General features: G+C 46.8%; 6 protein-coding genes, 1 long non-coding RNA gene and 1 pseudogene across 7 annotated transcripts; 2 read left to right on the top strand and 6 right to left on the bottom strand.

Annotated features, from left to right (window-relative positions):
* The first annotated feature begins 5,264 nt into the window (after positions 1-5,264).
* LOC147987518 (uncharacterized) lies at positions 5,265-9,561 on the top strand. Its single transcript, XM_087540363.1, has 11 exons — positions 5,265-5,392; positions 5,518-6,567; positions 6,699-6,926; positions 7,024-7,236; positions 7,335-7,425; positions 7,549-7,897; positions 8,034-8,229; positions 8,360-8,458; positions 8,611-8,867; positions 8,968-9,043; positions 9,182-9,561. The coding sequence occupies exons 2-4, from the start codon at positions 5,755-5,757 to the stop codon at positions 7,105-7,107; spliced, it is 1,125 nt and encodes a 374-aa protein (XP_087396489.1). The 5' UTR covers positions 5,265-5,392; positions 5,518-5,754; the 3' UTR covers positions 7,108-7,236; positions 7,335-7,425; positions 7,549-7,897; positions 8,034-8,229; positions 8,360-8,458; positions 8,611-8,867; positions 8,968-9,043; positions 9,182-9,561.
* Positions 9,562-11,036: 1,475 nt separating this feature from the next.
* LOC147987519 (uncharacterized) lies at positions 11,037-13,072 on the bottom strand. The gene is made up of 7 exons (XM_087542415.1): positions 12,982-13,072; positions 12,586-12,891; positions 12,201-12,507; positions 11,871-12,063; positions 11,660-11,758; positions 11,312-11,565; positions 11,037-11,169 (listed from the first exon to the last, which is right to left on the bottom strand). The coding sequence occupies exons 4-7, from the start codon at positions 11,973-11,975 to the stop codon at positions 11,037-11,039; spliced, it is 591 nt and encodes a 196-aa protein (XP_087398541.1). The 5' UTR covers positions 11,976-12,063; positions 12,201-12,507; positions 12,586-12,891; positions 12,982-13,072.
* Positions 13,073-21,986: 8,914 nt separating this feature from the next.
* Positions 21,987-23,435, bottom strand: LOC147987520 (uncharacterized). Its single transcript, XM_087542416.1, has 6 exons — positions 23,236-23,435; positions 23,011-23,135; positions 22,872-22,931; positions 22,483-22,761; positions 22,314-22,388; positions 21,987-22,227 (listed from the first exon to the last, which is right to left on the bottom strand). Exons 1-6 carry the CDS (start codon positions 23,433-23,435, stop codon positions 22,013-22,015), a joined length of 954 nt encoding a protein of 317 aa, XP_087398542.1. The 3' UTR covers positions 21,987-22,012.
* A 129-nt stretch (positions 23,436-23,564) lies between these two features.
* LOC147987521 (uncharacterized) lies at positions 23,565-24,208 on the bottom strand. Its single transcript, XR_015615297.1, has 3 exons — positions 24,123-24,208; positions 23,749-23,994; positions 23,565-23,644 (listed from the first exon to the last, which is right to left on the bottom strand). It is a non-coding gene; the product is annotated as an uncharacterized LOC147987521 (long non-coding RNA).
* Positions 24,209-28,743: 4,535 nt separating this feature from the next.
* LOC147987522 (uncharacterized) lies at positions 28,744-29,495 on the bottom strand. The gene is made up of 3 exons (XM_087540364.1): positions 29,277-29,495; positions 29,090-29,200; positions 28,744-28,998 (listed from the first exon to the last, which is right to left on the bottom strand). The coding sequence occupies exons 1-3, from the start codon at positions 29,493-29,495 to the stop codon at positions 28,744-28,746; spliced, it is 585 nt and encodes a 194-aa protein (XP_087396490.1).
* A 384-nt stretch (positions 29,496-29,879) lies between these two features.
* LOC147987523 (uncharacterized) lies at positions 29,880-30,878 on the bottom strand. The gene is made up of 2 exons (XM_087542417.1): positions 30,634-30,878; positions 29,880-30,542 (listed from the first exon to the last, which is right to left on the bottom strand). The coding sequence occupies exons 1-2, from the start codon at positions 30,853-30,855 to the stop codon at positions 29,880-29,882; spliced, it is 885 nt and encodes a 294-aa protein (XP_087398543.1). The 5' UTR covers positions 30,856-30,878.
* A 9-nt stretch (positions 30,879-30,887) lies between these two features.
* LOC125524374 (protein FAR1-RELATED SEQUENCE 5-like) lies at positions 30,888-33,667 on the bottom strand. Its single transcript, XM_087542418.1, has 8 exons — positions 33,590-33,667; positions 33,349-33,457; positions 33,204-33,247; positions 32,425-32,689; positions 31,819-32,305; positions 31,623-31,721; positions 31,274-31,484; positions 30,888-30,921 (listed from the first exon to the last, which is right to left on the bottom strand). The coding sequence occupies exons 1-8, from the start codon at positions 33,631-33,633 to the stop codon at positions 30,888-30,890; spliced, it is 1,293 nt and encodes a 430-aa protein (XP_087398544.1). The 5' UTR covers positions 33,634-33,667.
* Positions 33,668-49,183: 15,516 nt separating this feature from the next.
* On the top strand, positions 49,184-52,155 carry LOC147987524 (putative alpha-glucosidase Os06g0675700; annotated as a pseudogene).
* Positions 52,156-69,980: the final 17,825 nt, after the last annotated feature.

The following is a 69,980-nucleotide window of genomic DNA, read 5'->3' on the forward strand; positions in this document are numbered from 1 at the left end:
ACAGTGCAAGAGGAATCAAGAACGGCATGGAGATGCCCGTGCCATGGTGATGCCTCTTCCAAGGCCGGAGCAGTAGGTTGAACTGCAGGGTGCCAACACGACCACACCTCACCAACCTGTCTCTCGAATCCGTAGTCCAGCATAAAACAAGATGAGCGTTGCTAGACAGACGAGGCCTACACGGCCGATGCATGAACGATTCATACATGGCAGCACTAGCAGCTACCGATTCTCAATAAAAAAAAGCACCAGCAGCTACCGTGCGTGGAGGAGCCCTGTTGGGGAGGGAGAATCGTGCAGGCGTCGTGCACTAACCGTCGTGTGTAAAGCAATTTTGAAACAAGATAGTCCTCAGGGTAGTATGCTCTGATCGACGTGTCGAGCGGTGTGAGCTCGACTTCCGTCTGGATGGCCGCCGTCGCAACTGCCAGATCCACCGCCCGGACGAACCCCGACAAAACTGACCACCACCGCGCGAGCCAGCTCCTCCTCAAGCTCACACAAATCAGCCCCAGCCTCTAGAAAGCAAGAATCCACCGGGTCGTCCACCGAGCGGTGCGACAGCGCCGGCGCGAAGGGCACGGAGAAGCCGGGGCCCATGCAGCTCCTCGTCGAGGTCGAGCCAACAATCTGGCTCCAGGGGATCTTGAGGCGGACCGTACCCACCGACGGTCGCCCTAGGGGTGGCGGTGGCAGCACGGTCACATGGCTAGACAGCGCTCGCAGCTATGGAGGCAGAGGAGGTGCGGGTGCCCGGGCCTCCATAGTTGGTGCGGGCGGCGCCTGCCTGGGACAGAGAGCCGGCGGCAGGTGAGGCTACTCCATCAGAGAAGTGCTGCGAAGGCGCGGGCGCGTGCAGCCCCTGGAGATGTGGCCTTCGCCCCGACAGCGCACACAGAAAGGCGGCTTCTTGCACATGGCCGAGATGTGCCACCCATCTTCGCAGTTGTAACAGCAGCCAATGAGCTCCATCGAGATTCTGCCCCATGGAGGCCTGGAAGTAGGGAGGATGTTCGGCCACCTGCCTGGAGGTGGCGCGTCGGGCTGGGCAGTGAGCGTGGCCGGGGGTCTGATGCCCGCCGGCTGGCCTTGGTCTGCCAGGCGGCTGGATCTGCCGGGCGCGGGGGGGGGGAGCGGGGGCCTCCGTCGCGGATGATAGGGCCATGCGCGGTGCCGATGATGTCGGGGACGACGATGAGGGAGCGTAGCACCGGCCTCGGAGGGGGCGGGGGGAGGGACGACGAGGGCGTGTCGGAGGATGCCGCCGACAGGGAGACCTAAGAGGCCATGGTGGACGCCGGACCTGGAGCGGGAAGCTTGTGGGTTTGGGGTGGGCGACGGGGCCGGAGTGGTGCCGGCGCGGGAGCATGGAAGGGGAGGCGCTCAGGGGGGAGGCGAGGGGAGGCGCTCATCTATTGTTAACTGACTCCAAAACATGTACGTGGAGTAATCACAATTTTCTGTATATCGTCACATCTGTTGTTATAGTTTTTGACACTATTTTGAAACATAATTTTTAATAGATATGTGTTTGTATATAAAGTTCTTTTGACCAACACGTGTTTGTATATAAAATGTAAATGCTATTATAATTTTAATACGGAAATGCTAACGCCCACACGTGTGGGCATTTGCATCTCGCCCACATGTGTGGATTCACGTCCGTTTGTGATTGTATGAATCTTGGCATGTTTGTGATGCCACGTAGGACTGGGCTGATGTGTAGGCATTTATCCGATCGCCCACACGTCTGTTTTCACCACACGAAAGGACCGGTGTGTGGGCGTTTAGCAGTTCGCACACATGTCAGTTTTCACTCACGCACATGGGCTGGTGTGTGGGCATTTATCAGTTCGCCCACACGCCCGTCTCCTCTCCCACACCCAAAGCTGCCAGTTGCCTTGTGTTTTTGCAGGGTACATGTAAACTGACCTAGTGTGCTTGTAAGCAGATGGCAACTATCTCTTTACCCGGACATGTTATTTTTCCATGTCTCTTTGTAGCACTACACGACAACTGACTAGTGTTACTAGATGGCAACCCCTAAAGTTTTCAAATCATGGCAACTATAATAAACCAGACCATACATGGCAACTGCCTAGTGTTAGTAGGTGGCAGCCCCTAAAGTTTTCAAATCATGGCAACTATAGTAAAACAGACCATACATGGCAACAGCTGCAGTTGTCCAAAAATGGCATCTGGCACTTGATCTGAGATGGCAACTGCAGTTGAGCAACCATGGCAACTGTAGTTGTCCGACATGACAACTATAGTTCAGTGACATGGCAACTACAGTTAAACGAACATGGAAAAGGGTCCAGACCATGGCAACTGCGGGGCGCGTGGTGACTGTCATGCGGGGCGTGCGGGACCATGAGGTAGGAGACCTGACGTACAAACCTGTGGGCGTTATCTTTTTTGCCGACACGTACACGTGTGAGAGGGACCGCAAGGAAAAAAAGAGACGTGTGGGCATTACTTGTTTTGCCCATACGTAGGCATGTGTGCTGATCCTTTTAGACATCACACAAAACATGTGGACAGACCCCTTAACGCCCACACGTGTGGGCGTTATCGGCGTCCTTTTAATAAATTAATCATAGGAATAAAAGGGTATTAGTTTTACTTGACCCATCTAACTATTTATAGGAATGCTCTTAAAAGTTTGTGCTTCGCTCGACTTTATTGTAGCCCTTGCATGTCTCAATTGCCCTTTGTTGATTTTTATTAGGTAGTTCCCTTTCAAAAATTCATTCATACTCTCCCGTAAACTTTTTTAAAAGTAGCACATATAACCATCCCATGTGTACCGGCCGTACCACGTGGCCCAACACTACATGTGGCTAATTCATTTATTTCTCAATAAATAATTCTTTTCCTTTCTTTTATCTACCTTGAATCGGAAGTTAGCCATAGGGCCTGCCCAAATCGGTAGTTATGCAATAGTTGGTTCCGATAAGATAGGAACAACAAATATTTTCATATGAAATTTTTCTTCACGTGAATTCTGATTGAAGATTTTTTTTTTTACCGGAGGACTCCTATAAGCTTCATTCCCTTTTCCAACTATATCTTGATTTCCTTTTTCTATTGGTTTCGATTGGCTGTTGATAGGACTTTCATGTTAGTCTTTTCTTTAACAGTTTTGCTAAAGCACATCTAGATGTGTCATAAGTATTGCACATCTAAATCATATGTCATTGATCTTACATTGTGATTCGTGTGAATATTTTCTTTCTCTTTTTTCTTTTTCTCTTTATACTTGATTCACTCACTTAGATGTGCAATAACTAAAGCACATCTAGATGTGCCCTAGACACACCCTTTCTTTAACGTACACGTTGTTCTTTCCTGTAAAGTACACGTTCTTTGTTTTTGTGCTAGTTACATATCGGATTCAAAAAATGTACATGATATTGTTCTACGTAACTTTTAGAACTTTTAATCTCGAACATCATATATTTTTAATCTCAGCCATTCAAATATCATAACTTTAGACAGGTCAATCTTCACCGTTACTTTTCTATCGTCTTAGGTATATATTTAATCTCAGCCATTCAAATATCATAACTTTAGACAGGTCAATCTTCATCGTTACTTTTCTATCGTCTTAAGTATATAAATAGATAGATAGATGGATAGATAGATAGATAAATAAAAGATAGATAGATAGTCATATGGTAAATTGCGAAAATCCGTTTCTGAGCTCGAGCTCAGATGAGCCTGATATCCACACCATTCCTCTGCGCCAACATATGTGCGTCTTCATGTACTTTCTGACCGTATATGCATTTCCCGTCTCGTGTGTCAGTGCAACATTGATTGCGACGGCTCGAGCGGACGCCGTTGCGGGGCAGATGGACGGGTAATGGCGACACACCCTACCTGAGCCATCATGAGCCGTATGAAGGAAGGATCCGCACGGACGGCATCGGCACAAGTGTGACATTAACTGTCCACCGGCCCAACCGTCACCACCTCATCCACCTCATTCACTCTTCTCCCCCCTCCCATCCCCCTCTTGACACATTGAGCTCGACCTTGCCCAACCATCTTCAGTTGACCCGTCATGTCCTCATCGTCGTCCTCCTCTCTCCCCATGCCAGCGGACTGGCTGCTCCCTCTGATGGAATGCCTCTGTGTGGCGACGAGGTCGTCACCGCCGTCGCTAGGACCGTCAACAATGCCGGTCATCGTTTCTACTAGTGCATCCGCTACGATGTAAGTTGTTTTCTTGATTGCGAAAGCTCCGACCCCGCATCTAATTCCCACAGCTTGTGCTCACCGGTCCTCTGACTAATGCATTCCAGTATGCGTTTCATATTTTGTCAGGCTCGTCAGTGTCGTTTCTTCGAGTTCAAGCGCGCCTATTGCAGGAGGATGACTCAGGACCAGATTGTTGCTGCGCAGCATCAAGCCGGATGGCACCCGGCTGGGCATGGATTCGCAGTTCATCATGGCAACCCGCCTGTCCAGATGGTTCTAGCTGCCATACATCCCCAGGCACAGCAGCACGTCCAGCCGCATCTTCCGCCGCAGATCCAAGCAGCGATGCACCAGCCCCCGCAAGCCGTCAACAATCTGTTTGCTGAAGCCATCATGCCAGCTGCGGCAGCCGGGGCAGCATCTGGTGCACAAGGACTAGCCGCAGTTGCCATGCTGATGGCTGTTGTCAACATCTTACTCTCCGTTGTCGTCCTGATGGTCGTGCTTGCTATGTACTTTGCTTAAATTAAAGTGTTGTGAGCATGAATCGCAGCTACTGCTGCGTAGTAGTTAGGTTAGGCTGGATTAATTGTAAACAAGGGTGGCTCCCTCTACCACTAAGCCTGTTTCGCCCCTCACCAATCCCGTTTAAGAGAACTGTGGCTATTATGTTTATTAGTATTATCTATGGAACACAGCCGATGGTAATGAAGTCTTCTTAAAATGACGTTGTCTGTCTGAATACCAGTTTCAGCAATGTTTGCGCCACCGCATTCTATAGTTTCACTAGGCCGTAATGAAGAAATTTACGCTACACGAGCTCTCTTGTGTTGGGGCAGTGGTTTTCAATGCCGCATATATTTGTCCACCTCGTTCAGATTTTATTTTCTTAACGTTAATATGGGCAACCGTAATTTTTGGACCAGACGAGCCGGCACATGCGTCATGTTGCCCATGGCCCCAACCACACACTGACCCTAATTATGAAGGGGCAAACTTGTCATTTCATCTAAGCGGCGGCGGGTGGGTGGGCGGCTGCATTTCATCCATTCTCCACAGATCCAGTCATATCGTGAACCATACCGACCAAGCCGGCCGCTGGCGAGAAGCATATCATCTGCGAGGGATCCGTCCCGCCGCCCTCCTCTTTGCCAGGCTTTACACTATTCGTACTCACAGCAGCATGGTACGCTCCCTCCCATATTATGTTTTATCTGTTCATGTTGTATTATCGTTAGTGTGTCATGCATCTCGTCCAGATCTGACACAGTTGTTGTATGTGTATCCTTTTTTCACGCGCCCTCCCTGTAGGATGACCATAGATCAGAGTCTGGTAGCTGCGGCGAGCAGCGGGATGGTTGTGGCAACGACACCCCGCGCGCAGCCGCCGTCGGAGATGATTCCGGCTTGGACGGGTCATCCTCCATCGCTCTGCCCGGAGATCCACCCGTGCCAACATGATGCATCTCCTTGAAGCATGCAGTCAGTGTAATTCAGACTTTTGATGACTACAAGAAGTGGTTAGTAGAGCAGATTGGGTTTGGAGGTATGCTGAAGCTGCCAGCACTACAGAAGCTCAGTCTGAAGGTGAGCGCGTGGATTATGAGCACAGTTAGCGTCAGCCGCAGGGAGATTAAATTGGGGGACAACAAGGTTCTTAAGTTTTACCCAGAGGATTTCTACATGGTTTTTGGGATTCCATGCGGCCACCGTAGTGTGAAGGGGAGGGATGCAAACAAAAATCCTGAGGTTGTTCATTTTATAAAGACAACACTTCAGATGAACAAAACTGGAGTACACAGCTTGAGGGCAGCTGAAGATTTTCTGATGCGTGACATCAATGAGAATTCAAGCAAAATAGAGAAATATTGTTTCCAGATCGCATTTGTCATCTTCGTTATGGGTCATGTGCTAGTTCCAACCATGAAGCACAACTACACGACCGTTGACTTTTGGGGAGCCATAGCGAACACTGAATCAATCTATCAATTTAATTGGTGTGAGTATGTCCTTCAGCACCTTCTCGATGCAGTCAAGAAGCTTAAGAGAGACATGATGGCCAACAATTTATCGACCAACCTAACTGGTTGTCATCTTTTTTCAGGAAAGTTCATTTTTTTAGTTTTTTGCAAATGTTGTAGGTATGTTTCATTTTGCAAGCATTCTTGTATTGACATGGTGTCTGCCAACATCGTCGTGGTTTTGCAGGTCTTTTTGCTTGACAACCTTGATCTTGGCATTTTAAACAAGTCACATAGTGTGCTCCCTAGGATATCAGAATTTGACCCCGAGTCCTTCCGTCGAATGCTCACCATGGCTGCTGACCCGGTTAAAGGAACGACCTCCTACGCGCATGCCAATGTAAAGATGAGTTTTTACTTATTTTCTGCTTGATTAAGCAGGAACTCTTCTTGCACCAATGATGCGTGTTTATCTAAACTCACCCAGCCAATTATTGGCTCATTTTTACTATTATTTTTTTGCGGATGCAGCTGAGAGATGCTTCGACAGTATGCTACACACGCCACAAGATTCCGCCATCAGCTCCGCCGTCTGCAACCACCAACAGGCTTACTAGGCGTCCCGGCACGCCGACGGCAGGACACCTCCCGAACACAACTCCTTTAATGCATGGGCAAACAGAGGTTTTAACACCTACCGGTGCTGCTCCTGGGCCACTTCATTTTGCAAAGTATCTACGGGACAAGTATCCTCATCTAGTATGTGCTTCCTTTTATAGTCTTTTATGCATAAATTTTCCACATTAGTTATCACTGATGGTAAATCCCTATGTCCTCACCATACAATCTATCGCAGGTAGCTGACGAGATCACGATGATTTTAAAACAGCACAACGCGAGAGGCATTATGCATTTGACCCAAGCCACCAACAAAATCTAGCAGGCCCTATTGAAAGCAAAGAATGGGCTTCAAATGGACTTCTACACGTTCTCAGACAAAGTAATAAAATCAGTCACAAGTCGTTGTGTGTGCTGCCGCGCTCGTGGTTCACTGAGTGCCCAGAGTCAGGTCAGCAAAAGAAAAATTAATCAGTTTAGACAATGTCATTTGTATCCTTCTTATGCACAACTCATTCTTTTGTTTCTGTGTATACCGCCATGCATCAGCACTCCCTGCCACCTCCAAGTCTGTACGGTTTAGGATGCCTGTAGCAGAAAAAAATACAGGGACAAAGGCTTGAGCTATCTGATTGCGAAGGTCAGATGACATCCTGCAATACATTATTCTCGAAACTTTTTTATATACTCCCACTCACAAGGAGGCCCTCGTCCAGAGCATCTCTAATCTCTTGATTATCTTGTATTTTTCGACTTTTTCCAGCTACATCGCCTCTGCCACCAGCTGGTACGCTGTGTAAGCGCGCCATGGATGCGCAGGATTCTATCTCAAACAGCAAGAAATCCTCTTCGCGAGCATATTCCAATGCGCTCAATTACTTCAAGTCCACTGTAATGTCCATCGCTCAAATGTATGCAGACCTTCCAGTCAACACTCCATTTACTGTCTTTGGACAGTGCTGCACAAATCTACACAAGCGGAAATACATATTCCAGCAAGGATTTGCAACCGATCCATGGGTGAATGGTGTTGTGCCACATCTACGACACATGCCAACAACGGACCTTATTGTTTCCCACTTCACACAGCTGCCAATGCAAGACCTGCAGAGGTGTTTCCCGTTCAACTTATTCATTTTTATCCCGCCATTTGAATTTTCAGGTTTTACATCAAGTCCAGCCATGCTCATTATTTAGCACCCTTACTTTTTAACCCGGTATCTTTTGAATTCGCTGAATGAACTGTAGGTACTACATTATACATGACAGTCCACGGCTGATCCGCGTTACCGGGATGGCGTTGCGCGAATAGCTAGTTGGGATGCAGCACCTTCACCACGAGTTTGTTTCTATAATCCTGAGGAGGTATTCCCAGTCCGACCAGGAAGTGAATTCAAAGTGTCCATACATGAACTAGAGGCACAATATGGAACCTGAATTTGCGGTAATTCTGGCTTGCCTAGATGCCCTGATTATTTCATTTTGGTCCTTTCTTTCTGCATTCATGCTCTCTCAGCTAATCCTTCAAGTTTATCGTTCAAGCTCTGACCTCTTATGCATTCACCTTTTTTCAGACCATTGTACTTCCGGACCATGAATACTTGACAAACATCTCGATCCAGAAGCAGCTGGTTGGCAACGAGATCCCATATGACATAACCTCTTGCCAGATGGTACATCCCAACTCGTCAACTTCATGACATCCATGCTCAGCTCATCTTCTTCCAGTACATATGCTTTCGACGTTTATTGTTCACCAACTTTCTGTCTACATATCATCCTATAAATTACCTTCTAGCTAAACATTCGGTTGTGCTGTACTCAGTTCTTCTTGCCAGTACCATCAGAGGATGGATGGATAATACTGATGTGGGACATGATGTCAAGGAAGCTCCACGTGCTTGACCCTCTCACCAGAGGCGGAGGTCCGAGCGACGCAACAAAAGACAAGCACGAACTCATAGCTTGGAAGCTTCATCATGCTCTTTTCCAATGCCTGAACGAGTACTACGCTGGCTGGCCCACGCAAGACGGCCATTGGGCGACCAAATACCCCGTTGTAGCTGAGGAAAATTTCGATAGGTATGTAGCCTTCTCCCCCCTAAATCTACAGGAACTTTCAGCATTTTTCCCCTACCTCACTTTATATTTACTTTTTTCCTTTTTGTCTATCACAAAACAGACAAGAAACCGGCGCGTGCGTGCTCCACATCGCCCGACACTACGACGGCCAGAAGCCGAAGATCCCTCTAACAAAGGTAGGTCCATTCTCATAAACACGTCTAATCTTACCGATGTTCTTCCGAAGTCATGGTGAGTCATTACAAATGTCTCACTTATTTTTCCCTTGTTGTGGTGACAACCGTAAACCGAACAACATCTACCAACATGTACAGTACAATGTCGGCAAAACGAAAAGGCGGGCACTACATGAGTGTGTCAAACTTCAGGGCAATTCTTCAAAGTTGGTGCATGAGGCTCTGTGGACGGTACTAGCACCGACCGACTCCTGGCTTGGGTCAAACTAGTCCGGCTAGAGGGACAGCGGGTTGGGGGCACTGCTTCATTCGAATGAATATGTATCTCCTGCTGATTCCGGTGTATCACAATGCATCATTTATCGCTCAGACGTTCTTCTAGCTTTCATTTTTTATGAGCTATCGAGTATTGTAAACGCCACAGTAGACATGTGAACCATGGTATTCGGTAGTTTTTCATCAAAAAATCTGTTTAGGAATGTAGTATGAACCATTTGTTTGTAAGTCCTAGCGAAATGAAAAATGGCTTTTAAACCGGAAATCGATCCCCTTTATCTACTGAAACACAGAACTCATACACACTAGGTAGTTTTAACTGTTTTTTTCTTATACAGACAGCATTGTTTTACAAAATTATCCAACATAATTGCCGAACCAAATCTCCTTTGTCTATATTTTTCTTCACTTATATGTCTGTTTACGTCCCAAGTTAAGGATCGGACTTTCTCAACTCTGCGTTCGTAAATTCGGGACGGCAATCAATTTATCTACAAGAAGGTCCATATGACATCTACTCCGGAAACCAGTTTTGATAGAGGGACGACGGGTTTGGGAAATAGCTTCACCGAACGAAAATGGAAGTTCTGCTCAATCTATTTTACCTTACTGCATCACGCCCCCCCCCCCCCCCCCCCCCCCCCCCCCGCTCCAATCGTTACTGTCTAGTCCATGTTTTTCCCGTATATTCAGAAATGTAAAAGATACAGTTTGACTGCTAAACCATGATCTTTTCTAGTCCTCACCAAATAATCTCATATGACAACAATGCAGTATGTACCAACTGATCGTAGCATTTCCCCGAATGATGATGGATTTCTAGCTGATAACTGAGTGACTTTGTCGCTTGAAAAGTTCAAAGTTCGACCACCTACACGTATTTCAAACATTGTATTTTTTCACAGACTGCATGGGTTCTTAAATCTAGCAAACTCAACTTCCCAAAGAATCTTCTTTCATTTGTAATTTTTTTAACTTATGTTTGTCAGGCTTCTAAAGGTTCGGACTATTTAATTTTTACTAAAAATTTCTATTGGACCGCAATGGTAATTCTACAACAAGGGAACACGACTATGGAAATCATGTTACTACCGCCGATCACTATGCTGAAGGAACTTTCCCCACCAACATACAACATCCTCATTATCAGGTAAATCGCTTCGTACTACTGATCCCCTGCTTCATTTTGCACAAACAAATACTAGTGAAGACCTATCAATTTCTCTAATCGCGCCACATGCACATGACTGATAACAGCCACAAAGTGATAGTGATAAGTTTTCACTTGCCCAGGACATGTAGTCGTCCGCACTGCTGTCGGACACCAGCTAATAGGTCTTAAGGTCATACTTAGGGGTTACATACTTTGAGTCACATCCCATGCACATAAATCGCTGGTTAAAACTAGTATTTTGCGCCTTAGTGGTTTTTCGAGCGATCCAAAATGAAACCTTAGTCCTTTAGTTGTGCAACTACTAATACCACGAGGATAGACAAAAGATCTGCGGAGCCCGTAGTCGGCCTTTCCAGGGTCCTGCTTGCATGCTCATCTTCAGGCCATCAATCTATGATCACATCGTATGCGAACTCTGGAACGTCTCCCTTGTTCCCCTTCATGGTCACAATTTCATAGGCGAGCTTTGCGCGCAAACCATCAATCTGGTCTTGCATGGCAACATCGAAACCAACAAGGTTTTACAGTCTCTTTGTATACTATTCACAACAAATTTGATGCGTTATAAAATATGATCCTATAATTATAAGGTTTACCAACCTGGCTTAGTGTTGAACGGAGGTACAGCCCGGTGAAGTCTGTGTAGTAGTGTGTGATGTACACTCCGCTGTCTTCCCTGTCAGACAGCAAACCGTTCTTATCAACATTATAAATTTTATCTTACTTACTACATTGCCCCATATGTGGTAGTACTGAATTTAAGGCACGATTTGTGTGTTTTGGGGGAGGGGATGTTGTGGGTTTTCTGTGACACACACCTGCTGCACGGTTCATGATGCGCCACCAATGGGTAGAGGAATTTCCAACCATCTGTTTCAACCAACCCGTTGCCGAAATAGCTGTTGAAGAGAGAGCAGAACCTTCGTTGGAACTTCTTTGCATGGTTCTCGTGTTTAATTTTCATCTCATCCATGACATCGGTCTCGGTTGGGTCAAGCACCATCACCGTCTTTTCATCCTTGTCCAGAAGGTACATTGACCAGCAGTCCATAAAATCAACTGGGAACCAGAACTGTCATTGTTCACATCATGAAAATAAAAACTTTAGGTTAGCCACAGGAAGAGACGCAATTTTTTACATGCAATAACTGTCAGAAAAAATTTACCTTCTTCAACCAATCAATCCTATATCCAATTACTTCTGAATTCATCATAGTTTCTATGTAATCCCAGTCTGTTTCACCGTCATCCCTGCAAACCTCTTCCTGAAAATGTAAATGCCACACACAACATGCGTTATTCCTCACCAACAAGCAAAATAATCATTGTTGCTAACAATAATTCTTTGTCCACATTTTCACATATGTTGTGACTTACCACGAAGTGTGGGTCGAAGAGCCCCCTGAACCTGTCGAGCCACTCGCCGTATATTCCATTATCCTTTTCACGTAGGATGTGTTGAATACACCTCCATACATTCATGGTCACCTCACCCCCTGGTGTCAACTCATCTTTGATGTCTTAACCAGACGCAACCGCCAAAATTGGATGGTAGTGCTTAACCCATTTCCTGCAAAAGTCCCGGTAGTTACTAACGATTTTTCAGGAAATAATAAACTGTTGTTTTCTTCTTTTCTTTCTTTCTCATTGATGTTTTCTTCATAAACAAAAGCAATAAAGGATGCATTGTATTCATTTTTCGCTTACTTCTGTAAAATCCAACCCTCACAGGCAGTCATGTTAGCATTGAACCATGAAATTTCTTCAGGAGAGGGATGGGAATGATTCAACCCAATTGACGGCAGGTACTTATCCCCCCAATCCCTCCTTGAAGATGTTTGCTCATCTCCCACACAAGTCCCTGCAGATTCATTTTGTCTCCTGCTGCCGTGTGTCATAGTGTGCTTAAGCCCACATTTTTTCAGATAACCGAGGACAACTTGCTGGAAGTTAGTTAATGAACCAGTCCCGTTTAAAGCAAAACCCTGTGCACAAGCTTGACCGTCAGCGCCATCTGCAGCACACATATTTGCTCAGTGTGTAGAAATGTTTACCAAGATATACAGTTGTACAAACAATCATGTTGAAGTACCTGCTTCGTCACGCCGGAAAGAAGGACTAGGATTGCAGTATGTTTGCACATCTAGCACAGTCGGACGAGATGTCTTTTCCTTGCTTGTGGTTTGCTCAACCACCGCATCTGCTGCTTGAGCGACTTGCTCCACTGCTGCACCCATTTCGACGGCATCGGTCATGTCTGCAGCTACTGTGTGTGTTTTACCATGTTTGGCAGCTTCACAGTCATGAAGATACGTGATAACTGCTTGCTGTAAGCGTGTGGCTGACCCATCATATACAGATTGCAGTCCATGTCTACGAGCTTCACCATCATCCGAATCTACAGGACACAGCCATATGTTGTTCTTTCAAGTCATGCGCCACAAAAGTAAAAGTTTCGGAATCAAGATTTCTTTCAGTGTTTGGTTACCTCCATTGTCATGTTGGAAGGAAGGACCAGGCCGACATGTTGTCGGAACATCTAATCCATGTGGACGGGCCCTCCGACGCGGCCTGGAACGTGTTGGGGAACGTTGCAGAAAACAAAAAAAATCCTATGGTTTCACCAAGATCCATCTAGGAGTTCATCTAGCAACGAGTGATCGGATGCATCTACATACCTTTGTAGATCGCGAGCGGAAGCGTTCAAAGAACGGGGATGAGGTAGTCGTACTCGACGTGATCCAAATCACCGGAGATACTAGCGCCGAACGGACGGCACCTCCGCGTTCAACACACGTACGGTCAGCATAACGTCTCCTCCTTCTTGATCCAGCAAGGGGGAAGGAGAGGTTGATGAAGATCCAGCAGCACGGCGGCGTGGTGGTGGATGCAGGGCGTCACAGTAGCAGGGCTTCGCCGTATACTACGAGAGGAAGAGGTGTAGCAGGGGAAAGGGAGGCGTCAAGACTCAAGGTGCGGCTGCCCCCTCCCTCCCCCTCATATATATAGGCTCCCCTAGGGGGGGCGCCGGCCCTAGGACATTGGATCTCCTAGGGGGGGCGGCGGCCAGGGCTGGAGTGGCCCCCAAGGCAAGGTGGGGCGCCCCCCCACCCCTAGGGTTTCAACCCTAGGCGCATGGGGTGGGCCTAGGGGGGCGCACCAGCCCACTATGGGCTGGTTCCCCTCCCCACTTTGGCCCATGGGGCCCTCCGGGATGGGTGGCCCCACCCGGTGGACCCCGTGACCCTTCCGGTGGTCCCGATACAATACCGGTGACCCCGAAACTTGTCCCAATGGCCGAAACAGCACTTCCTATATATAATTCTTTACCTCCGGACCATTCCGAAACTCCTCGTGACGTCCGGGATCTCATCCGGGACTTCGAACAACATTCGGGTTACTGCATATACATATCTTCACAACCCTAGCGTCACCGAACCTTAAGTGTGTAGACCCTACGGGTTCGGGAGACATGCAGACATGACCGAGACGACTCTCCGGTCAATAACCAACAGCGGGATATGGATACCCATGTTCACTCCCACATGCTCCACGATGATCTCATCGGATGAACCACGATGTCGAGGATTCAAGCAACCCCGTATTCAATTCCCTTTGCCAGTCGGTCTGTTACTTGCCCGAGATTCGATCGTCGGTATCCCAATACCTCATTCAATCTCGTTACCGGCAAGTCACTTTACTCGTACTGTAATGCATGATCCCGTGACCAGACACTTGGTCACTTTGAGCTCATAATGATGATGCATTACCGAGTGGGCCCAGTGATACCTCTCAGTCATACGAAGTGACAAATCCCCGTCTTGATCCGTGTCAACCCAACAGACACTTTCGGAGATACCCGTAGTATACCTTTATTGTCACCCAGTTACATTGTGACATTTGGTACATCCAAAGCACTCCTACGGTATCCGGGAGTTACATGATCTCATGGTCTAAGGAAAGGATACTTGACATTGGAAAAACTCTAGCAAACGAACTATACGATCTTGTGCTATGCTTAAGATTGGGTCTTGTCCATCACATCATTCTCCTAATGATGTGATCTCGTTATTAATGACATCCAATGTCCATAGTCAGGAAACCATGACTATCTGTTGATCAACGAGCTAGTCAACTAGAGGCTTACTAGGGACATGTTGGTGTCTATTATTCACACATGTATTACGATTTCCGGATAACACAATTATAGCATGAATAAAGACAATTATCACGAACAAGGAAATATAATAATAATGCTTTTATTATTGCCTCTAGGGCATATTTCCAACAGTCTCCCACTTGCACTTGAGTCAATAATCTAGTTACATTGTGATGAATCGAACACCCATGGAATTCTGGTGTTGATCATGTTTTGCTCTAGGGAGAGGTTTAGTCAACGGATCTGCTACATGCAGGTCCGTATGTACTTTACAAATATCTATGTCTCCATCCTGAACATTTTCACGAATGGAGTTAAAGTGACGCTTGATGTGCCTGGTCTTCTTGTGAAACCTGGGCTCCTTAGCAAGTGCAATAGCTCAAGTGTTGTCACAGAAGAGTTTGATTGGCCCCGACGCATTGGGTATGACTCCGAGGTCGGTGATGAACTCCTTCCCCCAAATTGCTTCATGCGCTGCCTCCGAGGCTGCCATGTACTCCGCTTCACATGTAGATCCCGCCACGACGCTCTGCTTGCAACTGCACCAGCTTACTGCCCCACCATTCAAAATATACACGTATCCGGTTTGTGACTTTGAGTCATCCAGATCTGTGTCGAAGCTAGCGTCGACGTAACCCTTTACGACGAGCTCTTCGTCACCTCCATAAACGAGAAACATTTCCTTAGTCCTTTTCAGGTACTTCAGGATATTCTTGACCGATGTCCGGTGTTCCTTGCCGGGATTACTTTGGTACCTTCCTACCTAACTTACGGCAAGGTTTACATCAGGTCTGGTACACAGCATGGCATACATAATAGAACCTATGGCTGAGGCATAGGGGATGACACTCATCTCTTCTATATCTTCTGCCGTGGTCGGACATTGAGCTGAGCTCAATTTCACACCTTGTAACACAGGCAAGAACCCCTTCTTAGACTGATCCATATTGAATTTCTTCAATATCTTATCAAGGTATGTGCTTTGTGAAAGACCTATGAGGCATCTTGATCAATCTCTATGGATCTTGATGCCTAATATATATGCAGCTTCTCCAAGGTCCTTCATTGAAAAACTCTTATTCAAGTAGGCCTTAATGCTGTCCAAGAGTTCTATATCATTTCCCATCAAAAGTATGTCATCTACATATAATATGAGAAATGCTACAGAGCTCCCACTCACTTTCTTGTAAACGAAGGCTTCTCCATAAGTCTGCGTAAACCCAAACGCTTTGATCATCTCATCAAAGCGAATGTTCCAACTCCGAGATGCTTGCACCAGCCCATAAATCGAGCGTTGGAGCTTGCACACCTTGTCAGCATTCTTAGGATCGACAAAACCTTCCGGCTGCATCATATACAATTCTTCCTTAAGGAAACCATTAAGGAATGCCGTTTTGACGTCCATTTGCCATATCTCATAATCGTAGAATGCGGCAATTGCTAACATGATTCGGACGGACTTTAGCTTCGCTACCGGTGAGAAAGTCTCATCGTAGTCAACCCCTTGAACTTGTCGATAACCCTTAGCGACAAGCCGAGCTTTATAGATGGTCACATTACCATCCGCGTCTGTCTTCTTCTTAAAGATCCATTTATTTTCTATGGCTCGCCGCTCAACGGGCAAGTCAGTCAAAGTCCATACATCATTTTCATACATGGATCCTATCTCGGATTTCATGGCTTCCAGCCATTTGTCGGAATCCGGGCCCGCCATTGCTTCTTCATAGTTCGAAGGTTCACCATTGTCTAACAACATGATTTCCAGGACAGGGTTGTCGTACCACTCTGGTGCGGAACGTGTCCTTGTGGACCAACGAATTTCAGTAGGAGCTTGATCAGAAGTATCTTGATCATCATCATTAACTTCCTCTCTAGTCGGTGCAGGCACCTCAGGAACATTTTCTTGAGTTGCGCCATTTTCTGGTTCAAGAGGTAATACTTCATCAAGTTCTACTTTCCTCCCACTTACTTCTTTCGAGAGAAACTCCTTCTCTAGAAAGGATCCATTCTTGGCAACAAAGATCTTGCCTTCGGATCTGAGGTAGAAGGTATACCCAATAGTTTCTTTAGGGTATCCTATGAAGACGCATTTTTCTGACTTGGGTTCGAGCTTTTCAGGTTGAAGTTTCTTGACATAAGCATCGCATCCCCAAACTTTTAGAAATGACAGCTTAGGTTTCTTCCCAAACCATAATTCATACGGTGTCGTCTCAACGGATTTCGACGGAGCCCTATTTAAAGTGAATGCGGCAGTCTCTAAAGCATAGCCCCAAAAATATAGCGGTAAATCGGTAAGAGACATCATAGATCGCACCATATCTAATAGAGTGCGATTACGATGTTCGGACACACCATTACGCTGAGGTGTTCCAGGAGGCGTGAGTTGTGAAACTATTCCACATTTTCTTAAGTGTGTGCCAAATTCATGACTCAAGTATTCTCCTCCACGATCTGATCATAGGAACTTGATTTTCCTGTCACGTTGATTTTCAACCTCACTCTGAAATTCCTTGAACTTTTCAAAGGTCTTAGACTTGTGTTTCATCAAATAGATATACCCATATCTACTCAAGTCATCAGTGAGGGTGAGAACATAACGATAGCCACCGCGAGCCTCAACACTCATTGGACCGCACACATCAGTATGTATGATTTCCAATAAGTTGGTTGCTCGCTCCATTGTTCCTGAGAACGGAGTCTTGGTCATTTTACCCATGAGGCATGGTTCGCACGTGTCAAATTATTCATAATCAAGAGACTCTAAAAGTCCATCTGCATGGAGCTTCTTCATGCGTTTGACACCTATGTGACCAAGGCGGCAGTGCCACAAGTATGTGGGACTATCATTATCAACCTTACATCTTTTGGTATTCACACTATGAACATGTGTAGCATTACGCTCGAGATTCATTAAGAATAAACCATTCACCATCGGAGCATGACCATAAAACATATCTCTCATATAAATAGAACAACCATTATTCTCGGATTTAAATGAGTAGCCATCTCGTATCAAACGAGATCCTGATACAATGTTCATGCTCAAACTTGGCACTAAATAACAATTATTGAGGTTCAAAACTAATCCCGTAGGTAAATGAAGAGGCAGCGTGCCGACGGCGATCACATCGACCTTGGAACCATTCTCGACGCGCATCGTCACCTCATCCTTCGCCAGTCTCCGCTTATTCCGCAGCTCCTGCTTTGAGTTACAAATGTGAGCAACTGCACCGGTATCAAATACCCAAGAGCTACTACGAGTACTGGTAAGGTACACATCAATTACATGTATATCACATATACCTTTTGTTTTGCCGGCCTTCTTGTCCGCTAAGTATTTGGGGCAATTCCGCTTCCAGTGACCACTTCCCTTGCAATAAAAGCACTCAGTCTCGGGCTTGGGTCCATTCTTTGGCTTCTTCCCGGCAGCTTGCTTGCCGGGCGCGGCAACTTCCTTGCCGTCCTTCTTGAAGTTCTTCTTACCCTTGCCCTTTTTGAACTTAGTGGTTTTATTCACCATCAACACTTGATATTCCTTATTGACTTCTACCTCTGCTGATTTCAGCATAGCAGATACTTCAGGAATGGTCTTTTCCATCCCCTGCATATTGAAGTTCATCACGAAGCTCTTGTAGCTTGGTGGAAGCGACTGGAGGATTCTATCAATGACCGCGTCATCCGAGAGATTAACTCCCAGCTGAGTCAAGTGGTTATGCAACCCAGACATAGTGAGTATGTGCTCACTGACAGAACTATTTTCCTCCATCTTACAGCTGAAGAATTTGTCCGAGACTTCATATCTCTCGACCCGGGCATGAGCTTGAAAAACCATTTTCAGCTCTTCGAACATCTCATATGCTCCATGTCTCTCAAAACGTTTTTGGAGTCCCAGCTCTAAGCTGTAAAGCATGCCGCACTGAACGAGGGAGTAGTCATCGGTACGTGTCTGCCAAGCGTTCATAATGTCTTGTTCTGCAGGGAGAACAGGTGCGTCACCCAGCGGTGCTTGTAGGACATAATCTTTCTTGGCAGCTATGAGGATGATCCTCAGGTTCCGGACCCAGTCCGTGTAGTTGCTGCCATTGTCTTTCAGCTTGGTTTTCTCTAGGAACGCGTTGAAGTTGAGGACTACGTTGGCCATTTGATCTACAAGACATATTGTAAATATTTTAGACTAAGTTCATGATAATTAAGTTCATCTAATCAAATTTTAATGAAATCCCACTTAGATAGACATCCCTCTTCTAGTCATCTAAGTATAACATGATCCGAGTCAATTAGGCTGTGTCCGATCATCACGTGAGACGGACTAATCAACGTCGGTGAACATCTTCATGTTGATCGTATCTTCTATACGACTCATGCTCGACCTTTCGATCTTCTGTGTTCCGAGGCCATGTCTGTACATGCTAGGCTCGTCAAGTCAACCTAAGTGTTTGCATGTGTAAATCTGTCTTACACCCGTTGTATGTGAACGTTAGAATCTATCACACCCGATCATCACGTGGTGCTTCAAAACAACGAACTGTCGCAACGGTGCACAGTTAGGGGGGACACTTTCTTGAAATTATTATGAGGGATCATATTATTTACTACCGTCGTGATAAGTAAACAAGATGCAAAACATGATAAACATCACATGCAATCAAATAATAATAGTGACATGATATGGCCAATATCACATAGCTCCTTTGATCTCCATCTTAGGGCTCCATGATCATCTTGTCACCGGCTTGACACCATGATCTCCATCATCATGATCTCCATCATCGTGTCTCCATGAAGTTGCTCGCCAACTATTACTTCTACTACTATGGCTAACGCGTTTAGCAATAAAGTAAAGTAATTTACATGGCGTTTCTCAATGACACGCAGGTCGTACAAAAAATAAAGACAACTCCTATGGCTCCTTCCGGTTGTCATACTCATCGACATGCAAGTCGTGATTCCTATTACAATAGCATGAGCATCTCATACATCACATATATATCATTCATCATTCATCACAACTTTGGCCATATCATATCACAAAGCACTTGCTGCAAAAACAAGTTAGACGTCCTCTAATTGTTGTTGCAAGTTTTACGTGGCTGAAATAGGGTTCTAGCAAGAACGTTTTCTTACCTACGTGAAAGCCACAACGTGATTTGCCAACTTCTATTTACCCTTCATAAGGACCCTTTTCATCGAATCCGCTCCAACTAAAGTGGGAGAGACAGACACCCAATAGCCACCTTATGCAAGTAGTGCATGTCAGTCGGTGGAATCGGTCTCACGTAAGCGTACGTGTAAGGTTGGTCCGGGCCGCTTCATCCCACAATACCGCTGAAGCAAGATAAGACTAGTAGCGGCAAGAAAGTTGACAACATCTACGCCCACAACAAATTGTGTTCTACTCGTGCATAAAGAACTACGCATAGACCTAGCTCATGATGCCACTGTTGGGGAACGTTGCAGAAAACAAAAAAATTTCCTACGGTTTCACCAAGATCCATCTAGGAGTTCATCTAGCAACGAGTGATCGGATGCATCTACATACCTTTGTAGATCGTGAGCGGAAGCGTTCAAAGAACGGGGATGAGGTAGTCGTACTCGACGTGATCCAAATCACCGGAGATCCTAGCGCCGAACGGACGGCACCTCCGCGTTCAACACACGTAAGGTCAGCGTAACGAATCCTCCTTCTTGATCCAGCAAGGGGGAAGGAGAGGTTGATGAAGATCCAGCAGCACGACGGTGTGGTGGTGGATGCAGGGCGTCACAGTAGCAGGGCTTCGCCGTATACTATGAGAGGAAGAGGTGTAGCAGGGGAGAGGAAGGCGCCAAGACTCAAGGTGCGGCTGCCCCCTCCCTCCCCCTCATATATATAGGCTCCCATAGGGGGGCGCCGGCCCTAGGAGATTGGATCTCCTAGGGGGGCGGCGGCCAGGGCTGGAGTGGCCCCCAAGGCAAGGTGGGGCGCCCCCCCCCCCACCCCTAGGGTTTCAACCCTAGGCGCATGGGGTGGGCCTAGGGGGGCGCACCAGCCCACTATGGGCTGGTTCCCCTCCCCACTTTGGCCCATGGGGCCCTCCGGGATGGGTGGCCCCACCCGGTGGACCCCGTGACCCTTCCGGTGGTCCCGGTACAATACCGGTGACCCCGAAACTTGTCCCGATGGCCGAAATAGCACTTCCTATATATAATTCTTTACCTTCGGACCATTCCGAAACTCCTCGTGACGTCCGGGATCTCATCCGGGACTCCGAACAACATTCGGGTTACTGCATATACATATCTTCACAACCCTAGCGTCACCGAACCTTAAGTGTGTAGACCCTACGGGTTCGGGAGACATGCAGACATGACCGAGACGACTCTCCGGTCAATAACCAACAGCGGGATCTGGATACCCATGTTGGCTCCCACATGCTCCACGATGATCTCATTGGATGAACCACGATGTCGAGGATTCAAGCAACCCCGTATTCAATTCCCTTTGCCAGTCGGTATGTTACTTGCCCGAGATTCGATCGTCGGTATCCCAATACCTCGTTCAATCTTGTTACCGGCAAGTCACTTTACTCGTACCATAATGCATGATCCCGTGACCAGACACTTGGTCACTTTGAGCTCATAATGATGATGCATTACCGAGTGGGCCCAGTGATACCTCTCAGTCATACGGAGTGACAAATCCCCGTCTTGATCCGTGTCAACCCAACAGACACTTTCGGAGATACCCATAGTATACCTGTATTGTCACCCAGTTACGTTGTGACGTTTGGTACATCCAAAGCACTCCTACGGTATCCGGGAGTTACACGATCTCATGGTCTAAGGAAAGGATACTTGACATTGGAAAAACTCTAGCAAACGAACTATACGATCTTGTGCTATGCTTACGATTGGGTCTTGTCCATCACATCATTCTCCTAATGATGTGATCTCGTTATTAATGACATCCAATGTCCATAGTCAGGAAACCATGACTATTTGTTGATCAACGAGCTAGTCAACTAGAGGCTTACTAGGGACATGTTGGTGTCTATTATTCACACATGTATTACGATTTCCGAATAACACAATTATAGCATGAATAAAGACAATTATCACGAACAAGGAAATATAATAATAATGCTTTTATTATTGCCTCTAGGGCATATTTCCAACAGAACGCTGCTCTCCCCTATCTGCTGGACTGCCTGGTGCATCTGGAACACCATGCCAACCCAGCAATATAGGGCCGCTGATGGGGGGGGGTCTTCATCATCAGCATCTCCTGGCCTTGCACTACCAACCACAAGTACTGCTGATTGACACATAATACCAAGGTTATTTTTAAACATCTCCTGTTTTGTTTCGATATAGTAATGCTTTGTTAAATCAACATGTAGTCATGTAGGGACATTTTTGTCAAATTCAGAAGTAAACCTCCTATCCAGGTGATCCACCGGATGCATGTGTTCAGGGCAGCTAGCAAATCATTTAAGTTATTCAATCCCAACATAGTTGTTTCACCATTCATTGCTTCAGCTATGTCCATGTAGTCGATTAGGACTTGGGATGCTACTGCCAGAAAGTCGTCATCCAACTCTGCAAAACACAGATTTTTTTCAGGATCATTTCTAACAAATATTAATTAAAAATAACATTGGAGGAATGTCTTCATAGGACCATACCTGTCGAATCATCTTCTTCACCAGAATAGTCAGTACGCACCAATGATGCACCCCCGAAGAACTCATCATCTAGATCTGAACACCGGAAAATAGTTGACATTAGATCTGACTGACATTTTTGTGATGCTTGGGAATGGCTGCAGCATATTGGTATGGCAGCAATTTATACCCTCGTTATGACGCAAGGCGTCCTGTCCCCTGCTGACCATACGCTCACCGTTGGTGGCGAATGGAGACAGGTTTGCAGCAGCCTGTTGGCTTGCATTCAGCAGCTCCCTCCAGTTGTTGTCCCTAACTTCGCCTTCAGTTAGGATCTCCCCTGCAGCTTCACCTCCGTTTTGTTGTTGGTGACCTTGGCTGTCTCTCTCCAGTTCTGCCCAGTTTATCTGTTCGTGATTGTTATCATTCGATCTGGTGTTGCCATATGCATGAATGTCTGCTCCAGCATCTGCATAGTCACAATTGAAATCATTAAATAAAACAAGCACTATTCATCCAGAATCAGAAAGTAAAATGTGCAAACAACAATGTTGATGATCGCTTTCCTTTATTTGTTACCTTCGGCACCTGTGTCCGCTCCAACGTTTGAAAGAAGTCTTCTAGCTTGATCAAATATGCCTGCCATCAAATTTTTCTTAATATGTTACATATCACGTCCAAAACAAGATAGCTTTATGCATTGAGTTGTATGACAAACCTTTGACAACTTCTGGATTATCCATAGCTTGCTCCACAACAACTAGTGCAGCTGCAGATAAGGTCCTTAGACGCTCACGTCTCTCCTCGTCAACATGCACTGGATCATCATGAGAAGTTCCTTCCCTATGCGGGAAAATTCCATGGATTTGCGCAAATGTTACACAGATGAATAATTTTCAGAATGGTACAAATTCCTTACTTGTAGTGCAACCTATGTCGCTACCACAAATGAAATTTAGTTTGTTCAAGAATTTCCTTAGACCCACATTCTAGGTCTGCTTTCGCCTGGGCCTCAAGTTCTGCCAGCTCTGCTCTCAGGTTCTCTCCCCTGCTACGTAGCATAGCTGGATCTCTAGCATTTCCCCTTGCTACACTCCCCCCAGCGTCTTGATCACCAATTCTAGGCTGCAGATGTTGCCTCATGCGGTTCATGCTACGCGGGCCTGCATGTTAATAGCAGCATGTTGAAGCTCCATATCAACACTTGTTTTTCCAATTATTACAACTTCATTTCGGAAATGATAATGGGAAATGCAATTTTCTTTGTCAATACTTGCCTGTAACGCGGGCATTCCAGACATCATTGCTGATTCTTATGCTGGCATTGGGATTTGGTGGATCAATGTTTTCACCTGCATCGACATTTGAAAAAAACAATAGTTAGTCCTCGTGCACTCGTTCTTTTCTTATTATCATTGTATGATATCTTTTGAATGGTAAGTGCTACGAAGCAAACCTCTTATGTCAGCTCGTTCCAACATTCTGCCTAGTCGGACACTAGGGTTGATTGGTTCGTCATCACTGTCGCTGCTCGAGCTATCTGAACTCTCTTCTGCTGCTCATTTACCTTTAGCAGTTGTGTGTTCCCTATGCTTCTCTTCGTCCTCGGATTCAACTCTGGGATCCTCCTCACCTTCCTCTCTGGAACAATCCATGGCAGCCTGTTGGTTTGCTACAATGATATCCTGAACAGCTCGCAACACTTCAAGTTGTGCTGTTTCCCACCGAAAACATAGCATTGTTTCAGTAAATTAGGCTACATTATTCTAAAATCTTGGCAAGCTCTCTCTTATTTTTCAATGGAAATCACTAACGCTCGTTCCTCTTTACCTGGATGTCGCAGGATCCCACCAGGCTCGCCCACCACCCTGTGCCACACATCATCTATGGGTTGAACTCATCATAAGACTTGGTCTGCACATGTGAAGCAACAAAATTTTTCTGTGTTAGTTCACATTTGCATGGACAGCAAGTACATTAATTTTTTATCAGGTCTTACATTAAAAATAAAGGGGTATTCCCTTGTGAAATATATCAGCCTCCTGCATATCTCCCCGGTGTAAACGCTGATGCGGGGGACGGTGTGTGGCTCCACATTATCTGCACCGAAGTTCATCCAGTCGAAGAACCACGGCTGCTAGTGTTCAATCAATAAAACAAGGGAAGTGGACGAACGTGTTAGGGATTCAGTTTCTTTCATTTGTATATGATGATTCAGTGCATACATGTTGTAAAATACTATCCAAATGCACTTACAATGAGAGCCAAATGGCTACCGCCCACAATCAGAGTTCTGATCCCAGCCGCCAAATCTTTTTGCAGTTTCTTCACAGCTACTCTGATGATTTCAAATGCCCATTCTGCTAGATCGTACTCACTAGTCCCCTCATCGCAGAGCACACACGCAAACATCTCCCAAGGGATCGAAGTGTAGGACTTCTTAGGACCAACACATGTCCCAGCCGCTAACAGTGAGAAAGCCATCTCAAAAGCTCTGTCTCTATAACCGAGATCTCCTGAAGCGATCATTCTATTGATAGCATCGCTTACGGCGTGAATTGTCAACCCCCGTCCCTGGCATGCTTCTTACTCTCTATCCCTAGGATTGTTCTAATACGTAGTGCCAAATTCTGCCTATGTTTTGGAGGCAACTTTATCAGACTGACTTGGTGGCCACTATTACTCAGACCCAATGTTCTAACAATGGATCTTGGAGTGAAATATCTATGCTGGCCATCAGGGAAAGTGAATCTCATGTCTTGCCACCTAAACCTACTAAGTAGCCATGCATAGAACCTTCTATCAGCCTCCCCAGTCCATGCAGCAGTCAACAAGCTGGCCATGCCACTTCTATGCACTAGTGGGTAGTGACTGAACCCTAGTCGGAGGACATGTTGACAGCTCCAAGTACACCTTACTACTCTACCATGGAGTATTGTCAATTCGGCTAGCAGGCCCGGCGGCACAATTTGTATTACTTAACCGGCATGATGTGGATACCCATGAGCCAACACAAGCGTACGGCGAGGTACACGCCTTCTCGACGACCCTTGGTTGTTTTCATTGACCATCACTCGCCTCCTTTTCCTTGTAGCATCCTTCGGCACCTCTCCGACGGCAGCAGCTCCACCCTGCAAGATTTGTTGCCGGACGACCACACCCATCAGGCTTAATCTGTCGCACTAAAAAACATTGCAAGAGTAGAACAGCGCAGAAAGAATTGAATCGAATCCTGATGGACGGGGCGAAGATGATTTTTGCGGATAAGATGAACTGTTGGATATCATCTTACCGAGGCATTGGGGGTGGCTGGAGAAGTGCTCCCACCTCGAGCACCGGCTCCATCGCTGGATCCTTTGCTGGGTCCGACGGATCTTGGTTTTTTCTTCTTTCCATCGCCATCACCATCTCCACATGGTAGATTCCTCTTGCGTGGACGATCCAGCAATTCCATGCCCAATGCCCTACCCAAGGAATCAAGGATTTGGAGTTAGAAAAGGACAGCACCACCAACCAATGGAAAATCAACCTCAAAAGTGCAGCCCAAAGAAAAGTGAAAAGTGCAGCTTGGAAAGCACCCTTGGCACTTATTCTGCTGCCAAATCGGGGAACCTCCCTTGAGCACTATCGGCGGGGGCGCAGATGATCTCGTCGTTGTCTCAACACTCGGTCGCCAGATCTAGTTCTGCTCCAACAGTGTTTATGGGGGATGGAGCAGTGGAGGAGGAGGAAGTGAAGCAGCTGGGATGGAGAAAGTAGTACTCTGGTGTTGGGGAACATAGTAATTTCAAAAATTTCCTACGCACACGCAAGATCATGGTGATGCATAGCAACGAGAGGGGACAGTGTTGTCTACGTACCCTCGTAGACCGAAGCGGAAGCGTTGACGCAACGTAGAGGAAGTAGTCGTAGGTCTTCCCGGTCCAACCGATCCAAGCACCATTACTCCGGCACCTCCGAGTTCTTGGCACACGTTCAGCTCGATGACGCTCCCCGGGCTCCGATCCAGCAAAGCATCGGGGAGGTGCTCCGTCAGCACGACGGCGTGGTGACGATCTTGATGTTCAACCGTCGCAGGGCTTCGCCTAAGCACCGCTACAATATGACCGAGGTGTAATATCGTGGAGGGGGGCACCGCACACGGCTAAGGAACGATCACGAAGATCAACTTGTGTGTCTATGGGGTGCCCCCTGCCCCCCTATATAAAGGAGTGGAGGAGGGGAGGGCCGGCCCTCTCTATGGCGCGCCCTAGGGGAGTCCTACTCCCATCGGGAGTAGGATTCCCCCTTTCCTAGTCCAACTAGGAGTCCTTCCATGTAGTAGGAGTAGGAAACAAGGAAGGGGCGCAGCCCCTCCCCCTAGTCCAATTTGGACTAGTCCTTGGGGGGGCGTGGCCTGCCCTAGGCAGCCCCTCTCTCTTTCCCGTATGGCCCAATAAGGCCCAATACTTCTCCCGGCGAATTCCCGTAACTCTTCGGTACTCCGAAAAATACCCGAATCACTCGGAACCTTTCCGAAGTCCGAATATAGTCATCCAATATATCGATCTTTACGTCTCGACCATTTCGAGACTCCTCGTCGTGTCCCCGATCTTATCCGGGACTCCGAACTCCTTCGGTACATCAAAACTCATAAACTCATAATATAGCTGTCATCGAAACCTTAAGCGTGCGGACCCCACGGTTCGAGAACAATGTAGACATGACCGAGACACGTCTCTGGTCAATAACCAATAGCGGGACCTGGATGCCCATATTGGTTCCTACATATTCTACGAAGGTCTTTTATCGGTCAGACCGCATAACAACATACGTTGTTCCCTTTGTCATCGGTATGTTACTTGCCCGAGATTCGATCGTCGGTATCCAATACCTAGTTCAATCTCGTTACCGGCAAGTCTCTTTACTCGTTCCGTAATACATCATCCCGCAACTAACTCATTAGTTGCAATGCTTGCAAGGCTTAAGTGATGTGCATTACCGAGAGGGCCCAGAGATACCTCTCCGACATTCGGAGTGACAAATCCTAATCTCGAAATACGCCAACCCAACATGTACCTTTGGAGACACCTGTAGAGCTCCTTTATAATCACCCAGTTACGTTGTGACGTTTGGTAGCACACAAATTGTTCCTCCGGCAAATGGGAGTTGCATAATCTCATAGTCATAGGAACATGTATAAGTCATGAAGAAAGCAATAGCAACATACTAAACGATCGGGTGCTAAGCTAATGGAATGGGTCATGTCAATCAGATCATTCAACTAATCATGTGATCCCCTTAATCAAATAACAACTCTTTGTCCATGGTTAGGAAACATAACCATCTTTGATTAACGAGCTAGTCAAGTAGAGGCATACTAGTGACACTCTGTTTGTCTATGTATTCACACATGTATTATGTTTCCGGTTAATACAATTCTAGCATGAATAATAAACATTTATCATGATATAAGGAAATAAATAATAACTTTATTATTGCCTCTAGGGCATATTTCCTTCATCTGGCTGCTGGCCGGGTAGCCTTCTTGTAAATGAGGCTACGAGTTGTCTCTCACCCCCCGTGACACAGTGAAAGGTCAAGTCACGTTTACTGCTAGCTGACCACGCCACCCAAAAATTTCAAACGCAGCCTTTTTTATTGCCATTTTATTATGATTTTTTGTGCAATCGATGACCGGGGTAGCTGCGTTTTGGAGTGGCACACGGTTCGTCCTGGGATGAATTTAGCGTACCACACCGCCTCGTGGGATCATGATCCTGTTGCAAAATATCACCCATCACGGAGTGTATATGCTCACTTTTTTAAAATTTATTCAGGTTGTTTACTACGTGGTCCATCTGAACCCAGCTTCTAAAAGTGCCTACCTACGCAATCTGCCCATAGTGGACGGACACAGGAGATGTACGCTTGTCCTTTTTTCCAGAACCAGATCGGTACTAGCTGAAATGCTCCCCGGTGGGAACAGTTCATTCACTGTTTCAGTGCGGTCCATGCCAAGAGGAAGGAATAACCGGGAGCAGCGGTCCTCCCTCTTGCTGCCAACGCCAACCCACCCAGGCATTTATTATGCTTCTTTGCATTTCACGACATATATCCCCCACTCACACAACTGAGGCAAATCGGACGAACTAATTTTATATCATGTATTCTTTAGTCGCTGGTCTTTTTTCCAATTATATTTATTGACCCACAAGAACACGCGCAGCTCCATGACAAGGGGAAATAAGTCAGGAAAAAAATATAGATTGGCCTCATCCCATGCCCTCTCTCCCGTACCTGCCACACATGCCCCTGGAGTTCAACATTACTGACGGAAAGTGAGTGAACACGAGACGGGAAACTACATTTTACATTCAAGGATGCCTTTAGAGTAACGCGTGGAAGGAACTAAATCACCGTCATCTCTTGCCACACTAATCACATACCACTTCTCATCTAGCTACGCTTTCTACTCTATAATACGACGGCATTTCGGCGTCATGCTGACAATGTCTTCTTCATCTTGAGAGTCTACAACGCAAACACCATAGATGACACCAGATTCGTCGTCGACGGCTGAGCTACCAGTGCTTCGCGGAGAGTCAGGAGCAGCAGTTGGATCGTAGTCGCCAAACCCTTCTTCCAAGGGTTCTTGCCCCACCATGGCATCCAAACCATGGACGAGAGGCTGCTCGTCAAACGCATCGTCTTGGACGACCTCGCCCTGAAGAGAATCGAGACATAACCGTATCAGACTGGATTGAGGTAAGGTTCAGCTGTCTGCGCGATAGTTTTGTACAGTTCGAAATGCTCACCTCTCCATTCCCGACCTCCAACTCGGCTGGCTGGTGCGTCGTGCTCCAAGCGGTAGATACGGAGTCCGCCCGGGATGGAGATGAAGGTTGCAACAAGCAGATTTTTGCTTCCTTTAGAAATCGATGCACCGCTGAAGCATATGCCTACATCACAAACCAATTTTAGAAGAAGATTGGAGGAACTCACGGGATTAATCAAGTGGAGGAACGCATTATGCCCCTCGCCTCTGGTTGTGCCACTACTTCCCGATTCAGCGAGTGAGCCTCCCATCGGATGCAGGCGGGCGATTTGAAATTTTTCGAACTGAGTTGTGGGCAGTGGTGTGTCTGAAGTGTAGCACCTCAGCCTTGGCCTCCTATTTATACCGTGCCTTCTGCCAGCTCCAAGGGCCCCCTTTTCCTGCATATGGTACCTTGTTTGAATTTTGAATATGTGGGTACGGCCAGAGCTGGCACACGCTAACGTTGCGTCCATGTCGTCGAGCAAACAAGTCGTAAACGGATTCAGGCCACCAATTCTGTCGTCACCCACTGGAAGCAAAGATTTATTCGCATGACACCGACCACCAAGCACAGAGGTTCTCTCAACTCAGCTACTTATTCTTAATGTTACAGCCACTAGCAATTTCAGTTTTCTCACAGCACGTACAGAAGTAAACAAGTTCGCCGGATGATAAGCACAGAAAACCTCAGCACAGCGGTATACAAGGATTCGGCACAGATCGTGTGCGTCCCACTCTTTCATAGTTTACAAACCAACTCGAAAATCACATAAACTTAGAAACCTATATCAATTCTGTGCAAACCCAAGTGGTCTCGTGCACGTGGTACGTCGGTGCCCTTCTATCCCGCAGTTTTTGCATTTCCCAGGCTTCTGTGGCTTCTTCGGCATATCCCCTCTTTCTGGGCATGTCGTTTTCTTGTGCCCTTCGCGCCGACATATGCTGCAGAACCTTGTTCTCTTACTCGGTCCTTCATATGGCGCCTTGTCCCTGCTGTTTGTAGGCCTGCCAGGCCCTCTACGCTTCTCTGGTGTTGTGAGGCACTGCATGGCATTCGTGCTGAAAGAATTTCCGGCACTTGGGCAATGGTCGACCTCACGATCAGCATTTGCTTGCTCGCCGTTGGCAGACATCCTGACATCAGCCGTTGGAATCACGCGATCCTCGAAAGCCAGTCCATCCCGTTTCTCTGCCAAAGGCGCTGCACTCTGAATCACCGAATCAAGGGCAGCATTGACGTGGTCATAGCATGCAGCACTTGCGTCCCCCATCCGCACGACTTCCATGGCTTTGAAGTAGAGTGTCGCATGCCTGCAAGTGAACGACATGTTCTGTGAATTGTCCCTCTGGTACTGGACTAGGTGACCTGGTAGTATGTCTCTTTCGTCCTTTGTCCACTGTTTTACGACGTGGTATTTAGGGATCTCTTCAAGATGAAGAATTTCCATGACCTGCATGAGAGAAAACCACTAGTTTGTGAGGGGTTTTTTAGTTACTGCATACATTTTTATATCAGACGGAACATGTTTTATGGCAGTTTACTCGTAAGGCATGGCTGCACAGCAACCCCGTGTGCTCAAACTGGCCGCACTCGCACGTGAATATTGATTTGTCCTCGTTAATGGTAATCTCATATTCAACTCTGCTCCACTTCTCTCTTTTTGCCGCATTGTTGTGAGTGGTGATGTACTTCATCATGTTTTCCCCTTCAGTAACATTGTATGCGGTTGCTTCGATAAGTAGTCGCCCAAATTCCTCAAACATGCTCCTTGTATAAACCTTGCTGGCATGACGCTCTATTGCAAGGTTAGTACGTCTGACAGCACCGCCCTGCAATGAAAACACAGCAGTGTACATAAGAATCGCATCCAGTAAATCCCCAATCAATACGACGAACCAAGATCAGCATAGTGTGTATGGCAAGAATGTACTTACAATCATAGTCCTCTTCTCCTCGTAGCTTTCGTCCCGTTCTCGATCAAACTACAGTTTCAAGTATTGTCGGACGAATACATGCATTGGGCTGGCTGGGGGCATGTACGATTTCAGCATGTGGTTTGCGCTCTCGCTCCTTTGGGTGTTTGTCATTTTTGCACAGAAAACACCCCGTAAATATGGTTTCGCCCATTTCCTTCTGGTTTCATAAATTTGGGTCATGTAGTTATGATTCCTCAAATTGTACTTGTCGAGGAGAGCTCCCCAGGCTGATTCAAACTCTTCCTCAGTTAGCATGTGGTTCACAACTTTGTGAAATTCAGCCTGGAAGTCACTCTTCTTGGCGTACAATGGTCCTAGCGTTTCCTTTGCCTTTTTTAGGACATGCCATTTGCACCAATGGTGTACTGTATCAGGATAAGTTTTCTTGATTGCAACCTCCATAGCTCTGCATTGATCTGTAAACAAATAAGAAGATTCGAATCAGACATCTCAGGTGCACAAGTATGAATTGATCAATGACATTTTTTTGTTCAAGAAAACCGTCCAAGTTGAGAAGGATCAGAACAAATAATTTTCTCACCGCCCCCCAATACCTGTGAGTATTGTCATCGGCGCTGGCCCGCCCATCATCCGGACAAACTCCTCGAACACCCATTCGAAGCTCTCTTCTTGTTCGTCACGCATCAAAACCCCTGCCAGTATGATGCTCTGGTAGTGGTTGTTAACTCCCACGAATAGCCCAAATGGCATATCGTACAAGTTGGTCCTGTAAGTCGTGACGAATGTCACCAAAGAATTTGTATTGCATCCGGCTGCTGCCATTAGCCCGCATGAGGTTTCTAATCTTGTTGTCTTTCTCTGCCAACACTACATAGGTAAATCCTAGATCGTTGGCCTGGATGTCAGCAAACGCATGAAGTGTTTTCCGGACATCGTCCTCAGCTTGCTCATGGCTAATCTTCCCACAAATGTTTCTCAGCGTCCTTTTTGTGAAAGGTACCTTCTCGACTGACCCAAAGAAGCTCCCAATAATGTTGTAAACCTTCCCAAGGTTAACATTGTTTTCCCTTAGTTGCTTTATCAAATCCTTGGTGTGTACATCAATGTGCTTATGAGAAGGCCAGTGCACCTTCTCTCCCATTGTCAGAGACATCGAATGGTTGTGACTCGCTCGATACTCTGTTATGTACCAGTTGTTGTCCGATGCACGCAGCAGCCTGATTAGAGCAGGGCACTCACATCTACAGGACCTACTGTTTTCGGATTCAGGTTCCCCCTGCACACCACAAAGGAAGACATGTCAACAGTTAGCATTGCACCATGTCCGAGACGAAATCTTGCTCACACACACTAGTATCTAAATTTTTCTATGTTGGAATGAAAATATGAACTCACCGAGCAACCACAAACAATTTCCTGCATGGTTTTCATCCGCTCGGCTTTGAGTCTGCTCTTTCCATATCTTATTCCAAAACTGACTTCCCAAGAATATAGGTTGTAGAAGTCATATGCCTCGCTAAGCGAATCGAAACTAAGCCCCAGATCAGGCCTAACGACACTCTTGTTAGGCTGCTCCGCATATTTGTGTATCGAAATCTCGAGAGCACTCATCCTCGATGGGCATGGGACTCGGTCGGGTGGCGTGCTTCCGAGACGCAGCCTGAATTTGCATGGCAGTAAACGTTAAATGTATCCAATCTCTCTGAATCTTCAATTGAGCTATGACGATTCATCCAGCAAGTTCTCCATTCACAGTATTATTTCCTTTTCAGATCGCACATCAGCCAAAAATGAATATACACAAACAGAAGTACGGTACAATGTTATGTCATTTCATGCAGATTTCACTGATTTCATATTATCACCATAAAAGGAAGAAATCTCTGCTGTGAACTTTCATTTTGCTAACATGGCTACCTGACTAATTTTTTGTCATTGTCAAGATGATTGCACTGCCATCAGGTGTATTTAAATTCTGCAAACCTATCTGGTCCCTCAATTCAGTTTATTTTTCAAGAGGTATTGCTAAATCGACCCACGGTGCTCATGACATCATTTAGGACCTATTTGGTGGTTTTCTATCTCAGTTTATAAATTTTTCACATATATGTGATGCTCATGTGAATTCATCTGTTGAATGACAAAGACCAAGGGAGGAGAGCACGTGCTCTTACCTTTTTGTCCACCCGGGGGCTTGCGGATTCACCCTGTCAGTTGACTGAGCGGACCTCGTTGGAGATTCACCACTGGGACGACGTTCACCATGTGGTCGGTCTGCAGCTACGCCCTCGTCATCCACCTGAGCTAGCCCAGATTCACCATTGCCCTCAACGCGATCTTCAGCTGCACCCCATTCTGCAGCAGATAGAGGAGCGGCACTGGATCTGGATGCTCAAGGCTGTCAGCAAATTCCTCCCGTACGGAAAATCTACGCGAGGAAAGGCAATTCGCCGGTAATAGAGGTCAGATTCGTATGCAAGGCAGGTCGAGCAGAATTTAAAGCTAGGCGCTGGATGCAGTACAGGATAACAAAAGTTGCAGAGATCTGCCCGGAACAAACTTGTCCACCGCGTCCAGCAGGAACTCCATTCCCTCCGCCTCCATAGTTCGGTATCCTGCCTTGCAAACGCAGCCACCGCCGACCAGGAACTCCGTGCGGCACTGCCCGGTAGCAATATCGCATTCAAGTCGCTCTCTAGGTTACGCCGCCGGTCACGGCTCTTCCAGAACAAGCTGGGGAAAGGGGATGGACAAATGTTTTTTTGTTGCCCGTGCGCACGAGGCGTTTCCCTTGGACCGACACGACGGCACAGATTCCGCCCACCGTCCCGGACACATTATCTGAACCCAGGCACAGACTGGAAAATGTAACTTCCTGGTCTCCGGCCTAGAAGGAAAGCCAACATGCTGATCCACAGCCCAGACCGAGCCGCCGCGACGTCCGTCCGCCTGCCTCGCCTCGACCCCACATATTGCCCAATGTTTCCTACTGTATTTGGGCGTTTCCCTATTTACCCGACGCTCGTATCTGACAGCACAGCTGGCATTGTTCACATCCCAAGGCAAATATCAACGACTTAGATTATGGGTGCAGCTGAGCTCGAGCTCCAAAACGCCCCTCTCGATAAATTGCTCATATTTCCAATACAAGGCACATACATCAGGCACGCACGAGCAAAACACATACATATGCATGAAGGAAATATGCCCTAGAGGCAATAATAATGTTATTATTTTATTTCCTTATATCATGATAAATGTTTATTATTCATGCTAGAATTGTATTATCCGGAAACATAATACTTGTGTGAATACATAGACAAACCAAACGTCACTAGTGTGCCTCTACTTGACTAGCTCGTTAATCAAAGATGGTTATGTTTCCTAGCCATAGACATGTGTTGTCATTTGATTAATGGGATCACATCATTAGGAGAATGATGTGATTGACATGACCCATTCCATTAGCTTAGCACCCGATCGTTTAGTATGTTGCTATTGCTTTCTTCATGACTTATACATGTTCCTATGACTATGAGATTATGCAACTCCCGTTTACCGGAGGAACACTTTGTGTGCTACCAAACGTCACAACGTAACTGGGTGATTATAAAGGAGCTCTACAGGTGTCTCCAAAGGTACATGTTGGGTTGGCGTATTTCGAGATTAGGATTTGTCACTCCGATTGTCGGAGAGGTATCTCTGGGCCCTCTCGGTAATGCACATCACATAAGCCTTGCAAGCATTACAACTAATGCATTAGTTGCAAGATGATGTATTACGTAACGAGTAAAGAGACTTGCCGATAACGAGATTGAACTAGGTATTGAGATACCGACGATCGAATCTCGGGCAAGTAACATACCGATGACAAAGGGAACAACGTATGTTGTTATGCGGTCTGACCGATAAAGATCTTCGTAGAATATGTGGGAGCCAATATGAGCATCCAGGTTCCGCTATTAGTTATTGACCGGAGACGTGTCTCGGTCATGTCTACATTGTTCTCGAACCCGTAGGGTCCGCACGCTTAAGGTTTTGATGACAGTTATATTATGAGTTTATGAATTTTGATGTACCGAAGTTTGTTCGGAGTCCCGGATGTGATCACGGACATGACGAGGAGTCTCGAAATGGTCGAGACATAAAGATTGATATATTGGAAGCCTATATTTGGATATCGGAAGTGTTCCGGGTGAAATCGGGATTTTACCGGAGTACCGGGAGGTTACCGGAACCCCCCGGGAGTTATATGGGCCTTAGTGGGCTTTAGTGGAAGAGAGGAGAGGTGGCCAGGGCTGGGCCGCACGCCCCTCCCCCCCTAGTCCGAATAGGACAAGGAGAGGGGGGCGGCGCCCCCCCCCCTTCCTTCTCTCTCTCCTCTTTCCCCCTCCTCGAATCCTATTCCAACTAGGAAAGGGGGGGAATCCTACTCCCGGTGGGAGTAGGACTCCTCCTGGCGCGCCCTCCTCCTGGCCGGCCGCACCCCCCCCCCCCATTTGAACCTTTATATACGGAGGCAGGGGGCACCCCATAGACACAAGTTGATCCACGTGATCATATTCTTAGCCGTGTGCGGTGCCCCCTTCCACCATAATCCTCGATAGTATTGTAGCGGTGCTTAGGCAAAGCCCTACGACAGTAGTACATCAAGATCGTCACCACGCCGTCGTGCTGACGGAACTCTTCCCCGATACTTTGCTGGATCGGAGTCCGGGGATCGTCATCGAGCTGAACGTGTGCTAGAACTCGGAGGTGCCGTAGTTTCGGTGCTTGATCGGTTGGGCCGTGAAGACGTAGGACTACATCAACCGCGTTGAGCTAACGCTTCCGCTGTCGGTCTACAAGGGTACGTAGATCACACTCTCCCCTCTCGTTGCTATGCATCACCACGATCTTACGTGTGCGTAGGAAAATTTTTGAAATTACTACGTTCCCCAACAGTGGCATCCGAGCCTAGGTTTTATGTGTTGATGTTATATGCACGACTAGAACACAAGTGAGTTGTGGGCGATATAAGTCATACTGCTTACCAGCATGTCATACTTTGGTTCGGCGGTATTGTTGGACGAAGCGGCCCGGACCGACATTACGCGTACGCTTACGCGAGACCGGTTCTCCCGACGTGCTTTGCACATAGGTGGCTTGCGGGTGACAGTTTCTCCAACTTTAGTTGAACCGAGTGTGGCTACGCCCGGTCCTTGCGAAGGTTAAAAAAGCACCAACTTGACAAACTATCATTGTGGTTTTGATGCGTAGGTAAGATTGGTTCTTGCTTAAGCCCGTAGCAGCCACGTAAAACTTGCAACAACAAAGTAGAGGACATCTAACTTGTTTTTGCAGGGCATGTTGTGATGTGATATGGTCAAGACATGATGATAAATTTTATTGTATGAGATGATCATGTTTTGTAACCGAGTCATCGGCAACTGGCAGGAGCCATATGGTTGTCGCTTTATTGTATGCAATGCAATCGCGATGTAATGCTTTACTTTATCACTAAGCGGTAGCGATAGTCGTGGAAGCTTAAGATTGGCGAGACGACAACGATGCTACGATGGAGATCAAGGTGTCGCGCCGGTGACGATGGTGATCACGAAAGTGCTCCGAAGATAGAGATCACAAGCACAAGATGATGATGGCCATATCATATCACTTATATTTGATTGCATGTGATGTTTATCTTTTATGCATCTTATCTTGCTTTGATTGATGGTAGCATTAAAAGATGATCTCTCACTAATTATCAAGAAGTGTTCTCCCTCAGTATGCACCATTGCGAAAGTTCTTCGTGCTGAGACACCACGTGATGATCGGGTGTGATAGGCTCTACGTTCAAATACAACGGGTGCAAAACAGTTGCACACGGGGAATACTCAGGTTATACTTGACGAGCCAAGCATATACAGATATGGCCTCGGAACACGGAGACCGAAAGGTCAAGCGTGAATCATATAGTAGATATGATCAACATAGTGATGTTCACCAATGAAACTACTCCATCTCTCGTGATGATCGGACATGGTTTAGTTGATTTGGATCACGTAATCACTTAGAGGATTAGAGGGATGTCTATCTAAGTGGGAGTTCTTAAGTAATATGATTAATTGAACCTAAATTTATCATGAACTTAGTACCTGATAGTATCTTGCTTGTTTATGTATGATTGTAGATAGATGGCCCGTGCTGTTATTCCGTTGAATTTTAATGCATTCCTTGAGAAAGCAAAGTTGAAAGATGATGGTAGCAATTACACGGACTGGGTCCGTACCTTGAGGATTATCCTCATTGCTGCACAGAAGAATTACGTCCTGGAAGCACCGCTGGGTGCCAGGCCTGCTGCTGGAGCAACACTAGATGTTATGAACGTCTGGCAGAGCAAAACTGATGACTACTCGATAGTTCAGTGTGCCATGCTTTACGGCTTAGAATCGGGACTTGAACGACGTTTTGAACGTCATGGAGCATATGAGATGTTCCAGGAGTTGAAGTTAATATTTCAAGCAAATGCCCAGATTGAGAGATATGAAGTCTCCAATAAGTTCTATAGCTGCAAGATGGAGGAGAACAGTTCTGTCAGTGAGCATATACTCAAAATGTCTGGGTATAATAATCACTTGATTCAATTGGGAGTTAATCTTCCAGATGATTGTGTCATTGACAGAATTCTCCAATCACTGCCACCAAGCTACAAGAGCTTCGTGATGAACTATAATATGCAAGGGATGAATAAGACTATTCCCGAGCTCTTCGCAATGCTGAAAGCTGCGGAGGTAGAAATCAAGAACGAGCATCAAGTGTTGATGGTCAACAAGACCACTAGTTTCAATAAAAAGGGCAAAGGGAAGAAGAAGGGAAACTTCAAAAAGAACAGCAAGCAAGTTGCTACTCAAGAGAAGAAACCCAAACCTGGACCTAAGCCTGAAACTGAGTGCTTCTACTGCAAGCAGACTGGTCACTGGAAGCGGAACTGCCCCAAGTATTTGGCGGATAAGAAGGATGGCAAGGTGAACAAAGGTATATGTGATATACATGTTGTTGATGTGTACCTTACTAATGCTCGCAGTAGCACCTGGGTATTTGATACTGGTTCTATTGCTAATATTTGCAACTCGAAACAGGGACTACGGATTAAGCGAAGATTGGCTAAGGACGAGGTGACGATGCGCGTGGGAAATGGTTCCAAAGTCGATGTGATCGCAGTCGGCACGCTACCTCTACATCTACCTTCGGGATTAGTATTAGACCTAAATAATTGTTATTTGGTGCCAGCGTTAAGCATGCACATTATATCTGGATCTTGTTTGATGCGAGACGGTTATTCATTTAAATCAGAGAATAATGGTTGTTCTATTTATATGAGTAATATCTTTTATGGGCATGCACCCTTAAAGAGTGGTCTATTCTTATTAAATCTCGATAGTAGTGACACACATATTCATAGTGTTGAAGCCAAAAGATGCAGAGTTGATAATGATAGTGCAACTTATTTGTGGCACTGCCGTTTAGGTCGTATCGTTATAAAGCGCATGAAGAAACTCCATACTGATGGACTTTTGGAACCACTTGATTATGAATCACTTGGTACTTGCGAACCATGCCTTATGGGTAAGATGACAAAAACATCGTTCTCCGGTACTATGAGAGAGCAACAGATTTATTGGAAATCATACGTACAGATGTATGTGGTCCGATGAATGTTGAGGCTCGTGGCGGATATCGTTATTTTCTCACCTTCACAGATGTCTTAAGAAGATATGGGTATATCTACTTAATGAAATATAAGTCTGAAACGTTTGAAAAGTTCAAAGAATTTCAGAGTGAAGTTGAAAATCATCGTAACAAGAAAATAAAATTCCTACGATCTGATCGTGGAGTAGAATATTTGAGTTACGAGTTTGGTGTACATTTGAAACAATGTGGAATAGTTTCGCAACTCACGCCACCCGGAACACCACAGCGTAACGGTGTGTCCGAACGCCGTAATCGTACTTTACTAGATATGGTGCGATCTATGATGTCTCTTACTGATTTACAGCTATCGTTTTGGGGATATGCTCTAGAGACGGCCGCATTCACGTTAAATAGGGCACCATCAAAATCCGTTGAGACGACGCCTTATGAACTATGGTTTGGCAAGAAACCAAAGTTGTCGTTTCTGAAAGTTTGGGGCTGCGATGCTTATGTGAAAAAGCTTCAACCTGATAAGCTCAAACCCAAATCGGAGAAATGTGTCTTAATAGGATATCCAAAGGAAACTATTGGATACACCTTCTATCACAGATCCAAAGGCAAGACTTTTGTTGCTAAATTCGGAAACTTTCTGGAGAAGGAGTTTCTCTCGAAAGAAGTGAGTGGGAGGAAAGTAGAACTTAACGAGGTAACAGTACCTGCTCCCTTATTGGAAAGTAGTACATCACAGAAACCGGTTTCTGTGACACCTAAGCCAATTAGTGAGGAAGCTAATGATAACGATCATGAAACTTCAGATCAAGATACTACTGAACCTCGTAGATCAACCAGAGTAAGATCCGCGCCAGAGTGGTACGGTAATCCTGTTCTGGAAGTCATGCTACTAGATCATGATGAACCTACGAACTATGAAGAAGCGATGGTGAGCCCAGATTCCGCTAAATGGCTTGAAGCCATGAAATCTGAGATGGGATACATGTATGAGAACAAAGTATGGACTTTGGTTGACTTGCCCAATGATCGGCAAGCAATTGAGAATAAATGGATCTTCAAGAAGAAGACTGACACTGATGGTAATGTTACTGTCTACAAAGCTCGACTTGTCGCAAAAGGTTTTCGGCAAGTTCAAGGGATTGACTACGATGAGACCTTCTCACCCGTAGCGATGCTTAAATCTGTCCGAATCATGTTAGCAATTGCCGCATTTTATGATTATGAAATTTGGTAAATGGATGTCAAAACTGCATTCCTGAATGGATTTCTGCAAGAAGAGTTGTATATGATGTAGCCGGAAGGTTTTGTCGATCCAAAGGGAGCTAACAAAGTGTGCAAGCTCTAGCGATCCATTTATGGACTGGTGCAAGCCTCTCGGAGTTGGAATAAACGCTTTGATAGTGTGATCAAAGCATTTGGTTTTATACAGACTTTTGGAGAAGCCTGTATTTACAAGAAAGTGACTGGGAGCTCTGTAGCATTTCTGATATTATATGTAGATGACATATTGCTAATCGGAAATGATATAGAATTTCTGGATAGCATAAAAGGATACTTGAATAAGAGTTTTTCAATGAAAGACCTCGGTGAAGCTGCTTACATATTGGGCATTAAGATCTATAGAGATAGATCAAGACGCTTAATTGGACTTTCACAAAGCACATACCTTGACAAAGTTTTGAAGAAGTTCAAAATGGATCAAGCAAAGAAAGGATTCTTGCCTGTGTTACAAGGTGTGAAATTGAGTAAGACTCAATCCCCGACCAATGTAGAAGATAGAGAGAAAATGAAAGATGTTCCCTATGCTTCAGCCATAGGCTCTATCATGTATGCAATGCTGTGTACCAGACCTGATGTGTGTCTTGCTATAAGTCTAGCAGGGAGGTACCAAAGTAATCCAGGAGTGGATCACTGGACAGCGGTCAAGAACATCCTGAAATATCTGAAAAGGACTAAGGATATGTTTCTCATATATGGAGGTGACAAAGAGCTCATCGTAAAAGGTTACGTTGATGCAAGCTTTGACACTGATCCGGACGATTCTAAATCGCAAACCGGATACGTGTTTACATTAAACGGTGAAGCTGTCAGTTGGTGCAGTTCTAAACAAAGCGTTGTGGCAGGACCTACATGTGAAGCGGAGTACATAGCTGCTTCGGAAGCAGCAAACGAAGGAGTCCGGATGAAGGAGTTCATATCCGATCTAGGTGTCATACCTAGTGCATCGGGTCCAATGAAAATCTTTTGTGACAATACTGGTGCAATTGCCTTGGCAAAGGAATCCAGATTTCACAAGAGAACCAAGCACATCAAGAGACGCTTCAATTCCATCCGGGATCTAGTCCAGGTGGGAGACATAGAGATTTGCAAGATACATACCGATCTGAATATAGCAGACCTGTTGACTAAGCCTCTTCCACGAGTAAAACATGATCAGCACCAAAGCTCCATGGGTGTTAGAATCATTACTGTGTAATCTAGATTATTGACTCTAGTGCAAGTGGGAGGCTGAAGGAAATATGCCCTAGAGGCAATAATAATGCTATTATTTTATTTCCTTATATCATGATAAATGTTTATTATTCATGCTAGAATTGTATTATCCGGAAACATAATACTTGTGTGAATACATAGACAAACCAAACGTCACTAGTGTGCCTCTACTTGACTAGCTCGTTAATCAAAGATGGTTATGTTTCCTAGCCATAGACATGTGTTGTTATTTGATTAATGGGATCACATCATTAGGAGAATGATGTGATTGACATGACCCATTCCATTAGCTTAGCACCCGATCGTTTAGTATGTTGCTATTGCTTTCTTCATGACTTATACATGTTCCTATGACTATGAGATTATGCAACTCCCGTTTATCGGAGGAACACTTTGTGTGCTACCAAACGTCACAACGTAACTGGGTGATTATAAAGGAGCTCTACAGGTGTCTCCAAAGGTACATGTTGGGTTGGCGTATTTCGAGATTAGGATTTGTCACTCCGATTGTCGGAGAGGTATCTCTGGGCCCTCTCGGTAATGCACATCACATAAGCCTTGCAAGCATTACAACTAATGCGTTAGTTGCAAGATGATGTATTACGTAACGAGTAAAGAGACTTGCCGATAACGAGATTGAACTAGGTATTGAGATACCGACGATCGAATCTCGGGCAAGTAACATACCGATGACAAAGGGAACAACGTATGTTGTTATGCGGTCTGACCGATAAAGATCTTCGTAGAATATGTGGGAGCCAATATGAGCATCCAAGTTCCGCTATTGGTTATTGACCGGAGACGTGTCTCGGTCATGTCTACATTGTTCTCGAACCCGTAGGGTCCGCACGCTTAAGGTTTTGATGACAGTTATATTATGAGTTTATGCATTTTGATGTACCGAAGTTTGTTCGGAGTCCCGGATGTGATCACGGACATGACGAGGAGTCTCGAAATGGTCGAGACAGAAAGATTGATATATTGGAAGCCTATATTTGGATATCGGAAGTGTTCCGGGTGAAATCGGGATTTTACCGGAGTACCGGGAGGTTACCGGAACTCCCCGGGAGGTATATGGGCCTTAGTGGGCTTTAGTGGAAGAGAGGAGAGGTAGCCAGGGCTGGGCCGCGCGCCCCTCCCCCCTAGTCCGAATAGGACAAGGAGAGGGGGGCGGCGCCCCCCCTTCCTTCTCTCTCTCCTCTTTCCCCCTCCTCGAATCCTATTCAATCTAGGAAAGGGGGGAATCCTACTCCCGGTGGGAGTAGGACTCCTCCTGGCGCGCCCTCCTCCTGGCCGGCCGCACCCCCCATTTGAATCTTTATATACGGAGGCAGGGGGCACCCCATAGACACAAGTTGATCCACGTGATCATATTCTTAGCCGTGTGCGGTGCCCCCTTCCACCATAATCCTCGATAATATTGTAGCGGTGCTTAGGCGAAGCCCTGCGACGGTAGTATATCAAGATCGTCACCACGCCGTCGTGCTGACGGAACTCTTCCCCGACACTTTGCTGGATCGGAGTCCGGGGATCGTCATCGAGCTGAACGTGTGCTAGAACTCGGAGGTGTCGTAGTTTCGGTGCTTGATCGGTCGGGCCGTGAAGACGTACGACTACATCAACCGCGTTGTGCTAACGCTTCCGCTGTCGGTCTACAAGGGTACGTAGATCACACTCTCTCCTCTCGTTGTTATGCATCACCATGATCTTGCGTGTGCGTAGGAAATTTTTTAAAATTACTACGTTCCCCAACAATGCATCCCCGTCTCTCCAATTCAGCACGCTTCACCCAAAGCAACACCCGTAACGCATAAGCCACATCACATATGCAACTCCGATTCAGCATTGTTATTCACTACTATGTAGATCCTGTAGCAAACTAGACAGAATGGGGAGTGCTGTTTGGAGGCAGCCCATGTATCTACGGAGGTAATTTATATTTGAGGAGACAACGCTAAGTAGTTGACGCCGTTCTCGGGGTGGACGCCGTAGCCATGGCGAGGAGTAGGCATCACATGGGCGACGGCTTAGGAGACGGACCCTGCCGCAGATTCTAGTTGTCGCTTGTAGGAGAATGTCTAGACCACGCCACCCTGCCATGTCACCCTACACCACTCCCTCCGCCGTTCCGCCCCGTCGTGCGGCCTGATCTCCTCGTCGACCAGTCGCGGAGGCCTCCAACTCGTCCAGGAGCAGAGCTCCCACTTGCCTCTCATCAGTGTCGCCCACGACGCTGTTGGGATGAGAGGACAGCAAGCTCCCGTCACCCAGCCGATTGTTAGGCGCAGCCCTAACTAGCGCTCTCTCTCTCTCTCGTAGCTGAAGGTAGAAGACGCAACTGGGTACACTGCAGTTTCTCCAATGACGAACACCCGGCTGCACACACAGCCCTTGTTCTTTTCTCAGAGAAGCAACTCAATTTACAAACACATTCATAGCCGTGCTTTGTAGTCCTACAGCAGCGTAGTGCCCACGCACACATGACCCGGACGTGACCACTAATCCATGCATGCACGCATCACTTCCGGCCACTAACCCACAAACTACTTGCACGGAACAACTCACGCATGAACTACTAGCTAGGGCCTAAACTCACTCCTTGATCCAAGTGACTCGGCAACTACCTAACTAGCTAGCTACTGCATGCATGCGCACACACGCACGCCACGCACGCACACACGTCAAGCTTCCGCTGTGTCCCGCATGTCCTGTGCACCCGACGTGCCCGGCGAGACTGACGTGGCTTATTGCAACATATACCCTCTAAGTCACGGCCTAGAGGAGTCCGTCGTCATCGACGTTGACTTCGGCCATGAGAGCCTGCTCCGCGGCTGGTCCTTTTCGCAGCTGCGGGTACTCGCGTTGAAAGTGCCCGTGCTCCCCGCATTTGTAACAGTGTCCATGGCGCTTCCCTCCGTTTCCCGATGTAGTGCTCGTCGTGCCGTCGTTGTCGTGGTCGCCGAAACCGTGTCCGCCTTGCCGTCGCTCCCGAGCCGCCCACTGTGCCGCGGTCATCATCAGTTGCCCGTCTGCGCGCTCGCCGCCGGCCTGCACGCACCCCCGCGTCCGCTCCTTGGACGCCTTGGGCCGTCCGAGCGCTTCCTCGAATGCCATCTCCTCCATGTTGCAGAATTGCTTGATTTCGGCCACGGCGGCTTACAGCCAGTCCGGCACGGTGTCGAGCAGCTTCCTCACCATGGCCGCGTCGTTGAGCATCGAGCCGAGCACCGCGTACCTCGCCGCCATGCCGTTGACCTTCCTGGCGTAGTCGTTCAACTCGGCGCTGTCGTCCATCCGCAGGCGATCGAACTCGCCGCGCAGCGTCCCGAGCCTCGCCGCCCATACATGATCGGCGCCGACGAAGTGAACCTTGAGGGAGTCTCCGGCAGCGCCCCCAGCATCGCCACCCACGCCGTCTTGCTCTTCCCACGCCTTTCACCAGAGCCACCGCACTCCCCTGGGCGTCAAGAATAGCTTCCGCCCTGATCGCCCAGGCGGTGTAGTTCGTCATCGTCAGCGGCAGCTGCAACGCCATCGCCCCGCCACCACCACCGTGAGGGACAAGCGACAGGGCCGCCGGCAGGATCGCACCGAAGCTCTGTATACCAAATATTGGCGCAGCCCTAACTAGCTCTTTCTCTCTCTCTCTTGTAGCTGGATGTAGAAGAAGCAACGAGGCACACTGGAGTTTTTCCGTCGACGAACACCCAGCTGCACACACAGCCCTTGTTCTTTTCCCAGAGAACCAACTCAATTTACAAACATACTTGTGGCCGTACTTTGTAGCAGCGTTTTGGGTACCGAGCGAAATTTCGCGATTTCGCGCGGTTACCGCCGCCCCTCGAGAAACACTCATACCGAGCAAAATATCTCGAATATTTTGAAATTTTTGAATTCAAACGCTCACTGTCCACTTAAATAAGCGGCACCTCCTCTATGTCAACACAACTGGTGGTCTACTGGCAAAGGCCTCCCTTCCTTAGTAGCTAGTCGAGGGTTCGAGTCTGGCCTTGCGCAGTTGTAAATTTTTTTAGAAAAAATGCAAAAGTTTAAAAAATACTGCAATGACCAGGCGTCGAAATCGCAACGTACGAGCTAGCTGTAACTGCGGTCCAGTAACCACTAAGGCAGGGAATTGTTCATGATACCAATTGGTTAGTATATCGATGTTAAAAAATGCAAAAGTTTAAAAAATACTGCAATGACCAGGCGTCGAAATCGCAACGTACGAGCTAGCTGTAACTGCGGTCCAGTAACCACTAAGGCAGGGAATTGTTCATGATACCTATTGGTTAGTATATCGATGTTAAAAATATTTGAATTTTGATTTTAAATTTTGCCCGAGTTTTTTTCGGAATTTCGCGGTTACCGTGATAACCGCAAATTCCGATGACCCTCGAGAAAAAAGGAGCGCTTGGGATCCAAAACCTTGCTTTGTAGTCCTACAGCAGCATAGCGCGCAAGCATACATGACCCGGCAATGGCCACTAATCCATACATGCATGCATCACTTCCGGCCACTAAAAGCATCTCCAACAGATGCGCTAAAAGTAGTCCGCGCTGTAAAAATTGCTAATTTAGCGCGTGGAGCATCTTCAGCAAACGCAGCAAAAGCCAGCACACTGTAAAATCCATCCGGCGTGCTAGGAATTTCTGCATCACACGCGGGATATTTGTTGCGCGGCGTACAGCGCGCTGGACAATGACGCGCGAAGACTAGCTGCTCCGCTCCGCTTCGCTCCCTCTGCTCGTTCCGCCATTTCCTGCAGCTCGCCGCCGCCGGCCGCCGGCCGCCGCCACTCCTCTGTGTGCTCGTCATCTGCTCTTCCCGCCATGGGGTGGAGCCGCCACTGCCCTTCTGCTCGCCGGCTGGAGCTTGCCGCCTCGAGTTCGCCGGCCGGGAGCGCATGCTGACCGGGAGCCGCCGTTGCCCCTCTGCTCGCAGCCTCCCTGTGGCCGAAGGTTAGTGTTGCATGCGGAGCTTGCAGTTTCCGATCCATTGCAAGCCCGCTGATAGGGAAGCCAAGCTAGCTAGCTCGTGTTTGTGCATCAAGCTAGCTCGCGTGCGGTGGCCGGTGATTTCAACGATCCAACAACTGGGGAGCTAATTGCGTTTTTGTTTTGGTCAGATGGATTTATTTGTAAATGTTAGGGACCTGTTTGTTGTAGATATATTTGTGACGCTTTATTTTTTTAGTGCATCTGCTAGACCGCTGCGCGCCGTCCGCTACGCGCTATATTTTTGTGTGTCTGCTGGACTGAATCAGCCACGGCGCGTTAAAATTACTAAAATGGCGCTGTAAAATTATTTTAGCGCGTCGTTTTTTTGAGCGTCTATTGGATGCTCTAACCCACGAACTATTTGCACGCAACAACCCACGCATGCATTACTAGCTAGGGCCTAAACTCACTCCTTGATCTAAGTGACTCGGCAACCACCTAACTAGCTAGCTTTTGCATGCATGCAGACACACGCACACGCACCATGCTTCCGTTGCGTCCCGCATGTCTGGTACGCAGCCAACGTGTCAGACGAGTCCGACCGCAACAGTGCGTTTCGCACATCCAGCACATCTAATGCGCCCGACGAGCCTGAGTGCACTAGACGATGTGGCTTATTCCAATACCGATAGGATGTGCTGCACGAAAGCGTGGTCACATCTCCAAGCCGGTGTGTACCGCGGCAGGGCTGCCTAGGACCGGGGGCATAGGAACGACCACCGAGCGTGCCCAGGAATTCAACGGGACCTCGAGGGGATTAGCAGATTGCTTTTCCTTTATAGCTTCTCGTTCTAACGGAATCGGTTTCAGATATGTATACCACTTCGGTTTTCAGTAGGAGTAGGATTCTACGTGGACACGCACGAAAATTGGATGGCTACGTACACGAAGCAAAAACCAGTTGCACAACATGGACACCAGGCCCACGACGGCCCAGTATGAGACGGACGAAGAAACAAACAACAGAGAGCAGCTAGTTAACGAGCGTTTCTTCGGGAGCCTCGAAACGATCAGTGTCATTTGGTGTGCTTTCAGCCATTCGTCACGTGTCGCGCTCTGGGCGCTCCTTTCAGATTTTGTTTTTTTTCACACGCGTCTTCCTTAGCTTTTCAATCGAAAAAAATTGAAAAAAAAATTATTTTAGGCGAAAAAACATGTTTTCTTTTTTTCCTTTCATGAGAGTCATTGTTTTGCTTCCGCCAGAGGCACGGTTTTGCTTTCGCGAGAGTCACGGCCGTGCCTCTCGAAAACGAAAAAACGTGTTTTCTGTTTTTTATTGTTTCTCGGGAGTCACGGTTTTGCTTCCGCGAGAAGCACGGGTGTGCTTTCGCGAGAGTCACGGCCGTGCCTCTCGGAAACGAAAAAAAAACGTGTTTTCTATTATTATTTTTCGCGCGAGTCACGGTTCTGCTTCTGCGAGAGTCACGGCCGCGCCTCTTGAAAACGAAAAAAACGCCTTTTCTGTTTTTTATTCTTTCTCGAGAGTCACGGTTTTGCTTCCGCGAGAGGCACGGGTGTGCTTTCGTGAGAGTCACGGCCGTGCCTCTCGGAAACGAAAAAAAACATGTTTTCTGTTTTTTTTCTTTCGTGAGAGTCATGGTTCTGCTTCCGCGAGAAGTATGGTTGTGCTTTCGCGAGAGTCACGGCAGTGCCTCTCGGAAAGGGGAAAAAAAAATCCTTTTTTGTATTTTTCCTTTCGCGAGAGTCACGGTTTTGCTTCCGCAAGAGTCACGGTTGTGCTTTCACGAGAGTCACGGTCGTGCCTCCTCGGAAACGAAAAAAAAAACATGTTTTCTCTTTTTTTTTTCCACGAGAGTCATGGTTTTGCTTCCGCGAGAGGTACGGTTGTGATTTCGTGAGAGACACGGGCGTGCGTCTTTCGGAAAGGGAAAAACCGATGCTCCCGGTTCGGTTTTTTCGTCCGGTTTCTTTCGTAAAAAAAAAGTTCATCAAAACCTATCAACATGAGATCTAGTTTTGAAGTTCTTGACGCGAGGAATACAACGGTGAAAGCAGTTCGAGATTTGGACGCACGGTTTGAGAGATAAAACGTTTTGAATAAACAGATCTACGAAAAAAGAGAAAACTCTCAGGTTGCGACAAGTGGCGCGCTGCATGTACGCCACTTGTCGCAACTAGGAAAATTGGAGTGATCTTTGCAAAGAGTACTCCTTAATTAGTGATTTCGCAAACAACACCAGCGACATACGAAGGCAACATGATATAACGGATTAAAACGTATTAAAATCAAGGTTCAAAATCAGGGACGAAATTAAGAATGCCTATTTCTTTTAATAGTAGGTATAGATATAGATAAGATTGAATCAAAACTTTCTCCGAGTAGATCTGAACCATAATTAGAGATATCTGAATCGTAATATTTTTGAGCTTAAAAATCAGGGTCTACTTCTTTTATCTGATTATAAGATTGAATCAAAACTTTCTCCAATTAGATCTGACCCATAATTACAGAGATCTGAGTCGTAAGATTTCTGACCTTAAAAATCAGGGTCTACTTCATTTATCTGATTATAAGATTGCATCAAACATTTCTCCGATTAGATCTCAACCATTATAATTGTAAGTTAGATCTAAATCATTAAAATCAGACCCACCGAATCAATGGCCTTTATTTTCTAATATTCTCTCATTAACATGAGAATTTCAATGTTACATCTGAATCGTTATAATTCGGACCCACCAAATCAATGGCCTCTCTTTTCAGATTTTCTGTAATTAACGTGGGATTTTATAGGAAGTGCCTAATTAAGGCAGAAAGATCACGGCGTGATTGCGGACGGCGACCACGTGCACGGAGGCCAGATTGCGGACGGCGATAAGTCTTAACCTCCTTTTACAATCTTAGGCAAACATTTGAAACTTTCTAAACATTGAAGATGATGACTAGTCTATATAAAGCTACGCATCCAATACCTAATGGCACTCACTTGTGTTGCACCCATCATATCATCTGATGACGATCATCTCGTTATTTGCTGATCTTTTCGCACTCCTCACTATCCTCATCTGCCTCCTCCATTGTTGTGGCGCCAACTATGAAGTCCAGTCGGTCGCCGGGTCAGGGAATGTGCTGTCAGCCAAGCTGAAACTTGTAGGTGGGACCGAGGAGTTCGGGCCTGATGTCAAGCGGCTCAATCTGACTGCAACGTAAGCGTGTTTGATCTTGAGTTGTGTTTTTTCTTTCCAGAGAGGTACAAATCCCTCACTGTTTTAATTTTGACATGACTGACGGTAGCCTAGAGACGGACAACCGGCTCCACGTGCGTATCACCGATGCCGACCGTTCGCGATGGGAGGTCCCCCAGGACGTTATCCCGCGCCCAGCACCGGCGCCGGAGGACGTCTGGCTACATTCCTCGGGCTTGAGCAATGCTTCCTTGCCCGGCAACAGCACCATGTCCAGCGCGTCTTCAGATTTGACCTTCACCATCCACACACCCCCCGTTCCGCTTCACCGTCTCTCGCCGCTCCACCGGCGACGTCCTCTTCAACACTTCCGCCACCCTCATCTTCAAAAGCCGGTACGTAATACATGATACAAGACACACGGTGTAACTAGTTGATGAGTAAAGTAGCCAAAGTGGTGATGGGCATGTGTAACTATAATGCAGGTACTTGGAGGTGACGTCCGCGCTGCCCGCCATGGGGGCATCTTTGTACGGACTGGGGGAGCAGACAAAACGGAAATTCCGGCTCCAACAGAACGACACGTTCACGATCTGGAACGAAGACGTGGGGAGGGCAGACATACTGGACATCAACCTCTACAGCTCACACCCATTCTACATGGATGTGCGCCCCGGCGGCGCTGCGCACGGCGTTTTGCTCCTCAACACCAACGGGATGGACATAAAGTACGGCGGGTCCTACATCACCTACAAGGTGATCGGCGGCGTGTTCGACTTCTACTTCTTTGCCGGCCCCTCCCCGCTCACCGTCGTCGACCAGTACACCCAGCTCATCGGTCGCCCTGCCCCCATGCCGTACTGGTCATTCGGTAAGTGTACTCAGCCGTCTTGCTACTTCCGTGCATGCTTATACTCTCTCCGTTCGGAAACACTCGTCATTGAAATGAATGTATCTAGATGTATTTTAGTTCTAAATACATCCATTTTGATGATAAGTAATTCCAAACCGATGGAGTATTAATCTGCTGTACTCGCCTGATACGCTATTTCTTGCAATGCAGGGTTCCACCAGTCTAGGTATGGCTACAAGAATGTGGCTGACCTGGAGGGCGTGGTCGCAGGCTACACCAAGGCCAAGATTCCATTAGAGTCAATTTGGTCGGACATCGACTACATGGACGGCGGCCAGGATTTCACGCTGGATCCGGTCAACTTCCCGGCCAATCTGCTCCGGCCGTTTGTGGACCGGCTGCACAATAACAGCCAGAAGTACGTGGTCATCATAGACCCGGCGATCAAGAAAGAAGCAGCACCTCCGCAAAATGAGTCGGTGGGTCTGTTCCTCCAGCGAAATGGCACCAACTATGTCGGCCGGGTGTGGCCAGGCGAGGTCTATTACCCGGACTTCATGAGCCCACACGCTGCTGAGTACTGGGCGCAGAAGATCTCGGAGTTCCGTCGAACCATCCCTGTCGACGGGCTGTGGTGCGACATGAACGAGCCCTCCAACTTCAAGGAATGGGAGCCGCTCAACGAGTACGATGACTCGCCCTACCGCATCAACAACACCGGCATTCACCGTAACCTTAATAACAAGACCGTGCCGGTCTCCGCGGTGCACTTCAATGGTGTGTCGGAGTACGATGCGCACAACCTCTACGGCCTCCTCGAGTCGCGGGCCACGCATGATGCTCTTCTCAAGGACACGGCGCGCCGCCCCTTCGTGCTCAGTCGCGCCACGTTCGTCAGCTCGGGGCGCTACACCGCTCACTGGACCGGCGACAATGACGGACGGTGGGAACAGCTTGCGCAGTCCATCAACACCATCCTCAACTTTGGACTCTTCGGCATCCCAATGATGGGCGCCGACATCTGCGGCTTCACCGGCAACACAACCGAGGAAATCTGCAGCCGCTGGATACAGCTTGGTGCATTCTACCCGTTTGCCAGGGCGCATGCAGAGAAGACAACTGCCCGGCGAGAGCTCTACGTGTGGGAGTCGACGGCACAGTCGGCGAGGAAGGCGTTGGGGATGCGGTACCGGCTGCTCCCCTACATCTACACGCTCATGTATGAGGCGCACACGACGGGGTCACCCATAGCGCGCCCGCTCTTCTTCTCCTATCCTCAGGATGCCGACACCTACGCCGTGGACAGGCAGTTCCTGCTAGGCCGTGGCCTGCTTGTCTCTCCGGTGTTAGAGCCAGGCGCTACCACCGTCGATGCTTATTTCCCGGCCGGCCGGTGGTTTAGTCTTCACGGCCGCTCCCCCGCCATCTCCTTGCAGACCGGCAAGCGAGTGATGCTCCCAGCGCCAGCGGACTCGGCAAACGTGCACCTGGCCGGCGGCAACATACTACCACTGCAGCAGCCGGGCCTTACCACGTCCGCCGCACGCCAAAGCGAGTTCCACCTCCTTTTGGCGCTCGCGGAGAATGGCACTGCCAGCGGGGAGCTGTTCTTGGATGACGGCGAGTCGCCGGAGATGGGAGGGGTGGGAGGCAACTGGACGCTGGTGAGGTTTAGCTGCAACACGGAGGATAGAAAGGGCATCATCACGACCACAGTGAGTTCGCATGTGGTGCAGAACTCGTATGCACCGAGCCGGACTCTGGTCATCAGCAAGGTGGCCTTCATGGGGCTCCCGTCATCACCAAAGGGTTTCACCGTCGATGTGAACGGCGCTGAGCTCAAGGCAGCCCGCACCAAGTCCCGGACGAATGGAGTGTTCACCGTCAGTGGGCTGTCGCAGGTCATCGGACAGCAGTTCGAGATCAAGGTCGTCACGTCCCATTAATATCGAGACATTTATGCACAGTTCTTCATCTGAATAATTTTTTTTGTAAATTGGTACTACCTCTATTTCAGTTTATAAGTCCTACGCGTATACCTAAGTTGCCAATTTTATCACCTTAATATAAACTATATAACACAAAAATTATACGGTTTGAAAATAAATCATCTCAAGTTTATATTGGTACGCGCACGCCCTGTAAACCGAGAGAGAGGTAGTAGTATCGCCTACCAGCTCTCATGCATTGTTCTTAATTGGTCATTCAGTACCGTCAGCAGCTTCTGACTCATTTAAGAGAAGTAAATCGTGCTTTGTTTGATGATTTAATCTGAAATTGCTCCTTTGACCATCTTTTATGGAGAGGGAACACTCATACAATAGATTTACTTCCTCAAACAGCTCAATACCCTTTTTTTAATACAGTACAGATGCAGACGTTCATATATACGCACATACACTCATCCTATGAACACACGCACGTACACACCTTCGTAGTTAATGAAAACGTCTCCTGAATGCACATTGCCGAAAGTCCTGAAATAAATCCAGAAAATAATGTGGACACCAGGACTTGAAATCTGACGGGCTAGGGATACCACTGTCCTCCTAATCATCCAACCACGGGTTGATTCGCAAACTGGTCAATACCTTGATTTGTTTTGTTTCACAAAAATCAACGTCGTGGGAGGTTGATTTGCTTCCTCAAAAATCAAGTTCTTGCTTACTCCCTTCGTCCGGATTTATTAGGCCTAAAGACAACTTTTCTTAGAGCAAGACACATAGTAATTTTCTCACATTAATTCTTCCATTTCACTCCCAATGCACTCTCTCACATGCATGCAACCAATGAAAAAGCACGCATGAAGTGTAGTATTAATTTTCCATCCATGACACCAACAACAATGGCTTTCAATGCAACCAATAAAATGGTTGTATGCATGCACCTTTCCAAAGTGAGGCCTTGTAAAAAGGGACATGCTTGTGATGCTGAGAGGCCTAATAAACCCGGAACGGAGGGAGTATACATGAGGCCAAACACTCTCCCTGGATCTACAACTCTGTTGTACTTTGGCTTGTAAATACCAGATCACATTCTTCTAACATCAACACGGTATCATGAGCCTAGGTTAGAGATCTTTTTTAGGTGCCACAACTCGCCCTCCCGATCCGCTGTCCTGCTCCTCTTCCGTTGCTGCCTTCCCTGATCAGCCACTCCTCTTCCCGATCGAGCCGTCCATGTGAATAGCGATGAGCTCGAGGAAGCCCGCACCAAGTCCCCGGACGAATGGAGTGTCCAGCGTCAATGGGCTTTCGCTGGTCATCAGACAACAGTTCGAGATCAAGGTCATCATGTCCCATTAACATCGAGACCAAATGTGCATATTTCTTTACGTGAATAAAAAACTAAATATTGGTAGTATTGTCTCTAGTTCTAACTTCTATCATGCATTGTTCTTAATCAGGCAGCTTCTACTCATTTGAGAGAAGCAAATCATGTGTTTTTTAATCTGAAATTGGCCCTTGAGAATCTTTCTGTTGGAGAGGGATTTGTATGCTCTTTCACTCACTAGGCCATTTTTGAACATGCATGAGCATATATCAAGGTACGAACACCGTACAATAGATCGGATTGGGCCCAGAAGCTCGATCTCCATTTCATAGTCGACGAAATAGGTCAATGCCTTGATTTATTTTGTTTCACAAAAATAGACGTCGTCGCAGGCTGATTTGCTTCCTCAAAAATCAAGTTCTTGCTTATGGGTTGTCGTTGTGGTCTGGTATTTACAAGCCAAGGTACAACAGAGTTGCAGTTCCAAGGGGCGAGAAAATTGCAACACGTGGCATTTGAGTTTTGCTATCTTAGTCATGGGTGGGGACCACTTTAGTGGGAAAAATATTAGTAAGGAGCGTTGCTTGCTAGCCTTATCTTTATCTTTACCTACTAATAAAACACATATTGTTTCCGTCCGTTCAACGTCGTCACGAATTTTACACAAAAATCCCTGCGTTTTGGCTAATTTAATCCACAATCTTCGGTGAGTGAAGAAAAACGGTTCGACATTACTTTTCGTCAACCCTCTGTGCACGTTTGGCTTCAGATCGAGCAGCAGGGCTCCCGATCTGATCGGGACATGATGCAGGGCGACGACGGAAGGGCTCCGGGAGGTGGGTAACGTCGGGGAAGTGGCGAACGCCGGGGAGAGGCGGATCAGGTCAGGATCCAGCGCAGCGGCGCAAAGGCCGGCGGCGGCGATGCTGCATGTCCATGCCGGCTCGGTCTCCTGGGAAGAAGAGACGAGGGAGAGAGAAGGTGAGATGGAGACAAGAGAAGGCGTGTTGGGATGGCGCGGCTTCTTGCTGCTGGTCCCGCGTTGCTCCAGTCGACAGATCCAGGTTTGATGTCCGGATTCCTCTTGTTCCCGCTAGATGATGGGGTTGCCTAGCCGCCACTCTTCCTACCAAGAACATAGAATTGAGCACCTGCACCCTGGCCCGCTTATCCTGTACGTCCATATACATCGGGATATGTGCCAGCTGTTTTCGTAAGATTTTCAGTTAATAGTTAGGGGTCGCGCTAACTGCCACACGTGTGGCAGGAAGAGAGACGCACCACACGTCTCTAATGTAAATAGATTGCCACGTCATCGCATGCATGCATGTAGGAATCTTTTTGGATTTTCAGTTTTTAAAATGTTTTATCTCTTAAACGAAAAATCCGATTGAAAATCCGTTTTCACCATTAAATCCCTCATGATGAGATCTTCGAAACTAGATCCCATGTTGATATGTTTTGATGAAAAAAAATTTGGATTAAAAGTTGCCATGTCTATTGCATATGAATTGTCATGATGTTTACACTGAAGTTGCCATGATATGTTTCAGCTATTTTCTTCTATATTTAAAAGTAAATTTTGACATTTACAAAACGGGAAATTAAAAAATTAGACTTGCCATGAACCATAAACTAAAATTGCCATGATACATGCACGTAAAATTGCCATGGTTCATACAAAAAATAATTTTCATGGTCAAAGTACTGGAGTTGTCATCATCAAAATACTAAAATTGCCATGATCTACAAACTAAAATTGCCACATAGCAACTGCAGTGTAAACATCGTGGCAACTTCTGGCAAAAAAAATTTCGTTGAAACATATCAATATGGGATCTAGTTTTGAAGATCTCGTCGAGACGGATTTAATGATGAAAACAGAATTTTAGTTCGCTTTTTTATTTAGGAGATACAATATTTTTAAGCCGAAAACCAAAAAAAATTCTGCTGATATCATCTATTCATACGTGGCAAAATGAGTGATGATGGAGGCGTGTGGGCGATGTACAAACGCTCACACATGTGGACGTTAACATTTTCGAATAGTTATATCGCTCGTGTTATTAGTATATGCTCAATTCTACCTTAGGCTATGGTCCGCCTACTTTATCTCTGGGAGCATGCTGGGCGGCGCAGGAGGGGGATTCTTTTGAGGCCGAGCATGGAGAGAACCAAAATCTGAGCAGGAGGCGGGAGTTGCTGGTACAAGAGGAGGCACGGAATCAGCCGCATGTCTGGGCCAAAGCTACAGCACGAGTTTCACCGCCGGAAAATCCAGCGTCGGGGCACAGCGCGCCCCGCCCCCGGCCATTGTACGGATTCAGCATAGGTAAATATGTGATTTCAGCTATGCGAACAGGCTATTTGGATGTCGGGATGTAGTTTGGCATTGGGCGCACATTAAAAGGGTGATTAGCCCTGGATCTATTTGTTCTACAGGCCAGACTAGCATCCTGGATAAGCAATCAGATCATTCCAGCAAGCCATCTCTACTAACTGTATAGTGTTGAATAAGTATTAAAATAATCTCCCTTACTGCGGAGCGAATAGCGTAGATAACAGGGTGATTGACAAACTTACTGAACGCTTGTAATTTTTCATGCCGATTCATACAAGTAATCAAGTACCACTTTAGAAATTGTGTTTTGCGTCGATGAATGATTACCTTTTCTTCCATCCAGGCAGAGCTATAATGTTTTCAGAATCATTGATCGGCAGGTACATCAGGATTACAATCAGGGCCGTATGCACGTGTATTCGTGCCCCTCATTGGGGCCGGAGGCGTTTTTAATCACCTGTGCGCACTGAACAATTGAGAACATATTTAGGAGGACATCCATGAGCTTAATATTGGATTTGACATCCAACTGATTTGGATCCGACACACCCAAAATAGAAAAATCTTACTTGGAGTATGTCGTCTTGTCCGGGACATGTGCAATATCTGGGATGCTTGACTGCCGCGTTAGATCCAGTGGCGGTGCCAAAAGTTCAATGCAGTGTAGTCAATTTAAAGTTGTGTAGTCAAGTATATAAATTTCTATTTATTTTTTTGCAAGATGTATACATGTATACATTGATTTTATCAAAAAGCTGGGTAGTCAATTGATTACTCAGCTTACATGTGGCTCCGGCACTGGTTAGATCCTCCTCCATGGATCGCCAGTGGCGGAGTTGGATCTGTGATCCGGCACAGAATCCATATGGAAAGGGGATTCAGAATCGCATTGGGGAAACAACAAACCAATCAATACGTACCTAACACCGTCTACCGGCGCCATTGAATCGCCTCCTTGCACCCAATTCATTAGAGCGACAAGTCAAAGAATGACCAAGGCGTTGTGTAGGCAGAGAAGTTAGGGCATGTATAATGATTCTATCTCAGCAATGCCAAGTAGGATGAATGATGATGTGGAGAAGAGAGATATCATAAGAAAGGCTTGTCTTCTCTTATTTAAGAGAAGACAAGAGAAGATCTCTTAGCACAATATGTCTCATCATATTTTAGCTTGAAGATAAGGCTAAGAGATGACCCATTTTAGACATTTTTTAGCCATCTCTAAATTATATGCAAAACTTAAAGATAAAACTATCTTGTCAATCATTGTACATGCTCTTAGTCGTATTGATGGATCCGCGTCGGTACGTATGTAGGGGGGAGGTGGAAGACAAAAAACCACATTGCCTACCATGGAGCGCGTCGGGCATCTCGAGGTACAGCGCAACGCTTCGACTGCTAGGATAACGCAGTCTCGGTGCAGGTGCTCTAAAAATCCACTTCCCTCTCCCTGCCCAGCGCACCTCCTCCCCCTAGCCGCACCTCCTTGCGTTCATGGAGATGTTGTCGTCCTCGCCTGCATCATCTTGGTGCATGAACCCTAAACACAATTCGGTCGTCAGCTTGGTGGTTGAGTAGTCGGCGGCGTTGCTCCCCACGGCTTTCCTGCCTCCTCGTGCTCCTACACTGCCTCTTCGATGCCGCGTACACACCTCCACCTCGGCTGATGATGTCATTGATGTGGCCAGAGTAACTCCAATAGGCTGTCCCTGGCTACTATGCTCCATCAACAACTCTTCGGCTCGTGCCCCTCAGCCTTCTCTTTTCCTTCAGTGGTGATGCTCAGCTAGGCCCAGATCGGCTTCCTCCAGAATGTGACCAACAACGACGGGTTGTATCGCTCAGCTAGGCCCATAAGCATTTGTCCTGCAACTCTCGGAAAGTCTACAGGTTTAAGGCCTGTTCGGTTTCTCTCTGCTCCAACGACCCAGCTCCCGGAGCGGAGCAAGCTGCTGCAGCTTTTTCCGGAGCAGCTCAAACCGAGCTCCGCAGCTCCGCGGAGCTGAGCGAGTGGAGAGAAACCGAACGGTGCCTTAGTTGACAAGTTTCTACGTCCCTACCTTCCTATATGCTCTGAATTAATTGCTGGCACAATTGAATGAAGATCCCTTGCTTACGTTCTATTTCCTCAGTGTTAATTTAAGTTTTCTTTTGAGATAGTTTGGAATTATACTCACCAAGCTTTTCTATCTACCTATATGCAAACATGAGTCTGGCTGTTGTACTTCCTATGGGGTGAGATTTCATTTTTACTTCTACAGAATGTGTAGCAACCTCCATCCAAAGAAAATCGTCCATTCTCATTTAGCAAAAAACCAAAGGAAGAATTACCGATCCAGCAGCCAAGAAGGAGAGATCAGCCACATAAGGGATAGCTGGGTAGTCTACAACTCGTACACATATTTGCAGTATCTCCCTATCTATCAGCACCCTCGAGCTACTAGACATGCAGGAACAGATAATAATACATTCTCTCGTTGCGTTCTGCTCGGAGCAGTCACTCTCACCACAAAGCTACGAGCTCATGTGATGGATCATAGGCAGATGCCTCTCCTCATTTTTTCGTTGGTGCAAGTTATGGTTTTATTGTCAATTTGTCATTACTTTGTAATATAAACAGTGGTCTGAAGATAAACAATGATTACTATTGCAACATACTTCAGATAAAACGTTTCCCATTGTTAAGAGTGTATATGAGTAATCTTTCCCTAATAATAAAGCACGGATTGACTCCGTGGGTTCACCGTCACAATACGCTTCTTCCCGTGAATTTACGCTTTCAATTCAAATTTAAAACATATACGTGAGGTGGTACTAAATTTCGTCCGTCTGGACCCTGGGCGCCGCACGCACACGGCTGGCCATCGCCCGTGGCATCACCCAGCCTCTTTGGTATGTGACGATACCGTGGAACATGAGTTGGAGTCAAACTTCACCTTCCTCGCCGCCTTTGCTACCCTCCAATAAATATCGGTTCCCAGAAGAGGGGAGTAGAGGAGAAGCGGACAAGGATGCATACTCTGAGATCGATCCCGGTGTAAATTTTATCAAACGTCGGTGCCCCTCCTTCCTAGCAGAGGTCTGAGCCGAGCGCGCCGTGCGTGATGGCCTCCTTCTTCCCGACCGTCTCGACACCTCTCTCGACTGCGCTGCCGCCCCGGCTAGTCGCGGCCGGTCTAGACCGGACCGGACCGAGCAACTTCGCGCTCCTGTTTTTAGGGACCAGACATGCGGCGTCAAAGCTCGGTCCGGACGGAGGGGACCAGCCATGGCGAGGTGGCAGTAACCATGGCGTCAGCTACAGATCCTAATCAGAGGGGGAAACAAAGGTTAAAGCTACGGGGACTCACGATGAATCCGACGGCGAGGTCGGTGAGGCCGGGGAAGCAGCAACAGCAAGGTAATCGACGACGAACGACGATACACGGACTTGGAGTTGGAGGATGATGGCGAGGGCTTCAGGGTGAATTCGGCCGAGTCCTTGCGCGGGGAAGGAGATCCCAAGGTTGTGGACCTCTTGGACAAGGTTGTTCGTTGCGGGGAAGCCGGTGGCCGTGTGTGCTGTGCGCCGGTGGCCATGCATGCTCTACTTGTGCCTGCCCGCGCCCAGCCGTGCATGCGCTGGTTCTCCCGTGGGCTGCAATTTGCACCATGACTCGCTGAGCTTGACCCGTCGGTCCTAGCTCCAGCTGCACCGTGGCCCGTGGAGTTCAGCGCCACCGCATCAGCCATCACACGGAGCTGCTACTGCTGCTCTTGTGCTCTAATTTTCTTGGATGCTTAAGCAAAACTAATGAGAAGAGAGAGAGAGAGAGTCGGTGGTTACAGGAGCATAGGAATCAGAGGATAGGATAGGCACGTGTGTGGTGGAAAGAAATCAAAGATTTTTACTTGCAAAATATAATTGCTTTCCTATTGCAGCACGGCGCTGGAGCATGGCAGGAGCGGCGCGGCATGGCGCGATGTTGGAGACGGGCTTGGGACGGGGAGAGAGATGAGAGAGATACATATTTTTGTGACAAATAGCTGTTCGTGCAGCTCCGGTGTAGTCAGATGGAGACACAGAGAGAGATGAGATGATATTCTTTTGTACTATGCAGTTGTTCGATGAGATGAGATGTAGCAGGTTGTTTGATGCTGCTTATAAGATGGATCAATGGGGTTGAGAGAGAGAGAGAGATCAGAGTGAGAAGATAGAGTTGTGGTGATTTTTTTAATTGTATGACGATCTTCGGTGTTAGTGCTACTACTATTGGAGCTAAACCAGAGACGCACTATATTGAGTACTTTGCAGATGAAAAAGAGAGAGGAAGATCGTGTTGCATAGTGCTTGCTTATGATGTTTTTCTGACGGTAAATTTTTTGGTTTGTTTTTTATAATAGACGCAAATAAACGGATTTACTGAGTACAGTTCCAATGTAATTTAATAAGACTATTAATATATTTTTGTGTTACCACAAAAGTGAACCGATGATATAGTGTGGATGTACTCAAGATGAGGTATGCACCAAATATTAACCCAGATTAGCCTTTTGATCCCGATGCTCATATAAAGTGTTGTTAAGTATTGGCTTGAATCCTTCCTTTTGACGAAGACCCTCAATTCAAGTAATTCAAACCTTCTTAATTCGTAACATTTGATGCATGAATTCTTGTTCGTACTTTAATTTTGTTTTACTATTTTTAGGGTAATTGCTACTTTATTTATTCTTTAGTTCACGACCATTTCGTTCAAAATACGTCATGGATAAAAAATGGGGATACATTAAACCAAGTTTTTCATAACTTATTAACACAGTCTTCGTTCACAAGAATACCAGTCGCTTTGTTCGCCGGTCGCCTCGACCAGATCACCCGGTGCTCATTCACACCAACAAGCAACTCCTTGATCTCTTCTATAAGAGGGCTAAACCTCGAACGGTCTTGATCTCTTGATTCGAAAGCAGGTGCCCCACCTTGATTGTTTGTCTTGAGACAAAGTTTTTCAATACCCAATTCCATCGCCAACTGAACACCTGTTGTAACATTTGAGTGGTAATAAATTACTTTTCTGTTTTCTAAATATTATGTTTCACCCGTTGCAACGCACGGGCATATGTGCTAGTTTCTTTCTTATTTCGGTAGTCATTACCTTCACATAGTGTGCCACTGTATGTCCAACCAATGTTGTGGTTGAGCCAAGTCAAGGTATTCCTCCTTTACAAAAAAAAGTCAAATGATCCCATTTTTTGATCCAAGTCATGGTATTCCTCCTCTACAGAATATAAGGTGTGCCTGAATGCCATCGCTGAATCACTTCTTTTTTTTGTTTTTTGAAAGGCACAGGAAGCTATCGCTTAATCCCATTTTTATTGGAAGGCGGAGTAGGAGGCTATCGCTGAATATAGTGATTTTATTGGAAGGCAGAGGAAGCTTTCTACCATGGGAAGAACATAGTTGCTTAATCCCGTTTTTATTGGAAGACATGTTAATGAAAGTACATACATACATGATTGATTATCTGCGGTAAGTATGATCCCCTTGGTGTGTGTGTTGGAAATTTAGGTGCTAAATAATGGCAGAAATGTCAGATGAGCTTGTGGAGTGCATGGCCAATCCACTAATACGTACAGTTATTTATGCTCGAAGACCAACATGGCTTCCTCAGCCAACTGAACACATGCATATACAGGCCCTCTGAACTGAACCTCTTTGGGGGCAAGGAAATCAACTCAAAAGAAGGTAATCAGTCACCCTTCAAAAAAAAAAGGTAATCAGTCACGTCCGAAGCACATGGCTGGGTTGTTATCGCGGCGTACTCGAAACTAGCAGGTCGCTATTTTTCTTTTGAGGGTAGCAGGTTGCTAGTTAATCCCACCTAGTGCACTGTTTTTCTCGATTTAACAAATGAGAAAAAAAATTGCCCGGGGAAGCACAACCGCAGGTACCGGTGGTAGCGGCACACGGTCCACACAGCCCTCGTGCACCACCAGTGACCCCTTGACTAGTCACAATGGATAGTAATATAGAGGGTGTTTGGATACGTTTTAATTCCATGACTAAAATAGTGGGACTAAAACTTGTTAGCCTCACTCATGCTTGGATCCAAATACTAAAGAGACTAAAATCAAGTTATTGAGCATTTATTATCCTCCAAACCCTCCAATCCAGAACTCGCATGTGTTAAAGGAAAGGCATTAAATGATGAGAGAGAGGGCTAATACATATTTTAGTAGGTTTTCTGTGACTAAAAAATTTTAGCCTCAAGACTAGTCCTAGCCTCTCTTTAGTCAGGGGTGCTTGGAACTTTAGCCTCTAAAAGAGACTATTTTTAGTCAGACTAAAAATAGTCGCTTGGATCCAAGCACCCTCATAGACTAGTAATATGGGCATGTTACTAGTCTATGTTACCACCTCTATAGTGGGGAGTAATATATGTGTGATAACATGCAACACTTTATTTATTAGGCTATAGACACATCTTGCATTAATATGTGTGATATTACTTGTATTACTATGACTACCCACAATGGGAGTAACATAGGTACTACCTCCGTCTAGGTGAATAAGTCACTCGCGTGGTTCTAGGTCATCGATTTGAGGAATTAAATATGTGTTATATGTTATGAAAAGTATATCACTAGATTTCTATAATGATGTAGTTTCTAAATACATATCTTTTGTCATATATAATACATATTTAGATAGTTAAATCGTCAACCTAGAACTACGCGAATGACTTATTCACCGAGACGGAGGTAGTAGTAACATCACACATATCTAGATAAAATGGATGATTTGGCAAGCAATAAATGAAGAAAGAGAGGCATGTGGTAACATAGCTAGTTACTACTAGCATGAGTAACATCATACATATCAAGGCAAGATGAGTCTATAGCCTAATAAATAAAGTGTTGTATGTTACCGCACATACGTTACTACCACTATAGAGGTAATAACATAGAGTAGTAACATAGGCATGTTACTACTCTATGTTACTACCCATTGTGGCTAGTCTACTACCTCTGTTTCAGTTTACAAATCATGTGTGTATATTTAGGTTGCCAATTTTATTACCCTAATATAAATTATATAACACAAAAATTATACCTTTTGAAAGTAGAAACTCCGTAGTTTATGTTGGTATATTTTTTTGTAATATATGACTTGTATTAGGTTGGTCAAATTGACGACCTAGAGATACGCGCACGCCCTGTAAACCAAGAGAGAGGTAGTAGTAAATAGCTATGTTACTACTTTTATCTCTTTCTTCATTTATTGCATACCACATCATCTACTTTATATAGATATGTGTGATGTTACTACTTATGTTACTCCCATTGTGGGTAGTCTCATGTCCGAACCTAAGCCGCCGTCGTCGGCCGCGACCGGTCCCCGAGATCCGCCCACAAAAGTCCTTCATCGAGCGGCGGGTGGCAAGATGGGCTCGCCTCCTCCCGATGTGATTTTCGCTTAGAATTTTTTTTCTGCTGTGGGTAGGAAATCAACTACAGAGGGATATCGAGCTGCAGTCATGGCTTGTGTGTCCATGCACAATGACCTCAAGAAGGCCAAGGGTTAGCTCTACTTCCTCGTCGGTGAGAAGGACCTTCTCGTGGGCGAGCTCAACGAGGCCAAGAGGGTGGCCGACGAGATACACGAGATGCTTCAAGACACTGCACTGAGATCGAGAAGGACAAGTAGTGGGCCGAGGAGGCCACCGATATCAAGAAGTTCCGGCCGGACGAGAAGGGCATCGACGACGAGACGCAGAAGCGGGAGGAGTGGCAGAGGGAGGTTGACTGCGTGCGCGGCCAGCACGTGGCAGACTTGGAGATGATGTTCACCATGACGGAGGAGTTAGACTAGCCACAATGGGAGTAACTTCAGCAGTAACATCGAGTCCAACTCAGCAAATTTGCTTATGTGGCAATGAGTTAATGAGGAGAGAGGTAGTAGTAGTAACTTAGCTAGTTACCGTAACATCACATGTCCCAATGCAATATGAGTCTATAACCTAATAAATGAAGCTATGCATGTTACCACACTTATGTTACTACCCACTATGAAGGTAGTAACATGGTCTAGGAATATGTGTATGTTACTAGTGTATGTTACTCTCCATTGTGGCTAGTCTTAGAGAAGTTCATGCGCGAGCTTTTGATGACCACCGAGGCCAAATAAGGCTGAGGGCTTATTTGGTTCCAATAAGTCACCTGACTTATAAGTCAGGTGACTTAAAACCAGTGACTTATAAGTCACGCCTGTTTAGTTGTCACCTGACTTATAAGTCACTTGAGTATACCTTTCCACCTTGTTTTTTTATGAAAAGATGGTGGGACCTACGCAAAAGGGAGTGACTTATAAGTTTTAAGTTGAGGTGAAGCAATTTATAACTTATAAATTGAGATGACTTATAAGTTGTGTCTGTTTAGTAAAATAAGTCATTTTTTTTACTTTTTGATTTATAAATTAATGACTTATTTGAAATCAAACAGGCCTTGAGCTCGGCCATGTAGACGATGACACGAAGATCATCGAGGTCAATGCACACAAGGTGGACATCCTTTCCAGCGAAGTCATCCGCTTGAAAGGCACGTGATAACTTCCGGTATGTACATATCCCGATAGAACTCTGAATGACTGAATCTGGTATTTTCTGTAACTAGCGTATTTGAAGTTGCTAACTAGAGGCCAATTGTTATTTTAAAATCCTTTTGAAAGAATTTAACAAATGCTTCTGCAGGTTGCAGGCCTAATATCACTACACTGTGCACTTGACTAATATCGTGATATTTGTGTGATTACGTACGTGTATTCTACTCCCTCCGTAAATAAATGTTGAGTATGTTGTGTATGTGTATATTGTGTATTGAGCCTATCTTTTATTTTTTTTATATAGTTGAGGTTGTGGCCCCTCTCTGTACTTATATATACATGCATGGTGTATCGATCAATGTATTGTGTTTGCACAACCTATACTTCATATTCTACATGGTATTTATCGCAGGTCGGTCGACCTAACCCTATCCGCCGCCGCCGCCATCCGCCGCCGCTGCCGCCACGCGCCTTCCACGCCGCCGCCACCGCGGCCGGTCGCCGTTGCACTCTGCTCCCCGCTTCCGCAACCTCCTCCTTCCAACCCTAACCCTTGTCGTCATCGTGCCTTCCTCGCGCCGCCACCGCCGCAGCTCTTCATAGCCGCCCTTCCCCACCCCCGCTCCTGCCCTCTCTCCATCTAGCCGTCGCGACCCCTCATCCGCGCCGCCGCCGCTCCTTTTACCGTCGCCACCCGGCCGCCGCCGCGCCCTCTCCAGCCGCTGCCGCCGCCTCCCTGGCCGCTACCGCGCCTCCTTTCCCAGCCACCGCTGTCACCGCTGCAATGTCTTCTGCTGCGTAGTCTCCCTTCGGCACCATGTATGCGGGCGCGCTGTCTCCCTTCACCAACATGGAGCCGGGGCCGCCAATGGTCGGCGGCCACGCTCCGCCCGCCCTGGTTCAGCCCCTCGGCGGCTACACAACGCCGCCGGCTTTCCTGGCGGGCCATCCGGCCAACTTCGACATGCTGCAGCAGCCGACCGGTGCCGGCTCCGCGTCTCTGCCCGCCCCGCCGATGGCCTGCGGCCATGCTCCGCCCGCCCCGGTTCAGCCCTATGCCGGCTTCGCCTCGCTGCCGGTCTCCCCGCCATGGGGCCCTACTCCTTTGGCTGCCCTGCACTCGGCCTCATCATCGAACCCTTTCGGCACCGGCGGCGCTTGGTACATGGACTCAGGCGCCACCGCCCACATGACATCTCATCTCGGTACCTTGAACTCCTTCACTCCAGTTTGTACTCCTACTCGTATCACCGTTGGTAATGGTTCCTCTCTGTCTATCACACATGTTGGTCGTACTTCGTTTCCTTCCACATCTACGCCTGTCACCATGTCTAATGTTCTTGATTCTCCTGATTTAGTTACGAACCTTGTCTCTGTTCGTCGTCTTGCTCGTGAGAATCCCATTACCGTTGAATTTGATGCTGTCAGTTTTTCTGTGAAGGACGCCCGTACTCGGATGGTCCTTCACCGTTGTGATAGTCCTGACGAGCTCTATCCGGTGCACTCCTCCGCCACCGCCTCCACCACCCCAGTCGCCCTCGCTGCAAGTGTCGACCTTTGACATGCTTGTTTGGGACACCCGAACCCCACCACTTTGCGTCAAATTCTTCAGAGTTTTTCATTCTCATGCAATAAGATCGACGACCATACTTGTGAGGCTTGTCATCTTGGCAAGCACGTTTGTCGATGTCAAAACCGGCGGATCTCGGGTAGGGGGTCCCGAACTGTGCGTCAAGGCCGGATGGTACCAGGAGACAAGGGACACGATGTTTTTACCCAGGTTCGGGCCCTCTCGATGGAGGTAATACCCTACTCCTGCTTGATTAATATTGATGATATGGGTAGTACAAGAGTAGATCTACCACGAGATCAAGGAGGCTAAACCCTAGAAGCTAGCCTATGGTATGATTGTTGTATATGGAGTTGATGTCCTACGGGCTACAACCCTCCGGTTTATATAGACACCGGATAGGGTTACGGTTACATAGAGTCGGTTACAATGGTAGGAGATCTTGAATATTCGCATCGCCAAGCTTGCCTTCCACGCCAAGGAAAGTCCCATCCGGACACGGGACGAAGTCTTCAATCTTGTATCTTCATAGTCCTGGAGTCCGGCTGAAGGTATAGTCCGGCTACCCGAGCACCCCCTAATCCAGGACTCCCTCAGTAGCCCCTGAACCAGGCTTCAATGACGATGAGTCCGGCGCACAGATTGTCTTCGGCATTGCAAGGCGGGTTCCTCCTCCAAGTACTTCATAGAAGATTGTAAACACCAAGAGTAGTGTCCGGCTCTGCAAAATAAGTTTCCACATATTGCCATAGAGAGAATAATATTAACACAAATCAAATCTGCTGACGTATTCCGCAGTGCGTCATCACACTACGGCCAAGTCCTTTACTCGAATCGTTTTTACTTTTCCACCTCAGCACGTTTTGCGAGGCGGTTTCCTTAGCACGTCTTGTCAAAGCAGAGATCGTGTACCCCTTTTACGGGATTCTCATCAATACGGACGTGGGTAACCCAACCGTGCCCGTTAGCACGTTTCCTCGATTAAAGACGAGTCCCGAACGGTTACGGGGAGGGCTCTTGGTATTCAACCTCTTATAAAGAGACCAAGGCCTTACTCCTTTTTTCAATCTCAAGCAAGTTCGCCTGTCGCCTCGAGTTCCAACACCCTAGGCTCCAGATTCCAGGCGCTTCGGACCTTCGACAATGTCCAGTTCTGACCTTCAAGGCTGATGGACGCCCTCCTCCGTCACGGAGGAGGACGTACTAAAGTTGAGGGAGTTTAGCCGAGCTTAATGCCGGAAATGCCCTCTATGGAGCCAGCCACTAGCGCCCGAGCTTTATGCCGGGCTGCTTCCGAGGTGGTGCACCACCCCGACTATGGGCCCATTTTTGGTCAATATTTTTTATTGGTGCAATTTATTCTCTGCCGAGATATATGGCCAGTAGCCCTCAAGGTGTGTATCGGTCTAAAACCCGAGATGCACATGAAGGATGACGTAAGACCGCTGATCCCAGTAGCCGCTGAGACTCAGGTTGATTTGCAAAATCGACCTGAGGATCAAGTCCTAGCTCGGCAGAATACTCCGGGACACAAAAAGCGGCGTGCTTAGTCCTCGAGACTCAGGATGGGTGCGGCCGACTAACCTGAGGATCAAAATCTCCTCGGCAACTGTATTGCACTTAAAATTTTCTGCATTGAACAAGCAATGCAGTAGCCCCCGAGACACTGGTCGGGTGGCAACACCAGATCAGGGGATCGATGTGCCCCTTTAATATTTGTAAATAATAAGCCCGAAGCCCAGTAGCCCCCGAGCCTTAATGCGGGCACGGGTGGCCGGATTAAGGATCAATATCCATAGTAAAATCACAAATTATGTGTAATGACTCTATGTATCCAAGTACTTTACGTCATTAATGCTCGGATCCGCATTGTACAAAACTTTGTTGACCGACCATCGGCTTCCACCTCCTCGGCCAGTAGCCGAGGAGTGTTTGTCCTACTTTATAAAGCCTTTATAAGGGCAAAGATTTACAACGAACAAGGAAATCTGGCCATACGGTTTTATAAACAAAGGTACGCAGAGAGATATGTTATATTACTGTTTAACAGAAGAAATGTCTTCCAAAGAAAATAGTCCCGCTATCGGTTCCTTTCTTTGGATTGTCATGCTAAGCATGATCATTAAACCTCAGCTCTAATGTAAGAGCAAAATATCGAGGATTTAGTTTGGGAGGCCAGTTAATAGCCCCCGGTAGTGTTCGCCGACAGTCGGGGTCAAGCCGTAAACACTTCGGCCAATGTTATGAGCGGCCCGTCTTTTAACATAGTCATCGGATCGCTGACCAGTTTACACTTATTGTGACAGTCTGTTTTCGGCTTTCTCCACTGAGGTGCTTAACCATGTGAGCTGGAAGCACAATTGCAGTGGTTCTCCCTTTGCACGCCTAGCCGAACGAAACGGAACGTAGGAAGCAAGTGCAGGAGCCGGGCAACCCAACTATTGACCGAAGACACAATTCGAAACCGATGCATATATAGCAATATCTGAGAATGTTTTTGCCGAATCCCTAAAGGTGTCCGGTGTTGCACTGCGAGACTAATGCTGGAAAAGCACAAATAGTTTAAAAGTGCCAAAAAGCTTGGAAACCCAAGAAACGTCAGTAAAAGCATGACATCCGAACAAGATCAAGTGTTCGGTGCCAATCCGAAAATTGGTCTTAAAAAGGATGTGCTTCTGTCGTGCTTTAACATGATACATCCTATCTCAAGACTTCGAGCGGGTCAGCCTACGGCTTCAACCTCCTATCCTGAGGGCGGAGTACTTCTCATTAGGCCAGTTTAGCAAACTAAACTCTAGCGGCTTTGAGAGAGAAATTAGGCTCCCCGGCTAGTGACCGCACACTCGCGTCGAAAAAAGGAGTGATAAATAATAATAATAAAACTTTGCAACGACTAAGAAGAAGAACACTTATTATAAAATGGCTCAAATAAACTTAAGAGCCCCCAAGTGACTTGGGTAGAGGAATGATTGTATGTACCAAAGCACTTATATCATATCTATGTTCAACCGAACTTTAAACGCGTCTTAGCCGACCGTCAGCTTCTCCCTCTTTGGTCAAGGACCGAAAAGTGTTATGTACTCCATCGGTCGAGAATATCGACGGTGTTTCCAATAACCAGGCAATCAGGCCATAAGGCTGTAACAGACAAAGCGCGCTCAGGGAACTTATGCTATATTACCGTGAAGTGTAAGAAACATCTTTGAAGAAAATAGTACCCCCACCGATACCTTTCTTCGGTGCTCATTGTTATTATGAGACTTGTGCAATAGATTTTTTGTACTCATGAGTTCCGTTGTGTGCCGACCATCATAGAAAACTATAAGAGCGCTAGCTTTCGGCTTCACCCAGTCTGAGGTCCGGCTCGGGTGACCCGATCGTGACAATCGCAGAGGTGCTCCCTTTACTCCCTAGCCGAACAATCGGGAACGTAGGGGTAAACACAGGAGCGAGGCAACCCAGCTTGCAAATCGCTTAAGTCAATATGGTACATATTGTGGCATAATACACGAACAAGGAACGAAGCCGTACAAGTATAATCATATGCAAGGGGAAAAGCTTCATAAAGGAAGCCCCCAAGTGAATTGGGTCCTTGAATTTGTGTGTCACAAACAAAGTAAGGAAAAAAATTTAGAAGCAACTTTTTTCCAAAAAAGTATAATGCTTGGTCGAACCGAACACAAGTTAGAAATTAAAGCTTTGAGCATTAAAACGACTTAGCTGGTTAATGTGTTCGGTATTGATGACGCGGTCCGAGCTTGATGCGGGGCAAGGTTCCATCCCTCATGCTGGTCCCGAGGTGGCGGAGCGGAGAGCTCGACACGCCAAAGTGGTGACATAGCACGGTCAATGCAGACCGGCAGAGTGACGCGGAAGTCCCCGGATCATTTTCCTGTGCACAAAAAATAGTGCAAACCGGAGATAATAATAATAATGATAATTAAAAAAATGTTGCATAATAAATAATTTATGCAAAGTGAGAAATAGAAGAAATATGGCCTGGCGCCGA

Source organism: Triticum urartu, chromosome 2A (assembly GCF_056163025.1).
Source record: "Triticum urartu cultivar PI428250 chromosome 2A, HENAU_Tu73, whole genome shotgun sequence".
Classification (NCBI taxonomy): Eukaryota; Viridiplantae; Streptophyta; class Magnoliopsida; order Poales; family Poaceae; genus Triticum; species Triticum urartu.

Bases quoted from the DNA above. Each gene is read 5' to 3' on its own strand.
- LOC147987522 (XM_087540364.1), bottom strand. From the start codon at position 29,495: ATGCAGGAAAAGGGGGCCCTTGGAGCTGGCAGAAGGCACGGTATAAAT. The intron at 29,201-29,276 runs GTGAGTTCCTCC...CGATTTCTAAAG, and splicing joins TCCTCCACTTGATTAATCCC to GAAGCAAAAATCTGCTTGTT. The intron at 28,999-29,089 runs GTGAGCATTTCG...GATTCTCTTCAG, and splicing joins TGGAGGTCGGGAATGGAGAG to GGCGAGGTCGTCCAAGACGA.
- LOC125524374 (XM_087542418.1), bottom strand. From the start codon at position 33,633: ATGGAGGCGGAGGGAATGGAGTTCCTGCTGGACGCGGTGGACAA. The intron at 33,458-33,589 runs GTTTGTTCCGGG...TTCCTCGCGTAG, and splicing joins CTGCTGGACGCGGTGGACAA to ATTTTCCGTACGGGAGGAAT. The intron at 30,922-31,273 runs GTACAATTTGAG...TTTTCATTGCAG, and splicing joins TGGGGAGCTCTCCTCGACAA to GGCGGTGCTGTCAGACGTAC.
- LOC147987518 (XM_087540363.1), top strand. From the start codon at position 5,755: ATGCTGAAGCTGCCAGCACTACAGAAGCTCAGTCTGAAGGTGAGCGCG. The intron at 6,568-6,698 runs GTAAAGATGAGT...TTGCGGATGCAG, and splicing joins CCTCCTACGCGCATGCCAAT to CTGAGAGATGCTTCGACAGT. The intron at 6,927-7,023 runs GTATGTGCTTCC...AATCTATCGCAG, and splicing joins GGGACAAGTATCCTCATCTA to GTAGCTGACGAGATCACGAT.
- LOC147987519 (XM_087542415.1), bottom strand. From the start codon at position 11,975: ATGAATGTATGGAGGTGTATTCAACACATCCTACGTGAAAAGGATAAT. The intron at 11,759-11,870 runs GTAAGTCACAAC...TTACATTTTCAG, and splicing joins TCTTCGACCCACACTTCGTG to GAAGAGGTTTGCAGGGATGA. The intron at 11,566-11,659 runs GTAAATTTTTTC...GAACAATGACAG, and splicing joins GGATTGATTGGTTGAAGAAG to TTCTGGTTCCCAGTTGATTT.
- LOC147987520 (XM_087542416.1), bottom strand. From the start codon at position 23,435: ATGAGGCAACATCTGCAGCCTAGAATTGGTGATCAAGACGCTGGGGGG. The intron at 22,762-22,871 runs GTAACAAATAAA...GTGACTATGCAG, and splicing joins AGCGGACACAGGTGCCGAAG to ATGCTGGAGCAGACATTCAT. The intron at 22,389-22,482 runs GTATAAATTGCT...TCCGGTGTTCAG, and splicing joins CGCCTTGCGTCATAACGAGG to ATCTAGATGATGAGTTCTTC.
- LOC147987523 (XM_087542417.1), bottom strand. From the start codon at position 30,855: ATGTTTGAGGAATTTGGGCGACTACTTATCGAAGCAACCGCATACAAT. The intron at 30,543-30,633 runs GTAAACTGCCAT...TCTCTCATGCAG, and splicing joins TGTGCAGCCATGCCTTACGA to GTCATGGAAATTCTTCATCT.